Raw genomic sequence first — 72,089 nt, forward strand, 5'->3', positions numbered from 1 at the left:
GGCCCTTGTGCAGATCCAAGCATGTAGATCAAGAGCTAAAATTTATAAAAAGTGGCTATAATAGCCAATCAGAGCAATGGTTCAAGAGTTATGGTTTTTCAAAGTTGGGTTGACCAAAACGTCCAAAATAAATGTCAAAAATGTATTTGGTTGGCTTTATATGTATTGTTAGGATTTGTCAACCCTAGGTATTAAGTTTGAGTGTCTATCTAGAACCTTCCTTGGGTGGCATAAAATTGCCTATTTAAGAAATGCCAGAGGGTAAAAGCACAAACCTATGTCACCCTTTTGTAAAGGAATGATGAAGGGCCACACCACCCTACCAAATCATAACCAAGGATGCAACAATGTGGAGACAAAGAGAGACAAAATGCTTCCCAAGAAATTTTATTGTACTTGAAAATCCTTACAACATCCACAAAATGATACCATTGATATGACTTCTTCAAAAATAAGTTTACAAATTCTTCAACATAAGAGAACTCCCAAATAAGAATTTCCACAAGAAGAGTCTTCCCACCAAGAGCTTCACCAAGAAGAACTTCCCAACTAAGAGCCTTCACCTCCAAAGCTTCCACCCAAAAAATTCTACTTGAAGAGTTACACCTTAAGAGCCTTCACACCTTGAAGCTTGACCTTCCAAAGCTTGATAAGAGATGTTCATATGCCTTGCTTAAATAGGAACTTACCACCCAATGCATGATTTATCCACAACCTTCTAGAATTCCACCTACACACCTTGATGGAATCACACCCATTTTTATTTTATTTTTCTATTATGCCACCTATGCACCTCAAAAATAAAAATTCCTTTTTTTTTTCTTTTCTCCTTTTTCCCTTTTTTTTTAAAATTATTATTTTCTTTCCAATTTCTTCACTTTCTCTCCTCCACAATTCTTTTTCTAAACAAAATTTTCCTATGCAAGATGCTCCTACATTAGACTCCCCCGGTAGATAGAAAAGTGTGCCCCACACTTTGACACCAAAAAGAAAGACATATAACCATCTTCATCTTCACCAAAGGTTTCCACCTCAATGCAGACAAGAAAACCAAAATGCAATTCTTCCACATCTATATCCATATGTCAAACACCAGAATCTCAACTATCCAATTAGTATGCTCACTCTCAGGAACAAACTAAACATAATACTTCATCAACAAACCCTCATCCATATCAGCAAGTAGTGAATCCAAACCAGAAACAACAAACTCCACATCAATAGCAACAAAATCTATATCAATAACAATATGTAGATTTCCATTAACACAAGCAAAACTCCCAACACTAGAAATCTCATTGCTCACAACAAGATGCTTTACAACATACAAGCCACCACCAACAACAACTAGATCATCCATGACCAAGTGCTCCACAATCTCCATGTCAGACTCAACCAATTGATCATGAAAACCAATCTCCATCCCAACATCAACAAGGTTAGGAATATCTTTAGCAACAACCTCTAGTTGCTCTATAGGTTCTATATCAGGCTCCACAATTTGATCAACAAAACTAAATTCTTCCACCTCAACCTTACAATGCCATCTTCTCTCTCGAACAAGTCTCTTAATTGGTCAAACAACTCTATTCTAGATCAGTAGAATCTAGCTCCACAAATGTTCACGAAATTCCTTCCTTACCCCATCCCTAACTCAATTAGCCAAGCTAGCTTCAAGCTGAGCAGTCATCTTAGAAAACCTCCTATCCAGTATATCATAGAGTTTTGCAATCATCTTAGGGTCCAATCCTCTCGGAGCCATCTCCCGAGATCTTCATAAACCCTTTGCAAAAAATCCTTCCCATGCACCTTCTAACAACCTCAAATTGTTTGCAATTCAGATTGCAACCTGCCACCTTGCATGAATATTCAAGAACCACATCACAAGTCTAGGACCATGGATTTGTAATCCACAAGTTCTCTACGATCATGCCTCAACAAGATTAGTCTTCCATCTTTGCATCCATTGATCCATTTGCATGTCCTCCCAAGGTCCTGGTGCAAACTGCCTCAGCTTTGGTGATCTGTCTACATGCTCAGGAACTCCAGCTCTAATACCACTTGATGAAGGGCCACACCACCCTACCAACTCATAACCAAGAATACAAAAATATGGAGACAAAGAGAGACAAAATTCTTCCCAAAAATTTTTATTATACTTGAAAATCCTTACAACATCCACAAGATGATATCATAGATATGACTTCTTCAAAAGCAAGTTTACAAATTCTTCAACATAAGAGAACTCCCAAATAATAAATTACACAAGGAGAGTCTTCACACCAAGAGCTTCACCAAGAAGAACTTCCCAACTAAAAGCCTTCACCTCCAAAGCTTTCACCCAAGAACTTCTACTTGAAGAGCTACACCTTAAGAGCCTTCACACCTTGAAGCTTGACCTTCCAAAGCTTGATTAGAAATGCTCATATGCCTTGCTGAAATAGGCACTTACCACCCAATGCATGATTTATCCACAACCTTCTAGAATTCCACCTACAAAATACCCACAACCTTCTAAGATTCCACCTACACAATATCCACAACCTTCTAGGATTCCACCTACACAATATCCACAACCTTCTAGAATTCTACCTACACACAGACCTTGATAAATGGAATGACAACCATTTTTATTTTATTTTTCTATTATGCCACCTATGCACCTCAAGAATAGAAACTTCTTTTCTTTTTCTTTTCTCCTTTTTCCCTTATTTTATTTTTTTATTATTTTCTTTCTATTTTCATCACTTTCTCTCTCCTCCACAATTTTTTATTTTATTTTTGATAAAATTTTCCCATGCAATATGCTCCTATATCAAGGAAATGGCTAAGAAATGTATAATTGTCCACTTTCAATGATATAAAACTATTTCTACTATTTTGAATTTGAAAATGAACTAAACTAATGAATTGTGTAGAAAACGTTGAAGTTTAGGATTATAATTTTTAATAATTATTTGAAATAAGAATTGATATATTTTCCTAATTTTTATAGATAAATTTTAGCTGCTAAAAATTGTTAAAAACTAAGGGTCTAGTTCCCACCATAAAACTATATGGAAATTAACTTATCTCCTTTTGATCTCAAACTATGTTATAGATAACATATATACCTAGAACAATGGAAAACAAAAATAAGTTTTAGACCTATATTTTATCTTTTATAGTGATTCAAATTTAAACTCACTTGAAATCGATACTTTTCATCTCCCACCACATTTTTCAAAGCAAATCTATTCTAACTAGAAGAAAACTTGTAAATTCTAGAAGAGGGCTCTCTTCTCTAGAAGTGTTAGTGTAGGTTTTTATTTAGTAGTGGGTTATTTATTTTTCCATATATTGCTAGGTTTTTCCTACACTTTTAATAATCTTTCTTAGGTTAATAAAGCACGTCTTATTTAGAAAGTGGTTGTGAGGTGTCACCTTCCTACATGTGAGCATCCATTAGCTATCTTAAGAAGACACTTTGCTATCTTTAGTCTGATAGATGATTGCTCCTCATTGGTCAGTGTTGCCATCGCCTCCCTCTTCCTAGTCTATATAAGCATGCTACCTGGCTTGTATTTGTGATTGATTTCTTTTGCATTCTCTTAATGTTATTTTTTTTCTAGCATTTATATTACTCTCTTGGAGACTAACTCTATGTTGCTATTTTGATTTTGTGTCATTTACATTCATAGTTTAGATATCTATTATTTGCACTAGTTTTTTGGGTTATCAATCTTTTCAGATTCTAACATGGTATTAGAGCTTTTTATGTACAAGAGTAGATTTTATTTTTCTCATTTGAGAGATTCAGGGGGGGCTAATAAATATTATTGTAGTTTTTTGAAAAAAAAAAAAAGTATTCCCTTCTCTTGCATCTTTGGATGATCTTGAGAATGAGAAAATTTTTGACAAAAACATTTTCAATCTCTAGTGTTTCAATCTCAAATCTGACAACCAACATGCATATTTGAAATTTTCAATCAGTATTGCAGGTTCTAGCATGCCATTGATGGACTTATGAAGCTAATTCAAGATTTGCATGTCATATTTTTGTTGCTAGGGTCATTTCTTGGTTTTTGGAGCCATTTTTTATTGTTAAAGGCATTTGATTTACACTACAGCTACATCTTCTATACATCAACAAGAAAAATGCTTCCTAACTTTTATTCGCAACATTGAAATACTATTTGGGTATCTTTTAGTTTTTGCATGTAATTTATATATTTTGTAGAATTGAGCACAAAAAGCTACAGCCATACCCCTCTCCATTGGTAGTCATAGATTTGAACACAGTTTTCAAATGCCTTGTTCTTGCTCATACAGACTCTAATTTCAATGGTTGTTATTATGACCTTGGCTTTTTTTTGGTGCTCTATCCACTAGTGGAGTTGTTTTTTTATTTTCATGCATAAATTCTTCAAAAATTGTAGACTCTTGGTCATGACTGTGCATAGTTCTCATTTTGGAAACTTCAGAGGATCATAACTTTCTCATAGAACCTTGTATTGACATGATTCTTTTTTTGAATGTACAAGATTTTTTGAGTAGATCACAATAGTACTATTTTTTTCCTTGATTATTGTGCCCAAGTTTCACTTTCAACATATGCTCTTCATGAGGGTTTTGTAATGCATTGAAATGAAGGCCACTTAGTATTTCTTGCTAGTGATAGTTGTAAATGCACTAAAATAAAGTGTCAAATAATATTTCTTTGAGGGGGGTTCTTCGATTGAGTAAAAAGGAGGGGCATTTTCGTGGTTATTTTTTGGACATTTCTTCTCTAAATTTCTTCATCATGGATCAAAAAAAATGCCCATCCTAACTCCAAAAAATTACTTGGAGTAGAAATCACACATGACAATTCACTTAAGGAAAGCTATATTGAATTGGATAACTACGAGACTTGAAACTAAACTTGATAAAGATGAAGATAAGCCTAAGTGGTTTAACAAATGTGATGAGGCACATGGAACATTGTGTTTGTCTATTTCTCATGATTTTCTATTTCACATTGAATCTTTGAATACACCAAATGAAATATGGTAAAAGCTAGAAACACTATTTGGCACACAAGATTCAATGAGGGGTCATATTTTTGAAAATGAACTAATTAGTTTAAATCTAGGCAATTTCAACACAATCTAGGATTTCTTCACTAAATTGAAGTCACTAAGGTTGCAGTTAAAACAATGTGGAATTGAAAACAAAGATGAAAAATTGATTCTTAGTATTCTCTCTAAGTTGAGTTCAGAATATTCTATGTTTGTCCCTACCTTCTATGCTACTAAGGGTGCACTTGGTACTCAATTCACCATGGCATATTTAGATGATTTTTTTGTTAATCTCACTCGAGAACAAGAAAAACTAATCTAGATGGGCACTCTTAAGTCCTCTAAGTCACATGCCTTGGCTACCAACCAAAGCACAAAAGAACAAAAATAAAAAAGTAGTGTCAAAAATAGTAAGGATAAGAAACAAAATAATAGCAAGGTGAAGAAGGATCATATACCAGTTGCTTCAAAAGAAACTATTGATACACCATCTTCCAAGGGCAATAAGCCTAAGAAAGAAAAGGTCCAATGTGCCTATTGTAAAATACCTGGTCATGATGAACATAAATGTTTGAAGAAACAAATTGATTGCTCGACACACTTTCTTGAGAAGAATAATATTAGTGTTCCTGAGTCTATCAAACAAAGTTCAAATGAAGGGTCTAACAAGGCAAAAGAAAACAACAAAGGGAAACGAAAGGGCAAGGCCCTTGTTGTAGTTGCTTCCTCACCATCCACTTGGGTTCTTGAATTAAGTGCTTAGTACTACATGGCTTCATCTAAGGAAGAATTTTCATCCTTGGAGTCATGTACTATGCCTTCTATTTTGATGGGTGATGACACTCCTATTGAGGTATGTGGGAGAGGGTCTATTGATGTGGGGGATGACACATTTTATGATGTTCTTTGTGTACCCTCATTGTCAACTAATCTCTTATTGGTATACTAGATCACTCACATAGGTTTAGGCAAGCAAGTTGAGTTCACTCCTGATTTAGTGGAGATATATGAGTTGCACAATGATTCTACTATTACAGTTGGGAGAGTGAATCACCAGTCATGACTCTATCTATTTTCTCACTTTCTTCCCGGTCCTCCTTCAACTATTTTTCTCACTCATTCTAATGATGTGAGTAAATTATGGCATGAGGGATTTGGCCATCTTAACTTCCACTACTTGCATCAGCTCAACAAGAAGAGCATGGTCACAAGGTTGCCTTTAGTTCAATTCTCAGGCAATATTTTCCAAGGTTGCATTCTTGGTAAGCATCCTAAGGAGTAAGGCATGGAGAGCTTCACAGATACTAGAGTTAGCTCATACTGATTTGGCTGATCCATTTCAGCATCCTGAATTTTCTTAATATACTTTGGTGTACTTTCTCAAATAGAAATCAGAGGTATTTTATCATTTTTAGGACTTCAAAAATTTTGTAGAGAAGCAATCTAGGAAAGCCATCAAAGTTTTATGCACATAAAATGGTAGTGATTATGTCAACCATTAGTTTGAAATATTTTACACTTTAAAGGGGATTAATTTACAATGTCCAATTCCATACAATCCTCAGTAAAATGGTGTTGTAGAATGGAAGAAGAGAACCTTAAAGGAAATGACAAATTGTATGATTCATTCTAGATATCTTGCACCATAGTATTGGGTAGAGGCCATTAATTATGCTTGTTATATCCACAACTATGCTCCTCACCAAGACTTGAAGGGAGTTACTCCTTTTGAAGCTTGGAATGGTCAGAAACCATTAGTTAAGCACTTTTAGGTTTTTGGCTCTCCTACATGGGCCCACATTTCTATAGAGAAATGCAAGGCCTTGGATCCATAGAGCAAACCTTGCATATTTGTAGGTTATCTTGATGGTGTGAAGGGTTATCAGTTGCTTTACCCTAATACACATGAGTTGTTCATTGAGAGGAGTGTTCAGTTTGAGGAGGGACCTTCAAGCTTCCTTTCTATCACTTCTCCAACTCCTTCTATTTTGACATTGGAGTCACTTGGAATACATGACAGATCTTCTGATGAGTTAGATTTACTTGAGCTATCTTCTACCTCCACTTCCAATGTAGAGAATGATTCAGAGGACTCACCTCCTTCCTCTCCTAGTCATCATTCACAGGTTGATGATTCTCCTCTAGATTCTCCATCTTTCGGTCCACTTTGGGCTAGACAAACCTTGTAGTCTGTAGGTGATTGGTTTGGGGATCCATTAGACACTAGGCAGACTCGTTCAAAATTAGGATTCGCTACATGTCTTCATTGCTACTGCCTTAGATCCATAGTCCTTTGATGAGGCTTCGGGTATTCTTGAGTGGGATACAATGATGCAAGAAGAGTATAGTTCCTTGATGAGGAACCACAGTTGGGATCTTGTCCCTCTTCCTAAGGGAAGAAAACTTGTTCCATGTAAGTGGATTTATTGGAAAAATTTTGTAGTAGATGGGTCAATTGAAAAACACAAGGCTCGCTTGGTCACCAAAGGATTTTCCTAGGTTCTTGGGATTGACTACTCTGAGACTTTTGTGCCAATTGCCTAAATGAATTCCATTTGACTTGTTCTTGCCATTATTGTAGCTAATCATTGGGAAGTACATCAGATGGATGTGAAGAGTATTTTTCTTCATGGTGACCTTCATGAGGTGATCTACATAGAGCAGCCACAAGGTTTCCTTTGAGATTCTTCACTTGTGTGTCATCATCAAAAGTCTTTCGATGGCCTCAAATAGGCTCCTCGGGCCTAGTATGAAAATATTTTCTCCTTTGTTATATCAGTTGGGTTCACTTAGTTTCATTTTGATCCTAATTTCTACATTCTACAATAGGGTGATTCACTCCTATTTTTGGTTTTGTATGTTGATGACTTACTGATCATAGGAAGTTCTTCACCCACCATTAAGGCTCTCAAAGTTGCCCTTTAGGATAGTTTCTTGATGATTGACTTGGGCTTGTTGATTTACTTTCTTGAGATTGAGATCTTTTAGTCTCCTTTTGAGATCACCATCACATAGTCCAAGTATGCTATAGATTTACTCTTGAGGTTTCATATGGCTGACTATAAGCCTACTCTGACTCCCTTCCTTTCTAGAGTCAAAGTTGAGGCTCAGTGTTCTTCTCCACTTGTTGATGGCACCTTGTATCACCAACTTGTTGGGAGTCTCATTTATTTGACTCATACGAGACCTGACATCTCATATATTATAGGCATGGTCTCTTGATTCATGCAGGAGCCTCATGAGCTACACTGGAAAGTAGCTAAGTGGATTCTTCATTACATTCAGGGTTCTCACAATTAAGGGATTCACTATGCAGTAGGTATTGATCTTGATTTGGTGGTCTACCTAGATTCAAATTGGTTAGGTGATTCTTAGGATCACAAGTCTACTTCAGGTTATAGCTTCTCACTTGGTTATGGTCCTGTTTGTTGGTCGAGCAAGAAGCAGTATGCTATTACTCTATCTTCTACTGAGGCTAACTATTGGGGGGCTATGAATGCCACCAATGAGGCCATTTGGCTCCAACATCTTCTCACTAAGTTTGGTATCTAGATCAAATGGCCATCAATCATATTTTGTGACAACCAGAGTGCCACTTAGATCTCATGAAATACGGTCCATCATCAAACAAACCAAACACATTAAGATCCACATGCACTACGTTTGGGAGCTCATCCATGGTCATGTCATTGAACTTTGCTATTGTCTAAATTTTGAGCAGCTTGTTGATATCTTCACCAAACCCTTCATTGAGAGCAAGTTCATTCATTTGCGAGCTTTTATGGGGGTGTGGGATGCTTCATCTTTTGGGGGGATTCTTCCTCTCACTCAAAGTCCTGATTATTTTTGGGGGTCTCTTCTCTCTCTTTAGGGGGAATTTTATGTACATGGGTACCTCATCAGGCCTAACTTGTTAAGACCCATTTCTCCATCCACCTAAGCTTCACTTATGGGGGGTGTTAGTGTATTTTTTTATTTCCTCATGAGTTATTTATTTTTTCCTATATTGCTAGGTTTTTTCTATAGTTTTAATAATCTTTCTTAGCTTAATAAAGCATGTCTTATTTAGAAAGTGGTTGTGAGGTGTCACCTTCCCACATGTGAGTATCCATTAGCTATCTTAGGAAGATACTTTTCTATCTTTAGTCTGATAGATGATTGCTCCTCATTGGTCAGTGTTGCCATCTCCTCCCTCTTCCTAGTCTATATAAGCATGCTACCTGGCTTGTATTTGTGGTCAATTTATTTTTTATCCTCTTAATATTATTTTGCTTCTAACATTCACATTACACTCTTGGAGACTAAATCTATGTTGCTATTTTAATTTTGTATCATTTGCATTCATAGTTTAGATATCTATTCTTTGCACTAGTTTTCTGGGTTATCAATTTTTTCAGATTCTAACAAGGACATCATATAATTTTAAAAAATTTTAATAAAATTTAATATTTTTTCTTTCTCATAATCAACATCTTTTCAAGTGTTAAAATACATGAATGTAGAATTTTTTAATTACAATATATTATATCTAATGAAAACACTATAAACTCTATATAAGAATATAATTCACTTTGAGCTCTATAAAATGGTATTTATATGTTACTAAAAAAAATTCATAAAAATTAGTAAGAGTCATTGAAACACCATTTTCTGAAATAAATTTATTTCTTTAGTAATTAGATACAAACTAGTATAAAACATGCATTTAATAGACATTTCCAATTGGAAAAGTGTGAGACCACGTACAACTTAGCTAAAATTAATTTATCTAGATCATATGTTTGAAAAAAATTGATTTTTAGATAGAAATACTCAAATTTAGTCATTCTCATAAGTCAACCTAAAAGGTGATACAACTTTATACTTTTACCCTGAAACATTGTCTAGGATAGCTATCGATGATACTTTTGCAGCTTTCTCTTGTAGATTACTATAATGAATGTGCCCATGTGGGTTAGCATATTGTAATTGTGAATTCTATAATTTTACATTTGTGGCGATAATAAGAAGTCCATATTTTTTCTCTCGAAATTACTATGGTTTCTTTGTTTCTATTATGTGTTTATGGTATTAATGGGAGCACGCTTCATCAAGTGGTATCAAAGCTAGAGTTCTTGAGTTTATAGACAGATTTTCATTTGTGAGGTAGTTCACACCAAGGCCATAGTTTAGGTTTAGCATGTAGATAGATCACTGATTATGAGGTAGTTTTCACTAGGGTTTTAGTGGAAGTACAAAAATGCCTACATAAAGATACCATGGTGGAAGAGTCAAAGGTGTTACACCAGATGATTTTAAAAATCTCTACCGGCAAATGTTAAGAAATATAAAAATAGATATGCAAAGGAATGAATATTGCCATAGGAGATGATGAAAGTGAGAATGAAAGAGAAGAAGAAGGAAACATAGACCCAAACATAGTAGAGAAATTTCTTAACTTGGAGGAGTTGAAGACTTTTAAGGCCAATTGCAGTATTGGAAAAATATCAAAGTATGGTGTTCCCACATTTTTGGGAAATCTCAACCTAGAGGAATTGATGGACTAGATCAATGAACTAGAAAAGTACTTTGAATATGAAGATATTGAATTTTTGCATAAGGTCAAGTTTACAAAGGCCAAATTGAGATGTCATGGGCAGTTCTGGTGGCAGTATATCTGGTTGGATTGAAATAATATAGGAAATGATGAAATCACTAGATGGGATAGAATGGTAGCTAAAATGAAGTGACAATTCATTTCCATGGATTATGAGCTTGATTAATTTAAGAAAATGCAAGCATTGGAGCAAGTGGGAAAATATGTTCAAGAGTATACTAAAGAGTTCTACCAAGTTCTCATTAGAACTAGCCATGTAGAAGCTGATAAGCAGAAAGTGGACTATTATCTTAATGGGTTAAGGCCAAGATTTTAGGATGCACTAAGTTTGTTTCAAATGACCAGTATTGAGGAGGCATACAAGTTTTCCCTAAGAGGCAAGGAGAAACTAAGAAGAAAGTTTGATAATAAGAATAATGAAAGATGTCGAGGTGAAAGATCTAATGGATGATCTTATGGAGGCCAAAATGATGATCAAAAGAACAAGGATGAGGCTAGAAGTAGTAGTGTAAACTAGAGGGGAAATAATTCCATTCATTTCCATGATTAGAACAATAAATATCAGAGAGGAAGAGGCAAAGGAAAAAGTTTTAGAAGAGGAGGCTTCCTTCATAAATGTTTTTACTATGAAGAAGAAGGGCATGGAGCATTTCAATATTCCCAATGCCAAGGAAGGATAGATAAAAGATAACAAGGCCAAGCCAAAGTTGCACATCTTAATGAAGATGTCAAATCATCACATTTTGAAGATGCTAAAAGAGGAGAAGTCTTAGTTAACAAAAGAGTATTTCTTAGTGGTGAGAATGGACCTGATAAAAAAAGGAGCTTGTTTCACACTAGATGCAGATGTGACGATAAGTGTTGTGATGTGATCATCAATAGTGGAAGTACTGACAATCTAGTGTAAGAATTGATGGTCAAAAAGTTGAAGATAAAGAGATAGAAATGCCCACATCCATACTATATTTCTTAGGTGCAAAATGATCACAACGTCATGGTTAGTGAGCATTACTTAGTAAAGTTCAAGATTGGAAGCTACAAGGATGAGTTACTTTGTGATATCATACCTATGGACATATGTCATATATTTCTAGGTAGATTATGGTAGTTTGACAAGAATGTTGTACATTATGGGAAAGAAAATACCTACACTCTGACTAAGAATCGAGTGAAACATAAGTTGAAAGCATTGAAGGAGAAAGAAGAAAAAGGTAGGTAGTGCTGCCAAAATATGTTTTGTTGATGGAAAATAATTTTTCAAAGGTATGAAGCATGACCATATGTGTTTTTTTCTAATGCCAAAAGATGGTAAAGAAGAAGTAGAGGTGGTACTTGTAGATTTTTTGTGAGATTTTCCTAATATTGTGTTAGATAATGTACCTAATGTGATTACCTTGAATAAGGAAGAGAAGTCAGTAGATGGATTTGATTCTAGGAGCTAGTTTCGTAAATAAGGTAACACATAGAATGATACCAATAGAAAGTGAAGAGTTGAATAGACAAGTTCATGAGTTGTTTTGGAAGAGGTTGATTCAAGATAGTCTAAGTCCATGTGTTGTACTAGTAGTATTAGCACCAAAGAAGAATGGAGAATGGAAGATGTGCATAGATTCTTGTGCTATTAATAAGATCATAATAGGGTACATATTCTCATTTCCAAGAATGAATGATATTATGGACTATTTGAATGGGGCTAACTATTGCACAAAGATAGATCTGAAGAGTGGGTACCATCATATTTATATCAGAGAAAGTGATGAATGGAAGTCTTCTTTCAAGACAAAGAAAGGTCTGTATCAGTGGTTAGTCATGTCATGCCTTTTCGGCTAACCAATGCATCGAGCACTTTCATGAGGCTCATGAATGAGGTACTAAAGGAGTTTTTGGATAAGTTTTTCATTGTTTACCTAGGTGATATTTTGATCTTTAGTAAGACATTGGAGGAGAATTTCATGCATATCTAAATGGTGTTTGATAAGTTGAGGGGATAAGAGTTTCTCATAAACTTGAAGAAGTACAATTTTGTGAAGAAGGAATTTGTGTACCTAGGATTTGTAGTCTCAAAAAAAGGTCTAAAAAGGGACCCAAAGAAAGTGAATTCTATCATTAGATGGGCTACTCAAAATATTTCTATAGAGGTAAGATCCTTTCAAGGACATGCTAGTTTTTATAGAAAGTTCATAAGAGGTTCTAGTAGTCTTTATGGATGCTTGACTAGTATTTAAAATTTTATATTTGACAAAATATTATGAAGGAGGTGATGTAAATGAAATTGTAGAAGTGCAATGAAGTATTCCAACAACTAGTTTGGCTACAAAAGAGATTGAGGAGATGCTAGACAGCCGTGTTGGCAAAAGTACAAGGACACAAACTTATGAAGAATACCTAGTCAAATGGAAAGGGAGGCTAGTAGGGGATTCTTCTTGGTTTTCCTCTAAACACCTAAGACATGAAAAAGTCACTTCTCAAACTACCCTAGGTGTCTGATGCAGGAGCATCCTGGGTGTGAGGGCAATCTTGCATCACCCAATTCTTTTATGTTTACCCTTTTCTATTTTAATGAGGATTAGTAGACAAGTGGGTTACTATTTCTAGGAACTTGATATTTTTATTAAGTTTTTCATACATTCTTGAAATGGCCTAATTTTAGAGATGGATATTTATCTTGGACATATTAGCCTACTTGTTGAAGCTTAGTGCCATATCATGTGCATTCATGGATATATTGTGGATTTTTGGTTTGCAATTTTGGTATATATATTTTAGGCTCACTGTTGGAGGCCTTAAAGCACTAGGATGGGGTCCAAAAACTTGACTAATGGGTGCTTGCACAAATCTAGATATTTAGATTAGGATCTGGAGTTTCTGAAAAGTGTTTATAATAGCCAATTGGAGCAATGATTTGAGAGTTATGGTCTTCCGAAGGTGGGCTGACCAAAATGTCTAAAAATAAATATCATAAATGTATTTGACCAACTTTATATGTATTGTTAGTGTCTATGAGCCCTAGGTATTAAGTTTGAGTGTCTAGAACCTTCCCAGGCAACATAAAATTGTCAAGGAAAACTCTGGGTGATAGTTCACAACTTTGTCTTGCAAAATACTATAATGAAGGTGTGCATGTGGGTTATCATATTGTAATTGTGAATTTTGTAATTCCAAATTTGTAGCAATAATAAGAAGTCGATGTTTTGTTCTTGAAATTATTGTTTTTTCTTTGTTTCTATTATGTGTTTATAGTATTAAGGGGAGAACCTTTCATCACTTCCTATGTTGTCCCTTATATTGGAAAGCATATAAGCGATTCACTAATGATGGTGACTTCCCCTATGCATGTGGATAAAAAAAATAAGAAGGTGGTTTCTACTAACACCATGTTGTGGAAAGTACAAACTATAGAGGCTAGGAAAGGAAATTGTGCTAATTGGTAGGAGTTTTCTAGTAATGTCAAGGAAATCAGTTAGGGAATGGTGACCATCAAGGAACAATTTGAGGCTTTGGATGAGAGTTTCATGACTTTGAAAAAGTTCTCCCTTAAGGTTATTCATGTTGTTGTAGTCACACTCCAACTCTTACATCAAGAGAATGAGGAGAACAACCTTGGTGTAAAGGATTCTGCTAAGCTATATGGATTCTTAGTTAATGAATGGGCCAAAGTCTTGCTGGCCAAGAAAGGAAAATAGAAGGCCAATGTATAGCCTTGTTGCCTTTGTAGTCTTTTCTAATGAAACTCTACTATTAGTTATGATGAGCCTTTACTTTTATGATTAGCTCATTAGGCCTCACAGATTGTTTAATTTTATGGTTTCAACTATGCAGTAGATATGCTAGTAATTGCTTAGTTATCTTAGTTTTAATAGTTTTGAAAAACTTTATGTAGTTTAGTAGATACTATGTTAGTCATGTTTGGTTATACTATCCACTCATAATTTTGTGTTTATCTCTAGTGGATATGTGTATATGTATGTTTGTATTACTAGTTGGGACACTTTTTTTTGATGTTATTAGCATGGTGGAATGTTTGTAGTGTTTTAATGTTAACATGTTGTTAACGGTTTAACCATGATTATATACTAAGGGTCAGCTCCAAGTATTTTGATTCCTATTAATATCAAGAACAACTAAACAATTAAACTTACATCTATTAAAAATTACCACTAAAAATACTAAATACTAGTTTCAAATCTATCAAAAACCTTTTATTGCATATTTGACATTAGTAATACAATATATTAGCAATATGTATGCAAACTTGTCTTATTAACCAACAATATACATATATGGCTCCCACCAAAACCCTAACTACTTCCACACCACATTTAATCTAGATTCCATATTATATGCTACTTTGAAAAGGCTAAGCCACAAATCTATTTTCTCTAGTTTGTGTCATCCTAACATTATTATTATTCTTTATATTGATATGACTTTTAAGGATTGATGCCCTAAGATTTTTCAAGACCAAAAAAATCTAGAAAAAATATCTAGAAGACTACAAGTTCTTATTTTGTGCAAGACTATCTATTCTTTGAAGAGTGTTATCGATTTGTGGTGGATAAGTTTCATTTGTTATTCAAAGTAATTATAGTTCATCAATATATAAAAACTCTTATTAAGACATATAAATATTTTAAAATATAATTGTTAAACATAATTTTACCAATATTTTTTTTAAAATTATATTAATATTAATATAACGAAACAGTAATTGACATGTATTATAAAAAAATAATCGCAGTAACCATTTTATTTTGTAAAATAAACTATATAGAAGAATAGAAAAACTAATCATTATTAAAGAGTATTGTTAGCATAGTAAATGGAGAGAGTCTCCTAATCCATTGCGATAGGAATTGCTACCACAATATAAACATGAATAAAATTAGCTACATGAAACTACAGCAAACAAGAAGATATATAATAATATTGTACTCAGTTAAATAAACTTCCAGAGAAGATGCCGAAGACAACTAGCTGCATGCATTTACCATTTGAAATCTTCAATAGTAGGCCATTAAGTAGACAGGCCAATTTCATAGCCTGTGCATTAGATTGAAACACAAAATTTCTACTAATGTGCGTTATTGTCTCTAAACATAAATTTTGAAATTATGCACTGAAGAATATATAATATGTCAATTATACAGCTATGAATTGTGAGAAATATCAATTAAAATCAAACCTAAACTCACAACCCTAAACCTAAAAAATTTCTTAGCACTTAAAAACTGCTCGACACATGAAGGTGCCGAGTGCCAGTTTTACTTGGCACATGAAGGTGCTAAGTGCAAGTTATGCTCGGCACTTGCTCGACACTTATGGTGCCAAGTGATAGGCAACAGGTGCTGAGTGAGCTCGACACACAAAGAATAGGTGTCGAGTTAGCTCGGCACTCAAAGAAGACAATGGATGCCGAGTAAGGTCAGCTCCAACTAATAAGATTTATAACTTAGGAAAAATCTAACGTGAATACTTTCATGATTAAAACCAGAGAGCTGAGCTTTAACCTTTCAACCAAGTTTCTCAAATACAATGAATAGAAGAGGAAGAACAATAGATTCAAGTATGCCTACTTTCTTTTCTATTCAACTAAGATTTAAACTATTACAAAATCTAGGAGCATTCGGCTTCAACCAGAAAACCCTAAAATAACCCTAAACTAATTATGCTTCAAACTTCAATAAACTTTAAACCTACAACTCTAATGTCTACATACAAAGATGCCTGGAGGAATCACTGCCTCAATAGGATAAAAAAACAAACAACAACAAACTTATAGAATGAATAAAAGTGTCATGTGCAACTGGAGACACTGAATATACTTCCTTTTGTCTCTGCAACAAGTGGATCTATTGACCACTTTCTTCTTCTTCCTTTTTCTTTCCTTTGTTGAACTGAAACTCTGAATAATCTGACTGAATGAATGAATGAATAAACATTCCTTTTTATCACATTCTAGTTTCCCCCTCTTTTCAAAATTTGAAAACCTCACCTACCCATATTAATTTTTCTATCTATTCTTGACGTCGGGGGGGGGGCGGGGGGGGGGAGGGCGGGGGGGTGTGGTTTGTGAGTGTTTGGCTCTAGGGGAAAATGTCAACGCTGCATTAAATATTCCAACACTCCCCCTTTGTCCTGAGCCAAACAAACAAGGCTCACAGCTGATCCAAATCAACTACACCAAGACACTCTCTTAAGTGTACAAAAGATCCAATGCGTAATGGGTTTCTGAAAATGTCTGCTAGCTGCTGCTCAGACTTGCAAAAATCCATCTTGATATCCCCATTCTCCACCAACTCTCTAATGAAGTGATATCTGACCTCAATATGCTTGCTTCTACCATGGAAAACTGGATTCTTGGACAATGCAATTGATGAGATGTTGTCACAATAAATTGTGGTTCCATCCTCTTGCCTTTCATTCAAATCTCTCAAGATCCTCCTTAGCCAAATTGCTTGACATGCTACTACATTTTCCGTAATGTATTCAGCCTCTACTTTAGATTGAGCAATAATAGGTTGCTTCTTGGATGCCCATGAAATTGTACCTGATCCCATATGAAACATGTATCCAGAAGTGCTTTTCCTATCATCTAAACTTCCAGCCGAATCACTGTCAGTGTAACCAACTAACTTGAAATCATCATTTGCAGTATATAAAATCCCAAATCTCTTGGTACCTTTCACATACCTTAGGATCCTCTTTTCCACTTGCCAATGGGAATCCTTTGGTGTTTTCATAAATCTGGAAATTAGACTTACTACATGCATTAGGTCTGGCCGAGCTGCAGTCAAATACATTAAACTTCCAACCATACTCTTGTATAGTGTTGGATCCACTCTCTTGCTAGAGTCTTCCTTGCTCAACTTCATACCTATTGATGTTGGTGTGGGGGCTGCCTTACTATTCTGCATTTTAAATCTCTCCAAAATCTGCCCTACATACTTTTCTTGAGAGATGAAGATGCCATCATGCATTTATTTTACTTCTATGCCTAAAAAGTATTTCAAGAGACCTAGGTCTGTCATTTCAAATTCACTTTTCATGGCCTCTTTGAACTCACCAATTAGAGCCTTATCATTACCAGTAAAAATCAAGTCATCTACATACAAGACAACAATCAATACATTACCATCTGCTGACTTGATGTAAAGAGTGGGCTCACCATTGCTTTTTCTAAAGCCATTGCTCATCAAATATGAGTCAATCCTACTATACCATGCCCGTGGAGCTTTCTTGAGCCCATAAAGAGCTCTCTTCAATCTATATACTTTATTCTCTTCACCTGCAACTTCATAACTAGGTGACTGCTCCACATACACTTCTTCTTTCAATACACCATTTAGGAAGGCAGACTTCACATCCATTTGAAATACCTTCCACTTGTGTTGAGCTGCAATTTCTATGACAGCATACATGGTTTCCATTCTTGCAACCGGTGTATATGTCTCATCATAATCTCTTCCATACTGCTATTTGTAGCCCTTGACTACCAGCCTTGCCTTATGCCTATCAATCTTTCCTTCTGCAATGCATTTGGTTTGATAGACCCATTTCACTCCAATCAATTGCTTCTTTGGAGGCAATTCAATTAGCTCCCATGTCTCATTCCTTTCTATGGCATTTATTTCCTCATCCATGGCATTACACAATTTCTTCTCTTTAACAACTTCCTCAAAATATACTGGATCACTATGAGAAAATAATGCAAAATTAACACTCTCATCATAATCTTCATACCTTTCATCTTGGTATATCTCCCTAAGACTCTTGGTCTTTCTTGGTAATAGGGAGGAGAGTGGGGGATCAGAATCTTCATTGCTACTACTTTGTCGACCAGCTTGGTCTTCATTGTTACTCGGCACTGACACTCGGTCATGCCTAGAGGAGCTCGACAATGTATGAATCTGCTTGCCTTTTCTTCTACTTGCTCCTTCTTGTTGTTCATCAACATCTTCTTCACTCATAATTGGAACTTTACTAGAAGTGCTTGGTGACTCATTAATTGAACCATACCAAGACTGATTTTCAAGAAATTCCACATCTCTTGAAAGAGTCATTTTGTTGTTCAATGGGTCATACAATCTGTATGCCTTTGATTCTGAGTTTTACCTTGTGAAGATGCTCTTCACACCTTTGTCATCCTATTTTTGCCTTTTCTCTTTAAGCACATGTGCATATGCAACACATCCAAACACCCTTAAGTGTTCAAATGTCCATCTTCTTCATGACCATGCTTCCATTGAAATTCTATCACGGACTGCCTTTGTAGGATACCTATTAATTAGGTAAACTGTTGTTGCCACAACCTCTCTCCAAAATTTAGTTGGGAGACCTTTCTCTTTCATCGTGATCCTTTCCATTTCAACAATGGTCATATTCTTTCTTTCAACCAATCCATTCTGCTGTGGTGTATAGCTAGTTGTGAGCTCTTTCTTTATGCTGTGTTTCTTGCTAAAATTTACAAAAGAATTGGAGATATACTCCCCTCCTCTATTTGATCTAAGGACCTTAATATAGTGTCCACATTCTCTTTCAGCTTGGGCTTTAAATTCTACAAATTTATCAAATGCTTCATGTTTATTCTTTAAGAAATACACCCATGTACTACGATTGAAATCATCAATGAATGTCATAAAATAAGTACTCCCCCCAATGGAAGTAACTTGCATAAGACTGACTAGGTCAGTATGCACTAACTCTAATGGATATCTAGCCCTCCTAAAATTTCCATAATTAAAGGGAAGCCTATGTTGCTTACCCAAAATACAAGCCTCACACTTGTCACATGAATTTTTTATGTGTGGCAAACTTTCTACCATTGTTTTATTTGACAATAAGTTTAAACCTGAATAGCCTAGATGACTATACCTGAGGTGCCATAGCCGTGAGGGGTCTTCAATCACACTTCTTAGAGCTGATTGTGTGGGAGGTGCAGCACTAACTTGAGATGAGAAACATGTCTCTATTCTCAAGGGAAACATTCTATTCTTTGCCATTTGAACTACTGCAAGGAAGTTCTTGCTCCCATCTTTTTCATGGATGATACACTTGTCATTCTCCATCAGCACCTTGTATCCATTTTGAATGAGCTGACCAATGCTCATCAAATTGTGCTTCATATCAGGGGTGAAATACACATTTTGTATTTCCCTTTTCTCACCTTTCTTGGTGTGGACCATAATAGATCCTTTGTCCACAACTGGTAGGGTTCCATTGTTACCCATTTTAATTTTAGATTTGAAACTCTTGTCAATGAATGAAAACAAGGTTTCATTGCCACTCATGTGGTTGCTACATCCACTATCGAGGTACCATACCTTAGGGCTTCCTTCTTCACCAACATTACACATGATGAAGGCAGCAACATTGGGTCCACTTCCCATGTTCACATCAACCACATTTTCTTGTCCTGACTGATCATTCTGCTTCTTCCAGCATTCATTTACATAATGCTCATATTTATGAAAATAGTAGCATTCTAAATTACTCTTATTTGAGTTGTAGTTTTTCTTACCTTCTCTTGAAGTATTTTGTGAGCTACTTGCTCCATCTTCTCTTCCTGAGCTTTCTGCTACAGCATTTCTTTGTCCTCCATTTCCTTGGCCTCTACGTCTAGAGTTCTTGCCTGAGCTATTTCTTCCTCTCCCCCTTCCTCTTGGATTTGATTGAGCCTTGAAAGCTTGTTCTTTGGAAGATGAATAAGTAGATCTATTGATCCTATGCTCATGGGTTTGAAGTGTACCCATCAACTCATCCATTGTCAAAACAGTGAGGTCTTTTGCCTCTTCTATGGTCATGACCAAATTGTCATATTTATGAGGTAAACTCCTCAATATCTTCTCCACTATCCTCTGCTCTTGATAGTCTTCTCCATTTGACTTCAATTGATTAATCACATTGGAGGTCCTTAAACTAAAGTCTGCAACTAATTCATTTTCATACATCTGAAGGCTCTCAAATTCCCTCCTTATATTTTGTAGCTTTACAGTATGGACTTTATCAGTCCCCTTGAAGTTCGTCTCAAGGATATCCCATTCTTCCTTTGCATAATTTGTTGCTGCAATCTTTGAGAATACTATCTCTGTCATTGTTGCTTCAGTAAGACTTAATGCCTTTGCATCTTTCCTCTTTGAGTCTTTCAAATGAGTCTTCTGTGCATTTGTGAGGGTAGCATACTGAGTTGGGTCCGTCACATCATTGAATCCATTGACCACAAACTCCCACAAATCATTTTCAACCATAATGGTCTTCATTTTCTTTGCCCATGTATCATAATTTTGTCCATTAAAGGATGGTGGTTGCTGCCATATCTTTCTTGCATCTCCTGCCATGTCAAATATCCCAAGAAAACAAATGCCCTAACTCACTGTGGATGTGGGGCCTCAAAGCTCTGATACCAGGTGAGAAATATCAATTAAAATCAAACTTAAACTCACAACCCTAAACCTAAAAATTTGCTCAGCACTTAAAAACTTCTCGGCACATGAAAGTGTCGAGTGCTAATTTTACTCGGCACATGAAGGTGTCGAGTGCCAGTTATGCTCGGCACTTGCTCAGCACTTGATGGTGCCGAGTGATAGGCAACAGGTGTCGAGTGAGTTCGACACACAAAGGATAGGTGTTGAGTTAGCTCAACACTCAAAGAAGAAAATGGATGTCGAGTAAGGTCGACTCAAACTAATAAGATTTATAACTTAGGAAAAATCTAATGTGAATGCTTTCATGATTAAAACTAGAGAGTTGAGCTTTAACCTTTCAACCAAGTTTCTCAAATACAATGAATAGAAGAGGAAGAACAATAGATTCAAGTATGCCTACTTTCTTTTGTATTCAACTGAGATTTAAACTATTAAAAAATTTGGGAGCATTCAGCTTCAACTAGAAAACCCTAAAATAACCCTAAATTGATTATGCTTCAAACTTCAATAAAATTTAAACCTAAAACTCTAATGGTTGCATACAAAGGTTCCTAGAGCAATCACTGCTTCAACAGGACAAAAATAAAACAACAAAAAACTCACAGAATGAACAGAAGAGTCATGTGCAGCTGGAGACACTGAACATACTTCCTTCTGTCTCTGCAACAAGTGGATTTGCTGACCACTTTATTCTTCTTCCTTTTTCTCTGCTCTGCTAAACTGGAACTTTGAATAATCTGACTGAATGAATGAATGAATAAACATTCTTTTTTGTCAAATTCTAGTTTCCCCCTCTTTTCAGAATTTGAAAACCTCACCTACCCATCTTAATTTTTCTGTCTATTCTGAACATCAAGGGGGGTAGGTGAGCGTTTGGCTCTAGGGGCAAACGTAAACGTTGCATTAAATATTCCAACACTCCCCCTTTGTCTCAAGCCAAACAAACAAGGATCATAACTGATCCAAATCAACTACACCAAGACACTCTCTTAGGTGTACAAAAGATCCAATGCCTAATGGCTTTGTGAAAATGTCTACTAGCTTTTGCTCAAACTTGCAAAAATCCATCTTGATATCCCCATTCTCCACCAACTCTCTAATGAAGTGATATCTGATCTCAATATGCTTGCTTCTACCATGGAAAATTGGATTCTTGGACAATGCAATTGATGAGATGTGGTCACAATAAATTGTGGTTCCATCCTCTTGCCTTTCATTCAAATCTGTCAAGATCCTCCTTAGGAAAATTGCTTGACATGTTGCTGCATTTGCTGCAATGTATCAGCTAGAAGCCTACATCACCAACACTCCCCCTTAATCTTTACTACCATGTATGTCTATAATACCAATACTTTCTTGAAGATATTCAAAGATATTCTTTGCAAGAGGCTTTGTGAAAATGTCGGCTAGTTGTTCTTTGGACTTGCAAAACTTAAGACATATGTCACCATTGTTCACTAATTCATGAATATAATGATATCTTATACCTATATGTTTACTACGTTGATGAAAGACATGATTTTTTGATAAAGCAATTGCAAAATTATTGTCACAGTATAATCTTGTAGGTTCTTCTTGTGGATGCTTCAAATCTGAAACTACTCTTCTCATCCACATTGCTTGATAGGGCTGTTGATGTTGCTGCAACATATTCTACATTAGCTGATGATAATGTCACAATTGGTTGCTTCTTTGATGCCCAAGAAATAGCTCCTAATCCTAGGTGAAAGATATGTCCTGAAGTGCTTCTTTTATCATCAAAGCTACTTGCCCAGTCACTATCTATATAGCCAATCAATTTGTAATGATCTGAATGTGCATATAAGATCCCAAAGTTCTTTGTTCCAGCTATATACCTCAAAGTCCTCTTTCTAGCTTTCTAATGAGTTTAACTCCATGCATTATATTTGGTCTTGTTTCTCTCAAATATAAAAGGTTGCCAACTAATCTTTTGAATAAAGTTGTGTCTACATTAGGACTTTCATCATTCTTGCTAAGTTTTATACCCAATGCAACTGGTGTAGGAGCTGAATTCACATTTGTCATTTTAAATGTTTTCAACAAATCAGTAGCATACTTACTTTGACAAATGAAAATGCCTTGATCATTTTGATTTACTTGTATCCTAAAAAAATATCTCATGAGTCCCAAATCAGTCATATTAAATTCATTTTTCATGGCTACCTTGAAATTGTTAATTAACATATTACCAGTGAATATCAAATCATCTACATATAAGAAAACTATTAATATTTTTCCTTCATTGTTCACTTTGACATACAAAGTTGGTTCATAGCCACACTTACTAAAACCATCATTCACAAAATAAGAGTCTATTCTATTGTACCAAGCTCTAGGAGCTTCCTTCAAGCCATATAGTGCCTTCTTCAGCTTGTATACCTTATGTTCTTCTCCCAAAATTTCATATCTCGGTGGTTGTTTTATATACACTTCTTCTTCTAAAATGCCATTCAAGAATGTTGATTTCATGTCCATTTTATAAACATTCCAATTATTTGAGCTACAATGGATAAAATCATTCTAATAGTGTCCAATCTTGCCATAGGTGCAAATGTCTCATTGTAGTCTATACCTAGTTAGTGTGTGAAGCCTTTGGCTACTAGTCTTGCCTTGTGTTTCTCCACTTTTCCATCAGCATTATATATTTTTTTGTATACCCACTTAACTCCAATCACATCCTTGCCTTTAGGAAGATCTACTAAGTCCCAAGTATCATTCTTTTCTATTGACTAAATTTCTTCATCCATGGCTGAAATCCATTTGTCATCTTTAATAGCTTCTTCAAAATAAATTGGATTAGCATGTGCTAAGAGGGAAAAATTAATGCATAAATCATCATTATTAGCCTCTTGTAATTCATCATATATGTCTCTAAGACTTCATGTTTTCTTTGAAGTATTTATAGATCTTGATCTTAATGAAGCAAGTGTTGAATTAGATGATTCACTGCTATTAGTGCTTGTTGGAGTAGTAGTGTTTTGAGTGGTGGGTGCCCTTGTAGGTATTTTAGGAACATTTATTTGTGTTGTAGAATGCACATCTTGAGTTTCATTTTCTTCATTTTCTTGTGGAACACTAGTTGCAACTGTAGTTGACTTATCCAAGCTACCATCCCATGCTTCTTCTACAAACTCAACATCATGACTTATTATTAACTTGTGATGTGAATATCAAGATTTAACTGTGTGATTTTTGAGTCAAACTTGATGACCCATGTTTCACATCACAATTTGACTTGCTGTGGAAATTATCTCCTACTTATTATTAACTTCTTTATGATAAGATTTTATAGCCTATATGCCTTGGATTGTTCACTATATCCTACAAATATGCACTTCTCTCCTCTATTGTCTAATTTTTGTCTCACTTCTTGAGGTACCATTGAGTATGCCACACAACCAAACACTCTCAAATGTGTTATATTGTACTTCCTTCTACTCCAAGCTTCTTTAGGTGTTTTATTTATTACTACTTTTGTTGGACATCTATTTAGTATGTATGCTGAACATGCAACTACTTCAGCCCAATACTCATTTGGCAAGTGTTTTTCCTTTAACATACTCCTTGTCATCTCCATATTTGTTCTATTTTTTCTTTCTGCTACTCCATTTCATTTTGGAGTGTACCTTGCTGTAAATTGTTTCCATATGCCATTTTTTTTGCAAAAATTCAAAAAATCATTTAATATGTATTCTCCACCTTGATCGGTTCTTAATGTTTTAATAGAGTATCCACTTTCTTTCTCAACTTTTGCCTTGAATTGTTTAAAGGCAGCAAATACATCTGATTTATACTTCAAAAAATAAACCCAAACTTTTCTACTAAAATCATCAATAAATATCAAGAAATAAAGTTTTCCACTTAAGGATGGTGTTTGCATTGGTCCACAAAGATCTGAATGGACTATCTCAAGTGGATGTTTTTCTCTATAAGACTTTCCAACTAAATTTTTTTCTCTATATTGCTTTGCCAAAATACAACTCTCACATGTTGTCTTAAGTGGCTCTATTGATGGCAACCCATAGACCATTTGTTTCTTATATAAGATAACCCTTTAAAGTTTAAATGACCAAATCTTAAATGCCATTGTCAAGATTGATTTTTGCGTAAAGCTTTGAATACAGATTCAGCTACTTTTTGCAATTCATTTGGCTCTAAGAATAATTCACTTTGGATTTTAAGTGGGAACATTCTATTTTGTGTCATTTCAACTTTTGCAATTAGCCTATTGCTTGGTCTTTTATCTAGAATCACACATTCACCATTTTAAAAATGTATTCTATATCCCTTTTGTACTAGTTGTCAAATTCTTATGAGATTGTGTTGCAATCCAGGAACATAATATACATCAAAAATTTCCTTTTCTTCACCTATCTTAGTTCTTATGCTAATTGAGCCTTTTCCCATGACTAAGATTTGATGATCATTCCCCAACTTAACCTCTAATTTTACTGATTCATCTATTGTTGAGAATATCTCCTTAGACCCACTCATATGGTTACTACAACCACTATCTAAGAGCCATACTTCTTTAGAACTCTCTTGTGCAACATTGCATGTTATCAAGATGGTGTTTTGTTCACTAGTGTTGGGCTGACTTTCATTTGTAAAATGTGCCTTTTGCCTATTCATGTCATTTTTTTTTTCTACTCTCAGATGCAAAATGCCCAAATTTATTACAATAATGACATTGGATGTTAGATTTTTCATACGTTTCTCCTTGATGATGGTTGCTCCCCCTTCCTCTTGTTGATGTGAAATTGGTTTGTGAGCTTGATGCTGGCCTTCTACTCTCAAACTATTGATTTTCTCTTCCTCCTCTTGGTGTAAAATTTCCTTTGCCTCTACTATGATCTGATCTTCCTCTTGTTCTTCCAAATGCAAGTTGAGTCTTGAAAGCATTCTCTAATGATGAAGTTCTTGAATGATTCAAACTTTGTTCATGTGAAAAGAGAGAACCCATTAACTCATCTATTGATAGCAAGGAGAGATCCTTAGATTCTTTAATGGCTGCAACTCTTGAATCAAAATTATTTGGTAGACTTCTAAGTATTTTCTCTACAACTTGTTGATCCCCAAAGGTTTCTCCATACGATCTAATCTGATTTACTATCCCCATTGTTTGAGTGAAGAATGAGTCTATTGAATCTGAATCTTTCATTTGCAAATTTTCAAAATCTCTTCTAGGATTTTGTAACTTTGAAGTTTTTACCTTTCCTATGCCCTGGTATGTTGATTGCAAGTTGTCTTATGCTTTCTTTGAGCTTGCAGTAGCAACTACCTTTGGAAATATTGCTTCCTCCATTACTTACTGAATAAAGAATAGTGTCTTAGCATCCTTTTTCCTATTTTCCTTTAATAAATCTTTTTCAGCTTGTGAAAGAGCTTGATATGCCTACTAGTCTGTTGGTTCAAGAACCCACTTTCAACTAAATCCCAAACATCCTAAGAACGAAACAGTGTTTTCATTTTGATGCTCCAATAATCATATTTTTTTCCATTAAAAGTTGGAATTTGTAGTTGTGAAATACTTCCACTAGTTCCTACCATGATTTAATAGTAAAACTTTTTGACTTGTAACCACTACAAACCCTTTCTCTTCCTGGCTCACATGGCAACTATGATCTCCTCCTTAGATCTTTTTGCTCTCATTTTCCCTTCACCCACAATGACATCTACCTATAAAAATAATGCCCAAATTTTGTACGGCTCTGATACCAATCTAATGGATAGGCAGAGGACAAAAAATAAGAAAGACACATAACAATACAATGTGTTGCCGCATAATAAACTGTATTATATTTCATTCCACCATGATATCAAATGAGTAGATACTGCCTTTTATAAGAAAGCATACAATATTCTAGAGAAATCTACTATTAGCCGAGAAGACGAAACATCTACAAACTTTTGGAAAAACATTATAGCCGACTCAACCTTTGGAACAAACCCTAAACCTAAACCTAATAATCTAGAAGTATAGTTTAAAATGAGAGATCTAGAACTCTCAATGAGAAGATAGCAATAAATAATGTAGTTGGAGTAGGTAAGAGTAGGGAAGATTAAACGGACAACTGGAAGCCTACATCACCAACAACAGTCACCAGGATTGTTGCACTCAAGAACGCCAGTCTAGTAGAGTCTATGAAAATCCCCAAACTCAAAGATGATAACTTGGGCAATAATGAGCGATCTAACATGATCTTTTTTGCAAACGTTCTCAGAATAACCAGGCAATCACAATAGTGAGAGAGCCAAACATGGCAAGGCTGTCAGAGAACAAGAACGCTTGAAAATGGGTCTCCAATGCTATTTTTGCAACTCCACTTCCTTCAGTCTTATAAGAGTCACTTTTGCTATCTTTATCATCAATTCCACCTGGTACAGTAAAAATGGCTGCAAATGTGATGGTGGCAATGAGTGATGCAACCAAGGTGTCCACATCTATGATTTTCTTAGGCACATTGCTGTCTTGTTTGAAATCCACTAGATTCAATGGTTTTTCTGCAATATAACTCTTAGATGCTTTGTGTTGTTGTAGAACATCTCTCACCTTGTTTAACTTGGCTTCATTTTCAGATTTTGCAGCAGCAGCAAAAGCAATTGTTGTGGCTGCTATATCAAATGTAGTATGCCCTTCGTTATTGATGGCATCCAAATTTACAAATGATAAAAGGTATTCAACAAGCTGCAGAGTTAATAAAAGAAATATTCACCTTAATTGTTGTCAAATAGGTGATAATACATAATCATTTTTAAACAGTCACAATCGTATACATGTAATTTTAAACATGAATTGTAAACTATAATCTGATGGAAAACCACCCGATTTTGTATATTTATATTTCATGATTTGATTTCACAATAAACTAATATATAAAATAGGAAATAAATAAATTATGCCTTTTAAGCAGATAGGCTTTTTCCCTATGGGACTTTAGTCAGGAAAAAAAAAAGATGTTGCCGCAGTTTGCTTCAGCAACTGCTTCACCAGGGATGGAAATATTTTAGTTTGTTGGGCACAACATAGTTTTGTAAAGCCAGACTTCAGGTACATATATCTGACAATTCAAGGAACAGTAATGACATGCCTGCCCTCTTCCTACCAAAAATCCTGCAGATCTAGAAGCCATACTTATCCCTAGCAGAGGGGCTACCCCCCAACTTGTTGACCTTTCGCACATTAATGGAAGGGCTGAATGAAGATATCGCAGGATTGAGTTGCTGCTACAATTGATGTCACTGTTGCCATTGCAATGATCCAGTGCTACCTGAGCATTGATCCAATCCTCTAGTCATTGTCTCTTCAATTGTCTCTCTTTCATCTCCCTAGTGTTCTAACACCAAACTCAAAACCCTCCCATAATCCATTAACCCCTAAATAGCATTCAGATTTCTCACCTCTCTATACTGTTCTTCATCAATATTGGGCCGACGACCATGAATTTTAAATCTGATCCAGGTCAAGAAACCAGTAACTATGAAAAATGTATTGGAGCAAAAGAGAAATGGATATTGGAAGAAAGAAGAAGGGTACAATGACAAAAAGCAAGTAGACATTATTGAGATTCAATGCCTAATTTTAAAGATGGTGGTGATTGAGGACCCACCTGGCTATTGAAGATCCTACTGAGACAAATACCAAGCTTCCCCGTACTGTATGCCACAAATCTCCTTTGTTTGCAATGCATGTTAATATGATTTGATATTTCCCCATGCTAATGCGACAGATAAACTACGCGTTTTAACTTTTCTTACCACACTCTTTCTGGCTCATCTTCCAATTTCACTTGTCCGTTCCCTCTTGTTTCTGAGATTTCTATTCGCTTGAATTGATTTCTTTAATCACAAAACTACAGTTAATTTTGTCATAGAATGGCATTAGAGCTTCCATACAAATTTATACAGCTAATCTTGATCTAATGTACATAGTTTATGAACTATTTACAATAGTTCAATACCATCAGCCTTTTAATGCATTCTCTCGTGCATGTTGCTTTGTCCAAATGAAGAGACTCTTTTTATTTTAGAAGTTTTATCACATTGTAAATTAGTTTAAGCTATTTTATTTGTTTATTAAATCTCAAATTACCCAAGGGCCAACATTCATCAAACATAGACCATTGTGAGATTACTTTTTGCAAGCTCCACACTAATTCACACAGAATGTAATTATTATTTGTAAGTCTATAACACAGATTTTGGTTTCTTTTCTTTTCTAGGATCCAAACAAATGGATTTAACTATTTATAATTACCTGTTAAAAAAATTTCATTGAATTGTCTTATTTTTTCTAATAACTAAACTATATTAGGATTATTTAGTTATTTTAATAACATATATTCTTAAATCAAATTCAGATTTGTAAGTGTTTATTTTATTTTATTTTATAGAAGCATTATATATTGGGTGGACATGGATATATGGGAGGATAAGGGGAGAAAGGCCACAGAGAGTGAATAAGATGAATAATATAAAGAGAGATAGAGAGGTGAAAAGTTTTGCATTGATTAAAAATTAGAGAGAGAGAGAGAGAGAGAGAGAGAGAGAGAGAGAGAGAGAGAGATAAATAGAAGGGAAACACAAAGAAGTAGGAAGGAGGAGGGAGAGGTAGATGAAGAGGAGAGAGTGGGGTAGGGGGGTGAAGAGATATAATAAAGATATTTGAGGTGATATATAGTATATAGATAGTTACATATAGAATATCAAAGAGAAATTGAGCAAATAAAATATAGATAGAGTAAAAACTTAATGAAAGGGGTATGATAAAATAGAGATGGTGGTAGAGGAAAATGTGTATGTGTGTATAAAAAAGATACAAGGAAAGGATATGAAGGTAGATAGAGAGAGGGTGCAAATTAGAGAGAGATATGGATATAAAAACATAGAGATACATAAATATAGAGAAAGATGGAGATAAAATGATATAGATGATGAGATAACAATTTTAAATTGTTAATTTCAAATATCTAAGCTATCCATTTTGTATAGGAAATAATAGTTTGAGGCATAGATAGTTATAATGAAGATAAGGAATAATTAAATGCACATTAAATATTGAGTGATAGTCATACATTACCAAGTTTTCAACATAAATTGCATTCAACATAGGATTGATGTAGTGCTTGTCCTCGTTTACATTTTTTGGACATATTGTTGCTATTATTGTTGGACTATGTTAGATTAGTTTTATGTTGATGGTTAGTAGGATTTTTTTGAGACTATCAGATATTGTGCTATGGATTCAGTTGATGTATGATGAGATTACTTAGACTCTACATTTCATATATGCATGATGATCATTATATTATTTCTAGTTATTGATGATGATTAGTTAAATGGTTTATTGTCTCATGTGTTTTATTATGGATACTTACCCCATACTTGCATGTGTATGGTGTGCTTGTTTGTTCTCATGTATGGCATTTCTGATGTGGTTAAGGAAGGGAATCATAGTCACCTGTTAGTCAGGATCTACATGATGCACCACTTCCTGCCATTGCCTATTTAGCTTAGCATATATATATATATATATATATATATATATATATATATATATATATATATATATAGTATGTACATACATGGATTTTATGTAGGTTGCAGGTACCGGGTATCGACTTCCCTGAATTACCAGGATGAGCGTACCCTATCGCACTATCTCAATGGTAAGAGAGGGGAGATAAATTCTCAAGTCCAAATCTTAAACCCTTAAACCATTTGCCCTAAAAAGGTAGGACAAGTATCTGATATACTTTACCTTTCGAATGTGTCAGATGACATAATTCATGATTTTTAACCCTTTAGACTAATTTTGTATGGATTTTCCTATGATGGGTTTTCATATTTTATCTTGGATTTCTATGGTGAATTTTCTATTAATTAAGTCTTAAATTAAAAGATTTAATTAATAATTTAATTATTTTGGAAAAAAATTTAAAATAATATCATGATCTTTTGATATTTTGATTTTAATTAATTAAACGGGAATTAATTGAGAAAAAGAATTAAATAAAAGAAATTAAAATTCATAATAATAATAATTAATAATAATAAAATAATAAATAAATACTAATAATAGAAATAATAAAAGAATTAAAATAAAAGTTATAAGTCTATCTAGGACTAAACGCACCTCTTGATTGCATATATGTCAACAACACAGGAGTTAGCGCACAAATTAAGCACATGGTGTCTACAACCTTGTGACTCGTCTAGAAGGTTGGAAAAGACTCATGCTTAGTTGTCAACACCTTCTGGTTGTTTCTAGAGACATTCTAGGTGCTTCCTAAAAGTTCTTTATATTCAGGCACTCCTAGAAGCTTAGAGAGGGTGTTTGGAGGACCCAAGAACATTGGAGAAGGAAGGAGCTTGCTCTGAAGAATTTTGAGGAGAATTGATTTAGCATCAGTATCCAGGTAGACACTTGTGATTTTGGCTTATGATATTTTTCTTCTTGCACTTTCTGTCTTTTCCATGTCTTCTGAATGCTTTCTAAGGATTTTCATATCTTGGTGGTATGCATTTTGTCATGAGTAGTTAAATTCTATATAGGAAAATTTTCATATGCGTAGATCTGAGGAAACTATGAGGCTAGGGTTTTCAGATGTGTATGGACAATTCTATTTTTTAAAAAAATAATGGGTAAATTTACAGAACAATTACCTTTTAGGAGAAATTCTTAATTCATCAAAATGGAAAACCCTTCTTGTGTAAAATTAGATATATGTTCTCTTTTTATATATACATATAAAATTTGCATATATATATATATGTGTGTGTGTGTGTGTGTGTGTGTGTGTGTGTGTGTGTGTGTGTGTGTGTGTGTGTGTTTATTAAATGCAGTAATGTTTGGTAATGAACTCTGTGTGTGTGTGTGTGTATATATACACATATATTTATTTATTTATTTAAAAATACAGTGGAGAAATATATATATTTAAAAATGAATCATAGTGAATATACAATATTGAATATTGCATCAGTGGAAAACATTTTTTAAAAATGTTATAAAAGAAAATTTAAAATTTTTTAATGAGGGGCAAGATAGACCCATTCCCCACCCCTGATAGCGACATGTTGCAAGACTGCGGTATCCCAGAGTACCTACGGTCTGCAGTGTACCTACGACCCGTAGGCCGCACACACAAATGTGCCAACGATGAATATATTAGTATTGCCATCGGATTTTATGTTCCACACACTCGAAGTTAGTAATATGTACATGTTATTATATATATATATATATTATTTAAAATATTTATTAATTAATATTATTATTATTTCATATGTCGTTTAATATATAATTGTTAAATATTATATATATATTTTAATAATTAATAATTATTAGATTTATTAGGAATAAAATTTTAAGATTAGTTTTCTTCTTCAATAATTAATTGTCTTTTACATTAATAATATGAATTTAATTTAATTGTTTAGTTGAATTCAAACATGAAGGTTAGATAATAATGGAGGGGGAAATTGCAAATTACTCACGTTAGAATTTACAATGTGTCCTATTGATTCAAGATGGGGGTTAATTTCAATAACATTTATTTATACAATATATCATTAGAACAATTAGAAAATTGATTTTAAGAGTTATGGGAAATTTTTACACAAATACATGGGTTAGGTAAATGTACAAATTTCTCCACTTGATATCTAAAATTGAAAACGAAAAATGAGACCTCCACACTTTATTCAATTATGCAATTTTAAACAAACCCAAACATGTGCTTGCATTTTGTGTTTTCTCTATGCTTCTATTATGTTTTGGGTTGGCTAGTTTGTTGACTAGTTATAGGACGTCTACCAGAGGCTCGAGGGTTATGATTGTGATGTCATGATGATGTCTTTTGATCTCGATCTTTTAAACTCAACCATGGTTATGTGATGGCATATTAATTGATATTGTTTTTAGTCTTCCTTTGTAAAGCTATGATATATGTAACCTTTTTATGAGTTATCGATCAGTTGTATTGGATTATATACCAATTACTTTGATGGGATTGAATTGTTATTTTATTTTGATGATGTCATGTTTTGACTCAACTATTTTGGAGTCTTCGATCATTATTACTTTGAGATACTTTTTGGTTTCTTGTAAAGAACCAATGGTTATTGTGATTATCAGTGATACCTTCAATTGCCAATAGATAACTGTTATGGTCATGATTATCTATGGATGCTTTTCTTTTGCTCATGGAGACTTGATGCTCTTATTATGGATTATTCTTTGGTATTGTTCTAGTCGCTTGTATAGGACTGTGGTGATTTGTGATTTATGATTCCATGAGCTTAGGGTAGGTTATCTACTTGTAGTGTCAGGAAGTGGCTTGCAATGGGGGCCAAGGCCCTAAGAGGCTACTAGGGTAACTCATTGTAAGTTGTTTTAATAAGAAAAAACATTCACACCTAATATTGACTTAACAAACCTAAAAAGATAATTGTTTTGTTCTTGCCCATGCCTCAAGTGCTAGTATAGACTAGGATGGGAGTAGAGAGAACGCTTGGTTGCAACCTTGCATTTTGTAGTATGCTTCATCTGTATGAGAGGATACTAGTGGCTGCATAGGGATCACTAGGGGGTCGGGGTCTATTGGGAGACTACCAGGGTAACTCTAGTGTGATCCGTGCGATGACACTTTCCCACTTGCATAGTAAGTTTCCTACATGTCTTTGTGTGCATCTGGGATTAGATGTCAGTTTGTGATTGGAACCTTTGAGTTAGTATACTTTCAGGATTCCTGGACTTAGAGAGTTTTTGTGCTATGTTTTTTGATAACCTGTTTGAGACTTGAGATTATCTCCTCAGGGTAGTGGGAGTGGACCATTTAGGTTCCACGCGGTCGGGTGGTAGTGCTTTTTCACTCTTACCATATGAGATCCATTTGAGACACCGTGGCTGATGCATTCTTTGATTTTGATGGTGGACACGTATCCTTATATTGATGATTTGCATCTATTAGATGATGTTATCTTATGCTTTATCTTGCATGTTAGATTCCTTTCTTCATATGATGTAGTATGATTTAGGGGTGACATTCCTACTATGATAATACCAATGATCTCTTTGATGATTTGGAATGTTACGCATGGAGGGATGGCTAGGGCCCACGATGGTCTAATGATGCTATTAACGGTTGGGAGGAACTATGCACTTAGTTAATTATGTTTGTGATAAATGGTTATCTATTATGATGGATGTTTATATCTTTAATGAAGATGTATTTTATTTTCACACATGTATATTCTTTTAAGCCTTTCATACCCTATGACATGTACAATGGATGATTGAGCATTCAGAAATGTAAATTATGATCATTGGACTTTTCATTATTGTTTTATGTGGATGTAGTATTAGATGGATTCATTAATAGTTATGTTAGATGTGATTTAATGTTAAGGGATCCTTAAGAATGTAACCTATTATGTATGTATGTTTACTATCAGTTAAATGATGTTGTTGCTTTCGCTACTATGTTATGAATGGTTACTTTCATGTTTTAAGAAAAACAATGTTACCAAACTTGGTGAAACTTTAGGTTAATTCTTTGGATCCCTTGGTAGGGCATTACAATTGAGACTATAATATTAAATATATAGTTATTTGTTAATTTGATTTCTAGGTAACAGTTGTGAGTTTTTTTCTTACATGATTACATTTACCGCGAATAGATTTGAATCTAAGACCTCTTTGATAAGACACTCACAATTTACCAATGTGTTGTATTTGGTAAAGCAAATGGTCTTCAACTTTTCAATTTTCAAGAGGATCATAGTATAAGAGATGGTTGAACTACTTGCCTAATTGTATGAATGACAATTTGTTGAAGAGGAGTTTATTAATCTATGAATGAGTTGGATCTGGTAAATCAAATGGTCTTAAACTTTTCAATTTTGGGGAAGATCATAGTAGAAAATATTGTTGAACTACTTTTCTAATAGTGGGAAAGACAATTTGTATAGGTCCTCAAAATGTGTTTTTTTCCTATTGAGTTTTTGCATCTTACTCACCATTGTAACTATATGGATCATTTTGAAAAAGTAGCTAGAGATAATTTTTTCTTGGTTGACTATGTATGGCTCACCATTGTAAATATATGGGTCATGTTGGAAAAGGAGAAGCAAAGACAAATAACTATTTACAACTACTTTGTAAGGGCATTGTTTTCCACAAAATTTTATGACATACTTAATATATTGCTATAATCTAGAGGCAAGAGCATCATCAAAAGTATAAATGACTATTGGCTTAACCCTTGCACTTTCCAAATGTGCAAGCGCTATTTATACTTTCCTTTGTCTTTAATTTTAGAGTTTTGCTTATCTTGATATAACAATTTATATTTCTATATCAAATTAATTGTGTGAGAGGATTGAGTAGATGCTCCATGTTCATTATTATATTATTGATTTAATTTGTTTTAGATAAAATAATTGAGTGTAATTCATTTCACCAAATTTATCCTATAGTTAGAAAATCTTAATTGCTAGAACACTCTTTTTGAATTTTGAACTTAACTAGGAACCTATTAACTATTCGATATAAAGTCCCATAGTCACAAAATAGTTCAATTCCCCTAGTCTTGTAAACATTGTCTTCTTGTATTTTATCTTCTTCATTTATGTTTCACTTGATTTCTTTGTTCATATAACTGACAAATTTATTTATATTAATAATAATAAATTTGTTATAAGTAAATTAAATTAATTGAATGTAATAAATTTTAACAAAAATGTAGATTAAGAAAAACAATCCTATTACATAATTATTTTAAGTTTTTGCATTGGATCTTTTAATTAAAGCATGGATTTACAATAATGAACTCATGCTTATGATTGTCTCCTATTTCATATTTTAGCAGTATCTTAGGTTCCATCACTAAACCTGCTCTATTGTGCAGCTATCTTCTAGGAATTGGATCGAGTTATAGTTATAATTTATGTTTACCTGGTCTTCCTATAGAAAGGATATTGTACTTGCATAACTTTATATCCTCTTTTGAAATAAATTGAATTGAGATACTAGATAGAAGGAAGAAAAAATAGTCAAACTCATAATAGTAGAAAAGAAAACGAGAATATAATGACCAACCTCTGGATCCACTTCCTTGATGGTTGCCGAGTGAAGGAATGTGTTTTGAAACATGTGTCGGTCATAGCTCGCTATTTCTACCATTTCTTCTCTCTTGTCTTGAGGGAGTAGCTTCATCACCATATCAAATTTGTTGTGTTCTACGGCAAAGTGTAAAGTTGTTTTACTGTCTGCACTATGAATTTCAAGAAATTCTGGCATTATTGACAAGAACCTATCAATCATCTCCTGGTCTGCACTATGAATGTCAAGAAAATCCTGCCTAGTTTATCCTTCTTTCACATTAAACTCTTGACAAACCATTGCATATAAAACTTTGCATTTAATTGCTTGTTCAAAATTTCACTCACTATCTCTAGATTTCCCTTGTGAATAGCAGAATGTAATGATGTCGCACCATGGAAATCATGAATTGCAAGATATCATAGAAGCTATTCCTTCTGAGTATCAACTTCACTATCTCTGCAACATGTTTTTTAAAAATAATGTTTATTATAGTAGCTAGGCATTTAATGCATAGTCCAAAACTTTCTACTTGCTTCTTGGAGCCTCTCTCTTTGTGCAAAATGTGAATTTAAAATTATGTAGAAATCTCTAGAGTGCTTCCTTTCTTGAAGCTTCTCAAGAACCCTCTAGAAATATGTATGAGCTCTATAAATAGAGCATTCCTCTCAGCTGTAATAACATGAAGAAACTTTATAGCTCTTTGATATATTTGAGTCTTGTTTTTGCTATTCTATTTTTGAAACTCTGTTTTTATGCTCTGTTTTCAGTTCTTTGTGCTGCTGTTTTAATTCATCATTATATCAAAGCATTTTCAGTTCTTTGGACTGTGAATATATGATGCTTTTGGAATGAATATATGTGTTTTTCTTGTGTGAATCTTTACATTTGCAGGCTGTAACTAGGGAGTGAATAGCAGTTTGGTTTGGGACAAAAAAACTACATCAAAGGAAGGATATTGCAGCAAAAGAAAAGTTTTTTTTCTTCAACAAATTGGTGAGATTTTTCCAGTTTCAAGCTTGGGTGTTCAAGTTTTTAAATATCTTTCATTCTCATCCAAAAAAAAAAAAAAGGAGAGAATTTAACAATGGAATCACTTGGTGTGACTTTGCCTACAGTTAAATTAAATGGAAAAAATTATTATGATTGGGTATCTCATGTTGAAATCACTCTAACCCTTCAAAATTGTTATGATATTGTGACTGGTAGTGAACAAAGGCCTACAAATCCAAGAAATGATCAAGATAATTGGGATAAAAGGGACAAGAAGGTAGCAGCACTAATCAAGCTTACACTTTCAGAAGAAGTTTTTTTAGAAGATCGTAATGAGAGAAGTGGAGTCAAACTTTGGGAGATTTTGAAAAATTTATATCAAAATTCAGGTGATGTATGGATCTTATCTCTCACAACTGAATTATACAATTTGAAATTATCAAGCTCACAAGAGATAGTCCCACATTTAAGTAAGTTAAAGGAAAAGAAAAATGAGCTTGCTTCTCTTGGAAAAGATATAGATGATAAAGATTTTGTGCAAATTATATTACAAAGTCTTTCAGGATCTTATCAATCATTTATAAGGGGTTTAGATACTGCAGATAAATTAAAAAGTATTAAATCAGAAGAATTGTGTGCTAAGTTGGTTCAAGAAGAGAAAAGACAAGTTAAAGAAAAAGAATCATTTGATGGTGAATCTCAAGCATTTGTAATAAAAGGAAAACAATATTATAAGAAGTCACAAGAAAATGAATCTAAAGAAAGAAATTGGAAGAATGAAAATAAGAGTATTTCATATATAGATCATAATAGAAATAAATGGAAATGTCATTATTGTGGTAAAATGGGTCATAAGGCAAATGAATGTTTCAAGAAGAAAAGAGATGTAGAAAAGAAAGTAAATAATTATCCAAAATTAGGAGATTCTAAAAGAAAAGCATTTTGTGTTGCACTTAAAGAAAATAATACTTTCAAAGAAGATTGGGTTATTGATTCTGGTGCTACACAACACATGTCTCATAATGAGAATCAATTTGAATCAATAAGTGAAAATAATATAGAGAAAATATATTTGGGGGATAATAGTGCTTTAGAAGTTAAAGGGACTGGTAATGTCAAAGTTGATAATGGTTTGTTCAAAAATGTAAAATTAGTCCCTAAATTAAAAACAAATCTACTTTCAGTATCTCAAATTGCAAGTCAAGGACATAAAATAGAATTCTACAATGATAAGTGCTTAATCAAGGATGTCAATGATAATTATAGAGTCATTGCAATTGGTAAAATGGAGAATGGATTATATAAATTTCAAGAATTTACTTCTAAATGTGGAGATAAACATATGTGTGCTATTGCCCAATATGATGATATGAGCAGGTTATGGCATGAGCGTTTGGGGCACATCAATTTTCAAAGTCTCAAGCTTATGGAGAAATTACAAATGGTACATGGGCTACCAAAGATATCATTAAGCCCTAAGGTGTGTGAAGGATGTGCAATGGGAAAACAACATGTGGAAAGTTTCCCTCAAGGTAAATCATGGAGAGCAAAAACTCCTCTACATTTAGTCCATAGTGATGTAATGGGTCCTTTCAAAACATCATCAATTGGAGGATCAAGGTATGCCCTCACTTTTATAGATGAATATAGTAGAAGAATTTGGGTGTATTTTCTACAAGAGAAAGATGAAGTGTTTCAAAAGTTTAAAGAGTTTAAAGCTTTGACTGAAAAACAAAGTGGAAAGTACTTAAAGATACTAAGAACTGATAGAGGGACTGAATACATGAATAAAGCTCTTTTAGATTTTTGTAAAGAACATGGCATTAAAAAGGAATCAACTGCCTCTTATTCACCCCAACAAAATGGTGTTGCTGAAAGTAAAAATAGAACTATAATAGAAATGGCTAGGTGCATGCTTCATTCTAGAAATCTAGAAGCTAAATTTTGGGCTGAAGCAGTTCATACTGCCGTATATATCTTGAATAGAACACCTACTAAGGCAATTTTGAACATAACACCAGAAGAGGCATGGAGTGGAAGAAAGCCTACAGTATCTCATTTTAGAATTTTTGGTTGTAAAGCATATGCTCACATTCCTGATGAAAGGAGGAGCAAACTTGAAAGGAAAAGCGAGAAGTGCATAATGGTTGGATATAGTGAGGAATCGAAAGGATATAGGTTATACAATCCTAGAACTAATGAAATCTATATTAAAAGAAATGTATGGTTTGATGAAGATGTTAAGAATGATAATTCTCCAACATTATCTTTCTTTCCAATTTTGATTGATGAAGAAAATTCTGCTTCTACCAATAGCCAAAGTCAAGGTGTGCAAACCACTACATGGGATGAGACTCAAGTTGAAGAATCAAGTTGAAGAATCAAGTGAAAGTGATAATGAAAATCCAAAGAAATTTAGAAGCATCAAAGAAATTTATCAAGAAGGTCCTAGATATATATTTGCTAACTATGCTCTTATGACTAAGGTGATGCATGTTGACACTCCAAACACATATGAAGAAGCAAAAGGAAAAGAAGAATGGGAAGTAGCTATGCAAGAAGAATACAATTCTTTGATGAAGAATGGAACATGGGAACTAACAACACTTCCAAAAGGCAAAAAGGTGGTTGGTTGCAAGTGGACCTATAGAACCAAATTCACATCAGATGGAGCTATTGAAAAATACAAAGCAAGGTTAGTGGCTAAAGGTTTCTCACAAGAAGAAGGTATAGACTATACTGAAACCTTTGCTCCAGTAGCTAAGATGACTTCCATTTGTACAATAGTTGCTTTAGCTGCAAAGTTTGGATGGAAAATTTTTCAAATGGATGTAAAAAGTGCATTTTTGCATGGTGACTTAAAAGAAGAAATTTATATGCAACAACCACCAGGATTTATTAAGTATGGAGAAGAGAATTTGGTGTGTAGATTAAGAAAATCACTCTATGGTCTCAAACAAGCACCAAGGGAATGGTACTCAAAAATTAATAAGTACTTCCTAGAAGTTGGATTTAAAAGAAGTAATGCTGATCCAGATGTGTATGTAAAATATTGTGAAAATAAGGTTGTTATCATTGTATTGTATGTAGATGACTTGATTATTACAGGAGATCACACACATGATATTGAGATAACTAAAAATCAACTCAAACAAGCTTTCAAAATAACTGACTTAGGACTAATGCACTATTTTTTTGGGTATGCAAGTATGGCAAGAAGAAGGAAGAATCATGCTCTCTCAAACTAAATATACTCTTGATGTACTTAAAAAATTCAATATGAGTGATTGTAAACCATGTAATACACCATGTGAAATAGGAGTAAAGTTAGGTGCTAAGTCTACTCAAAAGAAAGTGAATGGAAAATTATATAGGCAGCTTGTTGGAAATCTTTTATATCTTACTATAACTAGACCAGATGTTGCATATGCAGTTGGTATTGTATCAAGATACATGGAAGATCCACACATCGAACATTGGAAAGTGGCTAAAAGAATATTAAGATATATTAAGGGTACTTACCAGCTTGGCATTGAATACAAATATGGAGGAGAACCTACTTTAGTTGGATATACGGATTCTGATTATGCAGGTGACATTGATGATAGAAAGTCAACTTCAGGATATATCTTCCAGCTTGGATCGGGACTGATTTCGTGGAGTAGCAAGAAGCAATCAACAGTGTCACTCTCATCTACAAAAGCTGAATATATTGGTTTATCAAAGGCATCTCAAGAAGCATTATGGCTTAGGAGGTTACTTGAAGAATTGCATCATCCACAAGACTCTCCAACAACAATATTTTGTGATAATCAAAGTACTATCAAGCTAGCAAAAAATTCGGTATATCATGCAAGGTCCAAGCATATAGAAGTGCATCATCATTTTGTTCGAGATCTAATTGAAAGACAAGAGGTGGAGCTTTAATTTTGCAGAACAGAAGATCAACTTGCTGATATATTTACAAAAGCATTTTCTATTGTAAAATTTACAAAATTTAGAGATTTATTGCAGCTCAAAGATGTTTCTACTCTCTCCAAATAAACATTATGGTGGGGTGTTAAAAATAATGTTTATTGTAGTAGCTAGGCATTTAATGCACAGTCCAGAACTTTCTACTTGCTTCTTGGAGCCTCTCTCTTTGTGCAAAATGTGAATTTAAAATTATGTAGAAATCTCTAGAGTGCTTCCTTTCTTGAAGCTTCTCAAGAACCCTCTAGAAATATGTATGAGCCTTATAAATAGAGCATTCCTCTTAGATGTAATAACATGAAGAAACTTTATAGCTCTTTGATATATTTGAGTCTTGTTTTTGCTATTCTATTTTTTAAGCTCTATTTTTATGCTCTGTTTTCAGTTCTTTGTGCTATTAACATTAAAGTGAATAGATGTAAAAATGTGAAAAGAAAATATTATTTTTGTTAATTTTAAGAAGATACATCAATTGAAGCTCCAAATGAAGAACTCTACCCATCCAGTTAGCTAATATTCTAATGTGTCTAACTCAAGATGAAATAAAAAATGATGTTGAATTTGGTATTAAGCAAGGGATGCAGAAAGTTTCTTATAGAGATGGTACCAATAGTAGTTCTTCTCAAGTTCAATTTTCATGAAACTGTAGAGCACATGCTCATCCACCTTGACCACATGCCCTTGGTATTTGCAAAAAATGAAAACATTTTGAAATATTAACTTAATATACGGAGTAGGGGCTATGCTAATATAAATATACTTTGGTGTCCTATATTGGTGTATTTTACTCTGAAGGTGCTACTGTCGACCATTGATTTCTAATATGGCTAGGATCATATGAATCTCAGTAATTTTCATCAGCTCACTACATCTTTGTTACAGTACTAATATGTTAGTGTACATTAATGAATATGGTAGACATCTTGGTTATATTATGAAAAATTAATTAATTTTTATCTTAACTAGTACTATCAGTACTTTTTGGATTATAACAAGTGTCACATAGTGTTGTCCCAATTGTTATAATTTAATTAGGTAGAATAGTACAAAATTTTATTAAAGAAAAAATATATAATAAAAATTGAATTAGTTGTAATCAAAATTTTATTAATATTTTTTAATTTTTTGTTAAATTTTGTAATTAAGAAAAAATTAAACCAAATAACTTCACTTTAAAGGAAAATTTAAAGTCTAACATTATAAACAAAAAGATGTAAATTTAGTATATCTTGATTAATTCATTCTAACCTTAGTTTTTGTTTCAATATTTTTATCTTAAAATATTGTCTACCCATGAAAATCACTGCCTATAAGACTCAAACATTTTAACTAATTAGATTGAAATTAAATAATTTTTCCAAATTTAGAAAAATAAAATGTAGAAAACACTTACATCTAATTAATTGGCATGAGTTGTGTTACTTCTGCCTCTTTTTTTGTTCTTCTTAATGGTCAACCTTCTTAGCTATTTAATGCCTCTAGAGGCCTCCACCAAGGTGACCCTCTCTCCTCATATTTATTCATCATCATGGCTAAGGGCTTAGGCAAATTCATTAAGTATTAGGTGTCCCAAAATTCTATTCAAGGGTAGTGGTGGGGTAATGGTTTACCTACTCTTTCCCACCTTCAATTTGTTGATGACTCTGCTCTTGCGGGTCTTGCTAGGATCAAGGAAGCTGAAGCCTTTCAACATTCTCTAGATATTTATATAGCAGCTTCAGGCCAAAAGGTTAATGAGCACAAATCTTCCATTTACTTTTTTAACACTCTTGATTCTATTCAGCACAGAATTGTTGATATCCTGCAGTTTCAGATTGGATCACTTCCTTTGACTTATCTTGGTATCCCTATTGCTATTTCTAGTAGCCACATCTCTTTTGGAAAAATTTTATTACAAAGCTTCAAGATAAGCTAAATCATTGGACTCATAGATGGCTTTCTATTGCTGCTCAGGTTACTCTTGTTCAATCTATTATCTAAGCAATTCCTACTTATAGAAGCATGGTTCAGGTTGCTCTTGTTTACTTTCTCAAGGATTTTGATGCTCTTTCTTAGTTATTCCTTTGGAGTGTTAATTTTTGTAGCACTAAATGGAGCTTGATTACATGGAAGACTATTTATAGGCCTAAAAAGGAGGGTGGTCTTGGTCTTCAGTTAGCTCCCTTGAGTAGTCAAGTATTGGTTGCTAAGCTTTATTGGCGATGGTGCTCTAGACAACATCAACTTTGGGCTTGTATTATCATCCATAAATATTTTGATGGTGCTAATCCTTCCTCTATTTCTACACTTCTTCTTGAAGGTCATGGCTCAATGATCTAGCATACTGTAAAGACTAGTGTTGTATTAGTCAAGAGAGGTTTGTTCTGGATATGCTAGGGAGGTTTTGAGGCTTTGTTTTGGTCTGATGCTTGGGATGGATTCCATATTATCCATGTACCCTCATCTTTTGACTCTTTGTGATTCTTTTCATGCTTGGGACCTATTATTGGTTACAGATGGAAGCACTCTTCTGATTGGCCTCTTGGAGGCATATATGTGGATCGTCAGGAGCTTTCTCAAATTCTAGCCTCAAGAGAGTGTTCCTCTATGTTAGGTCTAGATTTTTTTTGCTTGGGGAGGTACCTAGTTTGGTAAATATCATGTCTCTCCTGGGCATTAGGAGATAACTAGACAATTATTTGGGGATGCTAAGGTCCCTTGGTGGAAGCAAGTTTGGAATAAAGTTTCTTGGTCCAAGTGCAATTTTTTCATGTGACTAGTGGCTCATAGTTGTTTCCTTACGTGGGATAATCTTTGTAAACATGAATTTCAAGACCATTTTTTTTTGTTTTGTGTGGTAATGGGGAGGAGTTTTTCTCCCATATATTCTTCCATTGCTCCTTTTCTACTCAGCTATGGCACCTTTGGTGGAGTACTTGGGGTTGCTCCTGTAGGCATGCTTCCTCTTTGCCTAAGTTATAGGCTTTCTTGGGTAGTGCTCCCTCCAAATCTTCTCCTTTCCATGCTACTTGGATTATTGGCCTATCATTCATTCTCTAGAATACCTAGCTAGAGAGGAATCGTCAAATCTTCCAAGATGTTTGGCTTGGTGTTATGTATTTTTCGTGGAAGATCTCACATTCTCTTCAGTAAACTATTCAAGCAAAGTGTGCACTAGATGGGGGTATGGATCTAGTTGATCTTGCTATATACAATCACCTCAATTTTCATCTTCAGGATGGGGTTGTAGCTCAAAGGTATCCAAGAGTGACTAGGTAGCATCTGCATCATAGGAAAGGTTGGGTGAATCAGGCTGGGCATTGGACTCATCCTCCCCATGGAGTTCCAAAAATTAACACTGATGGTTCTTTTTGAGGGAATCTAGGCCCTATTGGTATTGGGGGAGTGGCTTATTGTAGTTCATGTGATGTTAAATCTTTTTTCTCAGTACATAAATGTGATTAACTAACAATCTCATGGAGGTTTAGGCTATTTTATATGTTGTAGAATAATGTTGCTTACGGGGATGGAGCAAGATTATTTGTGAGTCTAATTCCCAAGTGGTGGTGAACTTGATTTCCTTGAAGGAGCTTAAGGATGTTAGTTGGTAGCTGGCCACTATTGTTAATTAGATTATTCTCTTTTGTACCTATTTTTAGTTCATTAGGTTTACTTACATTCCTCGTGAATGGAATAGAGCTACTGATTGTCTAGCCAAATGGGCTTCTAGTCATGCTTTAGGCTGGAATATTATGGATAGGGGGTAACTTCCCTTTGAAATGGTGCAAGAATTTAATGAACTTGTTGCTCAAGATAGAGCTCCTTGTTGTATCTCTTTTTCTATTAATAAATTTTTCCCCTCTTTTTCCAAAAACAAATTAATTGGATGATATAAAGAAATTAATCACTAGTTTAGCAAGGTGATTGCAATAGTATAGCCAACCAAAAATGCAATAAGAAAAGACATAAGAGAAGAATTTATGTTTTAATTATCATTCATTACATTTCACTAATTTAAAGACCATCTACAAATAAACTAATATACTAATGGACAGTCATTTAAAAATAAGCTAATAGACTATTTTTGATGAATACTCCCTTCCTTATATTAAAATAATACAATAAAGTTACATATTCAACAAAATGGGGCCAGGAGATACAGGATCACCCAGTGAGTTCATACGACCATTGGCCAAAAATTAGCTATTCATCAAAAAATTGTAGAAAATAATAGAAAACAAAGAAATCCTCAAGCTACCTATGGAGCACTAGCCAAGGAAGGAGGATCCTTATCATTAGAGCCCCACCCAAAAATGGGGAGAGGAGATGGCTTAGGGGGAGCCCAACCATCATCCACAATGGCAGCATTATCTTCTTCTTTCTCTCCCTCGGGCCTAGGAGGAGAAATGGCTAAATCTAGCCAGGGAAATACCCACTTGTGGTCTGGGTGAGTAGAAGGCCAACCAGTAGTAATAGTAGTAAGAGGAGCCATTGGGGACTACCCTGAACTAGGCCTTTGAGAAGGCAAGGCTGAGTGGTGCCGATCACCAAAACCTCTAGAAATGTGGTGCCGACCAAAAGCACCACCACTGAGAGAGTGATTTTGTTGAGAGCAAGGCATGCAAGATTAGTGAGTGGAACTACTACATCCTCGATGATGACTGCAAGGAGGGGTACAGTCACCGAAGGCCAAATCTGATGGAACATGAGCAACCATATAGGGGGCATTTCCCTAATGAGCCAAAAGCTCCTATAAGTGTGCCACATCCAAAGCCACTTTATCTATCTATATTTTATTCTGCAACATGAAATTGTTATAAATATATGCTTTAGAGTACCTAGCCACATTAATGCCAAGTGTTTTGTGAGCATAAATGACTGCATTACAATCTTTCAAAATGGTAAATAAGATCTCCAATCTAAAAGAATGTCATATCTAGGCATATTTAAAGGGAATCAAGGTATTATCACCTGGATCATGGATTCATCGCCAATAATATTGAGCTCATCTATAGAACCAAAAAATGTGTAAAAAGGACTCTGGTTGACCACAAAAAGGGTAACAGGGGTTAGGAACACCCAGATGCTCCAGTCGAGAGCCCAAAGGCAAGCCTCTAAAAAGAATACACTAGGTGAAGTGCATAATTTTGGGTTTAGTAATGGTGTGCCACGCAGTGGAAAACCTATGACTCCAAGTGTTATGCAAAGATTGCAAATGCCAACATTGGTTGAGAACATCAACCATTGACAAGTGAGGAACCAGCCATCGGTAACCTAGCCTAGGTTTATAGAAATTTACTGGAGTGTCTGGATACCACGTCCAATCTTTTCACCAAGGGCGAGAAGACTAAATGCCCACTTTGTGTAACAAATATGAAGGCACTGAAGAAACTAGAAGATCAAAAGTTTGTCAATGTAGACAAGTGAGCCAGAATTGCACTCACATGTCTTCCCATGATTGCAAGCTCATAGTAATTTTAGAGAAAAGATCTTTATCAATCCTTATGCTATGTTTAAAAAAATGCATAGCACTAGCCCCATGTACCTTAGCTAGGGGAACACCTTGTATAGAAAATAAATATACCCACTAGAGATTATCCTGGTTCAAGGAAAGCCCATCTTTGAATCCATTGCCAACCTAGCAAAGCCAAGGCTTAACTACTTCCTAGGCTTTCCAAATACTCTTGGCAACAAAAGTACCCTGAATTTGAATACGTTTAGGGGTAATCAGAAGGGTTTGAAACCCAATCCCCTTCTAGGTTGGCCACTAAATTAGAAAGCTTGAAGAGATACAATGCCTTAACAAAATGTTCCAGGCTTCATTGCAAGAAAGAGCTTGAATCACCCATTTGGCACATAAGGAAAAACCTTGCTTCTAGGTGTATAGCAAGCTAAGGCCACTAGACTCCTTGTGAAGATAGTAGAAATCCCAAGCAACTCTATGAAAGCCCTAGTGAGAAACATCTAATACCCAAAGGAAATCACATAAAAGGTATTCAAGTTTTAGGTATGAGGCCTTTGACAGAGCCCAACAAAAAGAATAATAAATATGGGTGGCGACTAGCACTTTGGAAAAAATTTGGAATTTTCCTACAAGTGAGAGAGGTTTGGTGATCCAATACTCTATCTTCTTCTCTATTCTGGCAAGAACCACATTCTAGAGCTCAATAGCTAAGGCTTGAAATGTGAAGGGGATACCCAAAAAATAAAAAACTTCCCCATGTTGAACTCATTTCCATTGGTATTGCTCAAGCCAAGCAAGACAAGGATGCATTGTGTCACTGAATGGTAGACCCTAAAGCAAGACAAAATGTGTCAGGACATTGCAAAGCAAAGACAACATTCTCTTCATCCTCAATGAGAGTGAGGAAAGAGTCATCTACAAAATAACCATTCACAAGTTGGTTAGAGGAATCCAAAAGGGAAATCCCTTAGACCCCTCTTTGGGAAATGGCTTTAGCGAGAAAATATCCAAAACCTTTTGTTGCCAAGACATATAATGAGGGTTCTAGCAGGTAGCCTTGGCAAATTTGATGATAAAGCCCAAATGTTTGAGACTAACAACCATTAATAGAGATGCAAGAAAAGGCATCTCCAAAGACAATTTGAACTAACTATAGAAAGGTAGGGCCAAACCCAAGAGCCTGAAGCATGGCCAAAATGAAAGGCCACTCAATCTTGTCATAAGCTTTAGCAAAATCAATTTTGAGAAAGATGGCCTATTGCTTGGAATGATGAGCCCATTCCATCCCTTCCCACGCATCAACTATATTATCCAAGGTATAATGAGACTTGATAAAACTTGTTTATTTAGGGTGAATGATCTAAGGAAGAAGATGATAGATTTTGAGCAAGAGAACCTTGTCAATGACCTTATAGGAAACATTCAACAATGTGATGGTTCTCTAATTGTAGGTGTCTTTAGGGTTTCCCGCCTTAGGTATGGGCTTAATATTTCCTTTGTTAATAAGATTATCTAGAGAATAGGAATTGTATGCCTTGACGTAAACCTTATGCAGGTCTAGACCAATCTCATCCCAAAATGCTTTGTAAAATTCACAAGGGAAGCCATCACAACCAGGGGCCTTATCATCTTCCATGGAGGAGATAGTTTCCTTGAGGTCCTCCAAAGTGAGCTTCTACACATAGAACACATATTGTTCTAGAGTGAGTTTTTTAGGTGTGACAGCCAAACAAGCCTGCAAGGCTTCATCCTTGGCTGATAAGCGAGTTTAAGCTATGATATTTTTTTCATAGTGGTGAACGAAGGCTTGAATAATATTAGGAAGCTCGTAGAGGGTATGCTAACCCTCTCGGATGCACTTGATCCCCACAATAGAGTGGCATGCCATCAATACATTAAAAATTTCCTTGGAATCTTGATCACCAACCTCCAATCAGTGAAGGCGAGCTTTGAGTTGAGTTCCCCAGGTAGCATAATTGTTTGTAACTTGTTTTTGATGGTAGAGGTTGGCAAGCCGAACTTGGAGATCCATATCAAACATATTCATGGTAAGAGCTTCTATGGACAAACAAAGATCTTTGATAGTGGCCTCATAGGATCTCTTGTGGTATGTAGCCAGTTGCCTCCCATAAATGAAAAGAAACCTTGCAACATAGGTGATGGAATCATTCCACTAGTAGATCCACCCAAAGGATGAGTGGGGCCTAGGTTGAAGGTTCCAAGTTTTTAAAATATGGGTGGCAGTGGGCAGATGGGACAACATAGAAGTATCAAGGTAAACTAAACTTTTCAATTATGAGGAAGGACAAAATTCAAGGTAATGGAGAAGTGGATGGGAAATTAGTCCAAAAGAGTCACGCCAAGAAGTGGAGTGATAGGTAGCAAACTTGTGTGAGAAAAAGGAAGAAAGGACTTAGTAGAAATCATAGCATGGTTCAACCTTTTAATGACCCTATTAGCTCCCTCTCAAAAGTTGGACCATGTGTACCAAATGCCATCAGTCTGGTGGTGATGAGCATTGGGATCAAAAAGACCCAACTTGTTCCACATGTAGAACTAGGCTTCTCACTCACTAGCTAACCATCGAAAAGATAGAAGGCCCATTTTATAAACATCTAGCTCAACCATATTAAAGTCCCCATAGAATAACTAGGTGGTAGGTGGCAAAGAATCAGCTAGCCACCTCCACAAGTGTGAGCACTCAATCACATCATTAGAAGCATAGATATTGAAAATGCCAAAAGAATGATTTTGAAAAGACGAAAAAGTCCAAACTAATCTCTACATGCGGTTAGAACCATGAAAAATACCAAAAGGAGAAAGCCAAGGAGAGAAGAGAGTAACTACACCACCTCAACCAACTTCATGCTGGGAAACAAAACTAACACCATCCAGCCATATCACATGGCGAGATGAGTTGAGAAGGAACCTAGAGACTTTAACTTCTTTCAAACATAGAACATCAATATTTCCAAGCCTACACTTGGTATCACAAACTGAATACTTCCTAGGGAGGTGTATTAGCCCTCGCACATTCCATGAGAGAAAATTCATCATAAACCAGCTTGCATATTCTCCTCATCCTCAAGTGAGGAAAAACTATTATGCAAGAATGTGGAGGTTTCAAATGAAGAGTGACCCAAAGTGATGGCTCTTTTCTTATTGCCTTCAGGGTTGCACTTAAACCCAAGCAACTCATGCTTTTGACTTAGCTATCCCCTACAAAGTAGGGTTTTAAATGAGTGGCAGTGGCACACCCAGAGGAGCCTTTGGTGTCAAAGGCACAAGAGGAGATGTACTAGAACTAGGTCATCTAGTTTCATGAGAAATAGGGTTTGGTTTAATAGAGCCCTTGCCTTTCTTGACAATCATTGTCCACTCATAATTTTTAATAGCCAGAGTTGCTTGGGTTCCTGAACTAGAGAGTGATTGTGCTCAAGAAGAGGACAATCCTTGATCTTGTAACTCACTAATTGATAATGAAAACAAGTATTTGGGAGATTCAAGTAAAGAACCTTTTGAGAAAAGGTGGTACCACCAATCTAAATCTCCATAGACTCCTTAAGGTCCCTAGAAAGGTTGACCTCAACACAGACCCTCTGTTGAGGATGAGCATTAAAAATTTGTCCAGTTCCACACAAATGACTTTGCCCATAGTTTGGGAAATTTCAGTGAGAAATAACTAGCAAGGGATGGGTAACCCAGGGAACTCTAGACAAACTAGAACCCTAAGTTTGTGGTCATCCAAGGCATAGAAGTCTCGAGACCATCTCTGGAAAATGAGAAAAGTTGAGTGAACTATCCACAACCCATGGCTGAAAATACTCTCAGGCTAGGAGGGTTTACCAAAATGAAACAAGAGGAAAACCTTGGTGAGGTTTTGAATCCCTTCAAGACAAATCCCCTAGGGAGACCAGGCTTTGGATACCTATTCATGTAGTGTTCTTTTAGATGGAGTATGACCCACAAAATACCTAATAAGGGTTTGGGTTTCTAGCCATTGGCAAGCATATTCAAAAGCATAAATATTCAGAACCTAGTCAGGAGAGAAATTACCTTACAAAATACCATCAGCACTAATTTGCGCAGGGGTTTTCTTAGTGGGGCCATTATCGCATGTAGTAGCAACTCCAACACAAGTAGTAACTACTGGGCTAGAGAGGGGCAAGGCCATTATAAGCTAAAATAAAACCCTGCACTAAATGCAGAATAATAGGCAGTAATGCAGAAAGGGCTCAGACACAGATCGTACAAACCCCAGCAGAGCTCAGCTAATAGACTATTGACCATTCATCCATTTTTTGAAAAATAAAGTTAATAAATAGATCAAATGTAAAAAAATTTTTTATACTAATAACATAGAATAAATATAAAATATATTGTAATTAAAAACTTAAAAAATCTTATTAAGCAGATATTAGCAATAACCACCACATATGATCTTCCATAGTGTTATCAAATGTAAGTTGGGGGCAACCTAAATGCCATTGGGGGCTATGTCAGTATATATTTAAGAAAAATAAATGAATTTGGGGGCTGCCTAAATGCCCTCCATAAGTAGCCATGTGAAGGCAATTTTGGCGATCACTCCTTGGCCAAAAGATTTTATATAGCATTGTATATTCCAACAAACCCTAACTGCTTCAATGTCACCATGCTCTGAAGCTATAATCAAAGTTGACTCTCCAAATTGATTTTTCTTAGGGGCTAAGTAGCTATTGTAGTGGAGAAGAGTTCTAATTATCATTGCATTCCCCTACTTTGTATCTTCGTGCAGTGGTGTATTAAAATCAACATTGCGAGCAACATGCATACAACATCATTTCACATTATCTAGAATCCACTAAACCACCTCCAAGTGGTCTTCCCTCATAGTGATATGAAGGATAGTATTTCCTTCAAAAGTAGCCTCTCGAAGAAGGAACCTATGTGTTGGAAAAATTCCACTATTTTATGAGTAATTATTGTTTTTTGTTACAACTACATAGAAAGTTGTTATTGACATCTTCCAATTAATTAATTGGTGACTAAGTAAACATGTAGTTCTGTCATCTTCACCTTCTCCACACATGAAACAAGTTGAGATTTTCTTGGTTCTAGAAAATGTAAAAGTCTCTACATCTTGATAAGTAATTGTAGTGCAAAAATAAATCAATAAACAATATCTTTCTCCTTGAATATGTTCTATGTTGTTATTCTTTTCTTTTAATTTTATTAGTGTTTTCATCATGGTATCAGAGCAGATCTGATTTCTAGGTAGTGACTTTTTTTTGAGCAAATCTCTAATCTTCTTTGTTGTAGGCTGAAAATTGGTTGAACAACACTAAGTCTATTCGCTACACAAGTTTGGTGAGAAAATAATTTTTTCATGTTCTTGTTAACTTTGAGGTGCTGAAAGTTCTATTTTTTTTTTTCAAAGAGAAGAGAATTTGATTAATGGATTCTCTTGGTACTCCTCTACCCTCAATTATATTAAATGGAAAGAATTACTATGATTGAGTTTCACAAATTGAAATGTTTCTAACTCTACAAAACTATTATGATATTGCTAATGGTAGTGAGCAAAGACTAGCAGGTTCTGGAAAAGAATGTGATGATTGGGATATGAGAGACAATAAGGTAGTAACTTTGATAAAGTTAACACTTTCAAAAGAATTTTTGCCAGACATTCAAAATGAAAGAAGTGGATTGCAAGTATTGAAGATTGTAAATAGTTTGTATCAAAATTCAGGTGATGTGTAGATTGTATCTCTCACCACAAAGTTGTATAATCTGAAATTAAAAGGCTCACAAAAAGTAGTGACTCATTTAAGTAAATTAAAAGGAAAAGAAAAATGAATTGGTTTCTCTTGGAAAGAGCATAGATGATAAGGATTTTGTGCAAATAATTTTACAAAGTCTTTCAGGCTCTTATCAATCTTTTATAAGGGGACTTGATACTTTTGATAAATTAAAAGACATTAAATTTGATGAGTTGTGTGCTAAGTTAATTCAAGAACAAAAATGTCAAATAAAAGAAAGAGAATCCTCTATTTTTGATTGTGAATCTCAAGCATTTGTAATGGAAGGAAAACAATATCATCAAAGGACACAAGATAATATATCTAATGGAAAGAATTAGAAGTATGGAGATAATAATAATTCATATAGAAATCCAAATAGAAGTAAGGGGAAATGTCATTATTGGGGTAAGCAAGGACACAAAGCTAATGAATGTTACAAAAGGATTAATGATTGAGAAAAGAATAAGTCTAAAAATTCATTTGGTTCTCAGACGAATGCCTTCTATGTAGCACTTAAAGAAAATAGTTCTTTTCAGGATGAATAGATAATTGATTCTAGTTGCACACAACATATGTCACATAATAAGGACCAATTTGAGTTAATACATGAAAGCAATGGTGAAAATATATATCTAGGAGATAATAGTCATCTAGAAGTTCAAGAAAGTGGAAATGTTCAAGTAAATAATGGAATGTTTAAAAATGTGAAGCTTGTCCCTCAACTATCAACAAATCTTCTCTCTATCTTTCAAATTGCAAATCAAGGATACAAAGTAGAATTTTACAATGATAAATGCTTAGTCAAGGATGTGAATAAAAATTATGAAGTGACTGCAATTGGTAGAGTGGAAAATGGGCTTTATAAATTTCAAAAATTTATTGGGAATAAAGATATATGTGCTATTGAAAAGTATGATGACGTGAGCAGGTTGTGGCATGAGTGTATATGACATGTAAACTATCAAAGTCAAACTTATGGAGAAGTTGAAGATGGTGCATGGCCTACCAAGAATCTCTCCAACAAAAGTAGTATGTGAAGGATCTGCAATAGGCAAATAACATGTAGAATGTTTCCCACAAGGAAAATCATGGAGGGCCAAAATGCCTTTACACGTAGTCCACAGTGATGTGATGGGTCCTTTCAAAACACCCTCACTTGGAGGTACAAGGTATATTCTCACATTCATAGATGACTATTCAAGAAGAATTTGGGTATATTTTCTATAAAAGGAGGAAGTGTTTCATAAATTTAAGGAGTTTAAGCTTCTGATTGAAAAGCAAAGTGGGAAATTTTGAAGAATTATAAAAACAAATTGAGGTTCTGAATACATGAATAAAGAATTTTTGGGATTTTGTAAACAAAGTGGCATAAAAAAAGAATCCAATATTTCCTACTAACCACAAAAAAATGGGGTAGCAGAACGGAAAAATAGGACTATAATGGAAATGATTAGGTGTATGCTCCATTCTAGAAAAATAGAGGTACATCTTTGGGCTGAAGCAATTCATACAATAGTCTATATTCTAAATAGAACTCCTACAAAGGTTATCATGAACATAACCCCTGAAGAGGCTTGGATTGGAAGAAAGCCTACTATGTCTCATTTTCATATTTTTGGTTGCATTTCTTATGCTAGAAGTAAATTAGAAAGGAAAAGTGAGGAGTACATAATGGTGAGATATAGTGAAGAATCAAAAGGATATAGGCTATATAATCCTAATACAAAGGAAATTCAAATCAAAAGAAATGTTTGGTTTCATGAAGGCTTTGAGAATACTAATTCCTCTACATTTTCTTAGTTTCCTTTCTTGCTTGAAAAAGATGAGCATATTGATACAAATTTTATAGAGAAAAATATGAAGATTCAGGCAATAGTGATGATGAAGACACAAGGAATAAAAGAAAAACTTGAAGAATTTAAGAGATAGATATTAAGAAGGCCCCAAGATTGTTGCTAATTATGCTCTTATTGCTAAGGTGATACAGGTTGAAACTCCAACCACATTTGAGGAAGCAAAAGAAAAATATGAATGGGAGGAGGCTATGCAAGAGGAGTACAACTCCTTGATGAGGAATGGAACTTGGGAATTAGCAACACTTCTACAAGGAAAGGATGTGGTCAGTTGCAAATGGACCTACAAAACAAAGTTCACATCAGATGGAGAATTTGAAAGATACAAGGCAAGGTTAGTAGCCCATGGCTTCTCACAAGAAGAAGGTATTGACTATATTGAGACATTTTCCCATGTTGCTAAAATGACTTCCATTTGAACTATTATAGCTTTAGCTACAAAGTGTGGATGGAAAATGTTTCAAATGGATGTAAAAAGTGTTTTTTTGTATGGTGACTTAGAAGAAGAAATTTATATGCAACAACCACCAGGATTTGCTAAAGATGGTGAAGAACATCTAGTATGTAGATTGAGGAAATCTCTATATGGCCTTAAACAAGCTCCAACAGCATGTTACTCCAAAATAAATGAATTCTTTGTAACAAAAGGATTTAAAAAGAGAAAAGTTGACCCAGATGTATATGTTAACCATATTGAAGATGAAATTGTTATCATTTTTTTATATATGGATGATATAATCATTATAGGGGATTCCAAACAATGTATTGAACACACCAAGACATAGCTTAAGAAATTCTTTGAGATAAGTGATCTTGGATTGATGCACTATTTCTTGGGCATGCAAGTTTGGCAAGAAGATAGTAGAAACTTGCTCTACCAAACCAAATATGCTATTGATGTATTGAAAATTTTTAATATGAGTGATTGTAAGCCATCTAATACACCATGTGATGTAGGTTTAAAACGAAGTTCTCATTCAGATCAAAATAAAGTGGATGAAAAACTATATAGACAACTAGTTGGTAGTCTTTTGTATCACACAATAACTAGACTAGACATTGCATATGCAGTTGGTGTTGTATCCAGGTACATGGAAAACCCACACTTTGAAATTTGGAAGGCTACTAAGAGGATCTTGAAGTAAATCAAAGGCATTTACAAGCTTGGCATTGAGTACCAACATGGAGGAGACCCTACTTTAGTAGGCTATACAGATTCTGATTATGCAAGTGATATTGATGATAGGAAATTAACTTCAGGATATATCTTCCACCTTGGATCTAGACCAATCTCTTGGAGTAGCAAGAAGCAATCAATAGTGACAACCAAAGCACTATCAAGCTTGCAAAGAATCTTGTCTACCATGAGAGATCCAAACATATTGAAGTTCACCACCACTTTGTTTGAGATCTCATGGAGAGTGAAGTAATCAAGCCACACTTCTATGGCATTGAAGATCAAGTTGTAGATAGCTTTACCAAAGCATTATCTACTGTCAAATTTTTGAAGTTTAGAACCTTGCTATACCACAAAGAGGTTGATGTTTGAATTCATTCTTATAATAATTTCTCCCACTTAAAGATGCATTAGTGGTAGAAATTAAGGTTGGGTGTTGAAAAAATTCCACCATTGAATTAGTAAGTGTCATTGTTTCTTAGAACTACACAACAAGTTGTTATTGACATCTTCCAGTCCATTAATTGGTGACTAAGTAAACATGTAGTTTTTTCATCTTCACCTTCTCCACACATGAAATTAGTTGAGATTTTCTTGGTTCTATAAAATGTAAAAGTCTCTATATATAGATAGGTAATTGTAGTGCAAAAATCAATCATTAAACAATATCTTTCTCCTTGAATATGTTCTGTGTTGTTGTTCTTTTCTTTTAATTTTATTAGTGTTTTCTTCAAGGTGAAGGGTATACAAGCTTTTATCACCATTTTTCATAGCAAGGAATGTTGTAGGATTCATCATGCTCTAGCATGATCTTTTATGCCTTCGCTATCTTTGCAATGTATAAAGATGATTGTACAATTGAGGATTATTTCCTAGTTTGGTCTTAAAGTTGAAGACATTTTATAGAATCTGTAACTAAAAGTTAGGGTAGATGTTGGAAACGTATATCCTTTGATTTGGAATAGGAATAGCTATTCCAAATACTTATTCTGGATTAGAAAATGCAGGTATGTGTTCCTATTCTCTATTTGGTTTAGCCAGAATTTGATGGGGAATTCATGGAACCAAAGATTTATGTTTTTAAAAATAAATAAAACTATAATATGAATACATATTCCAATTCGACCTATTTGGGTGGAATTGAAAAACCTCATTTTTGGGCCAAAATTGGAATACGTATTCCTATTTTATTTTGTATTCCAATTCCAATTTGGTGCATCCAAATGAACAATTCAAAATTTTAATAACTTACATATGCCTATTGTGCTTGTATTCTTGTTGCCAAATGGGCCCTAAATTATTGTAAAGTTTAGTGGGACAGATGTTTGAGTTTACACCCCACATATGGAGTCAATGAAAAGGGATTACACACTTCAATGGAAATGTCTAAATTGGAAACTAGAAAGCCTATTATATCTAGGAAATTTTGTTCTTTTTTTATTCCTTTTTAGTGATAAATTATTTAGTGTGTTTCTAAAAGTTGATATTAGAAACTTGGTAGACAATTCAATTCTAAGTGAAAGAAAGTACATTCATATGGTTTGTGGAAATTTAATAGCATTGATTCTTCTTATAATATGTAATGAGGTTTAATTTGTTTTATAATCACAAGTTATTCTAATAGTCTTTAAGTCTTAATATTAAAAATCATTTTTTAAGGGAATTAATATATTTCATCATTGGTAGCTTTTGATAGAGGGGGCTTAGAAATAAACATTGAATTTTGTACAATTGTTCACCTCTCAAGTCCTCCACTTGGAAAAATTCATTTCAAGTCTATATATTCAAAGATGTCACATCACATATTTTTAAGTCAAAATGATCCTAAAGATTAAGACCTATTGTGGTACACTAAGTCATGTTCATTAGTGTATTCATGTAACATAAATTGGTAGTCTTTCAATTTTAGAGAATTTTTTTTTTTGAAAGATAAATATTGACATATCACTTTTTCTAATCTAGTATTGAACAAAATACGCCCAACCAATATCTCCACTATTAAACCCCACTCTACTATTAAACTAACTCTCCTAATTTAGATGGAATGATTGGAAACTTTTACCATATTTTTATGATTATGATTTATTATTGTTATCACAATTAGAATTTGTACATAACATTACTTATTTGGTATACTCCATGATAATAGCCAATCTTTCATATAAAATTTAATGTTATTAAATATAATGTCGTAGTAGAGGATGGCCCATCCAACATATGAAAGCATTATAGTAGCTCATGTTTTTTCTCTGGCCTAAAAGTTGGTTTTTTTCCTAAACAATTGATGTTTAAACATACAACTACATGTTATAGTGATTTTTTTCATTTTTGAGGCTTGACTTAATTAAGAACATTCTAGCATCAGGTCTAGCAAATCCACATGGAACATGACACAATTACAAGCTAGATATAAAGAAATATAATTAACAACAATTGGAATCTTGTTGATATGTGTTTTATGACTCACCAAATAGTATAACAAAAAACTAAAATGTCTTATCCTCTCTTGAATAATGTCTTATGTATGCTATGATTTCTAGAAGATCATACGATCACTTCAAGGTTTCTTTAATTTTAGGTCTTGACTTTGGATATGATCAATGGTTTATGTGATTTTCTAATGATCACAAGGGGCCTTACGTGGTTATTCATATTCATTTCAAGCCATACTAGATGTGGGAGCTATCTTAAAGTTTTGCAATGAAGTATTTTTTTGGAGTTTTCACAAAATATGTAGAAATTAAATAGGATAGGGTTTAGGAATTCTATTCTAATCCTAAGGGAAGCGATGATAATAAACAGTACTCTGGTGGAAAAATTCTTCAATTTTCTAAGCTCTGCTTCACCATGTTATACTACAACTATGCATGAACTAGTGTAATCTTCAAGGGTTATGCCAAAGATTTTCATACAACCACATACATCATCATAAAGAACAATGTATATGAATGATAGAAGTTAAACATATGCATGAAAAGGGTTTAATATAACTTTGCACAATGAGTTAGAATCACTAAAATATCACAAATATGAACCAAAGGAATTCATCAGTACACCATCATATTCTTCATTGTAATCACCACACATTAACTAGGTTAAACTTAATCTAATTGAGGGAATTTAAGAGAACAAACAAGTACTAAGACACATCAAGTATTCACCAAGCTTCAATTTGAAAACGTTATTATCTTAGTAGCTCATAGAAATAGTCTCATAAAAATCACCCCTTACAAATGAGAAATGAGGCATTTATATAGGTCCTCGATTACAATAGATGGCCCAGATGATTACAATAATTGATGGCCAAGATCATACCACATCAGCTCTAATTAGGGTTAAGGAAAAGAAAAGAAATCTACATTAATGCAAAGGAATCCATTACCAAAGTGGGTAATAAATTTCTAGTATGCATGCTAATTAGGTGCAATAAATGACCACTTAGAACACCCACTATGTATTAAATGCATCTATCCTTGATTCCCCCACTCGAAGGCACAAAATTGATCCAACACTATTTCTAACTCCTTTGCACTGATGCTTGGTGCAAGTTCTTGCTTTAATTATAGAACTCCTTGATTGCTCTTTCTACTTTTTTCAAGCTTTCCTCCCAATCTAGTAGCAAGTCCTGAGAAGTGTGCATTGTATTTGAGAAGATGGAGAAGTTCTCAAAATCATCTCTTTCATAGACATTTAGTCAAAATAATTCCTCTAACTTGACTTTTAGATTATTAGTTGTCATTTCTTCTTTCACCAATCTCTATGATAAAAGGGATGCAACTAAATTGGATATCCCCTGCTTGATGTTGTCAACAATCTTCTTCCATTGAGTGGATTCCTTGGTGAAGCTATCAAATATTTCTTTAGCTATGATCACTCCATGATACCATCAAAGAAAATCATAGTCATCCCTCTTGATGATAACTTGACCATTGATCAATTCCTACTTTGGAGTCTCCATTAGATTATGAATGTTGGCAATCACCTCATCTTGGTAAATATGTTCATCCACCCATGATTCCTCCATACACTGGATCTTGGAGAGTGCAACTATTATTGTACTATTCACTTGCACTAATTATTTTGCATGTTTGAAGGTTTCCTCTCAAATTCCTTTGACCCAAGCCTTTACACCTTGACCAATCCACTTGATCCTATGAATGTCACCAACCACTTTAGTGGAAGCACTTGTTGGATAGACAAATGATGGACCTTCTTCTCTTAATTGATGAGGGAAGTCATTGATGTACTGACACAAGGCACTAATTTCTTTTTTATTTATTTCTCTTACCCTTCTTCCACCTTCTTTAACCTATCTTGCAAAGCCTGTGTAGAGTCATCAAATTATTCTAATATTTTCTCTTGAGAGGCCTGACCAAGATTTATTTTTGTAACATGGTATTCATCTAGAGCAATCTAATTTTTTCTCTTGTTGATGATGAGAGTCATAATTTGCAAGATTCTAGACTTTGATTCTTCTCTAATGAATTTAGTATATCTTCTTTCTCTCCCTTGCTCTTCCAATCGGTTTGCATAGTCCAAAATTCCCTGTAATTCAATTGTTGGATCAACCTCCTTTTGTTGACTCAATTGAATTCGTTGCCTCAACCATTTTGGAATGGGTATAATTTGGTCCCCTAGAATCACCAATTGCTCTATCCTTTGGACTGCTTGGATTTCGATCTCCTCTCCACTCCTTGGACTATCCACCATTACTTCAGGCACTATGGTTTCAAAATTTGGAAGATGTATTTCTACTGCAGGAGCCTCTTCCTCTAGTGGACCATCTCCAACATTCATTTCTTTCTCTAATATTGTAGTGAGACTTTCCTATGTAGTGATATCTTGATCTCTCCCTCTTTCTTGCAAGAATTTTTCATAGGCATTTATACTTAGTCTATCATGTACTAGCCTATCCAAATTTTCTTCCCACTCAAATCTCCTTGTTTTTTTTCCTCTACCTCCTACCTTCCAAATGTTTCTATCTCTTGAACACTTGCAGTGCAACTTAGAGAAGAGGGAGCATTTCCATGTTTCTACTTCTCATTTTGAGTCTCTTGAATAACTTCGTAAATTCTAGGATACTTCTCTTGAGATATCTCTTTCCCTTTCTTGGTTCCTACATCCTCCAATGGAGTTCCTCTTTCTTCAACAATCCCTTCAGATATTTGTTCTGATCTTTCATCCCTAAATGGTTAGTGACCAAGCAACCTATATGTGATTCTATTAGCTGGTACAACAAATTTTTCAAGATTACACTCAATTCACCACTTTGAAAAATCTAGACTAGCTTTGAAAGGGCTTCTAAATCTGCAACCTCTTTTCTTTTCCAATCATTAGGTTGAGCTATCATTTTTGGATTGGATCCTTTTTGTATCATATTTGGATCCTCCTCCATTTGATCAGGGACCTTGAATATGTTGCATGTTCTCATAATTTTCAACGATATTCTTGAATGTGTCTTCTTTCTAATCTGATTCTCATCTATAGCATTTTCCCAAAAGTCATCAAGGTGAACTTTGTGTTGGTACTTTGATCCTGCCATGATGTGATCTTGCTATAGGGATCAAATTCATTTCCTTTTGGATAAAGTGGAAGATGGAAGAAGTGGAGCTCATCTAATAATCTTTCTACAACCTTTAGGCATGGGCATACCTCAGTTTTTCCTTCTCCTATGGAAATTGAGAACTTTAATCCCAACTTGTTCTTTCCTTTCTAAATCTTATCATTGGTTTTAAGTTGTTGAGTAAGCTCTAACAAGATCATCTTATCCATTGGGTACTTGGGAAGTTTGTATGGCTCCATGCAAATCATTGAACTCAGATGTATGAAAAGGTGGGAAACTAAATGAATTAGGTGTCGTAATCTTTGACCAACTTTATCGTGTCAACTAACAATCTCATATATAGCTTCTTTCTTAGTGTTCTCACTATGTGCATGACAAATGTATCATTAACCCTCATGTAATCATACTTTGAATATAAATGCAACTGTAGGTAGCATTCATGAACTTTGAGGTGTTGCATTTTGCTTCCAATCAATCCTTTGCATCCTATTCCATCATAATTCATTCTTCATGCTAGCATGTAGATGACATAAGAGCTCATTTAAAATTTCGTTATATGCTCTAGATTGATCAACTGTTCATTTAGATTGTCACTTATAAGCCCAATCCAATTGATTTTTTCACCTTCCTCCATTACCTACCTAACAAAATACCACATCCAAAATTCAAATTTATAAGAATGAGGTATGTCATGTATGCAACTCAGCATCATGAACATGTCACTATACTCACTCTACAAGTTGAGCCATACTATTTCCTTAAGAATCTTGGAATGATTTGATCTATTCTTTTTCAACCATCTTTTGTTGATTACTTCTTCACAGAAATGGACTCTAGAAATGTAGATTCTAAGTTCTATCTCTTGTGTTTTTGTGACCATCCTTAGGTCAGAACAAATCCCAAAATTTTCAAAAATAGACGCTGAAGAAAAATTTGCAAGAATATTTGTTTAGAATCCATGATGGTTTTATCAGGCTAGGATTGTATTGTTTGGTACATTCCACAATTAACTATGGATGCTTAAAAGCAGTAGGGAAACCGACCACAACAACAATTCCACTTCTCACAATTCTTGTGGCTAGGTTTGTTGGATGATGATCATTGCATCCAAGCATATTTTGATAAAAAATCTTTCAAATCAAGGCTAATGAAGCTTGTATCTCCAATTTCTACACACTTTGACATAAATTTGGATTTGGGATAGAATCCTCTCCTTTCATTCTTTATCAATTGTCCTTGCTTTTCTCCTATTCCCTTGGTTCTTCCATTCTTCTTTCTTGCAAAATAAAAAATGTCCACATGTAAGAATATGCAAAGAAAGCATAGAAAGAAGATACAATTTGTCCAAAAGACAAAATTTTTGTATTTTTAACAAAATATCCATATTCCTCTCTAGATTCACTTTTCAATATTTCCACAAGAAACATGCAATTTTCCACAATTCACTAAAAAGTTTCCTTTCTAATAAAATTCAAAATCCTCCATTGCAAATTCCTAGAAAACTCCTCAACAATTTCATAAATTTCCCCAAAAATCTTCTTTCCAATCTCTTTGAACTTCACTGCTATTTTTAATTTTCTCTCCAAATTTCTATGTGAGAAGGAATGAATGAAAGGTTTTCTTATATAAATCATCCATCCAAAAAGCTACCTTTAAAGTTGTAGGCTAAAATTAGGTAGTTGCTTTACTTAGCCACTAAGGTTTCCATCTTTTTGTGCCACTTGTCACTTTTCTTGTTTGTTTAAAAAAGTTGTTATTATTGATGCCTTTAGCTTCAGGATGAAGCTATGCCTTCATTTATCCCATTTTTATTTTAAATTTTTTTTATTAATTAAATATTAATCAAAATCAATATTTAATCAATTTCCATGTTTTAATGAAAAAATCAAATTTCTTTCCAACTTTTCTCCAACATTTATTTTTTGGATTATTCTTTAAAACAACCAAATTAAATATCAATAAAATTACTATTTAATTTCCCATGTAAATCCAAATTCGTTGAAAGAAAATAGGATTTTTTTAATCCAACTTTTCCATTTATGAAGAATTTTTAACTCTTTTGTTTTTTTTATCTCAATTGATTTTCTTTCTAATTTTTCAAATTTGTGATTTTTCTCAAATTTTCCAAATATTTAAACTTTTCATGATTTTTCACAGTATTGAAATTTTTCGTATGACTTTGGATTTTCATCCACGAGAATTTTTTATTTTCCCAAATTTTGAATTTTAAAACTTTTCTCAAACTTTAATCATTTTGATTCCAAATTTCTTTCCATTTGGAATGTTTAGGACGTCTTGGATTTTCACATTTTCCAAATTTTCATGATTTTTGACACATTTCAATTTTTTCAACTTTTTAGAAACATAGGTGATTTTTTGGATTTTTTTCATTGTCACCCAACAAGTTAGAAACAATTAGATATTTCACAACAATGATTTTATTATCATTAAAAATCCATAAAGTGCATTGGTATGCAAGCAACAAAGGAATAGGGTGTCTTGGAAAGAGTGTCCTAGATTCGTTTGATTCAGACGAAATCCCTCGTAATAGGAAAAATGCTCTCGAGAAAAATGTAGAGAGGGCAAGTTGAAGTGTGTCGAGGATTTTATCCACAAGTAAATTCCTCCACTACTCCAAAATTGTGCTTCGAGAACTTGGGAGAGCAAGCTTTCAAGTTCTGCAAAGAACATGTTTGACCATCTAGGCCATGCATTGAATTGCACACTAGACAATGAGTACACTTCACACCTTCCATAAATAAAATGAAGAAACACCAATTTACAATAGATTCATCATTGAGATTTGCCTCAGTTGTGAATAGGAGTCACATACATGGGCAGTGGGTGACATTTAGTCACAACATCTGGCGACTCCACTAGTGAAATGTTACATACATTTGAAGGATAAAACTTAATTCAAACTCAAAATCTCTAGTTACTCAATCTTATGTCACCAATAAGAGAGAAAAAAGCTCAAAAGGGGAGAATAATCATATATTGGATCAAAACACATTTACTCTATGACATTGTTTCCTCTTGACTTCAAAAGCATCTTGGACATTGCTCTACTACAAGCCAGGCATCCATAGCCTCAATGGAGTTGTCATTGTAAAATCACTAGAGATTGTTCCACTTTTGGTGAATTATTGTTTTGAAAACCTATGGAGGTTTCTACATATCCCCAAAACCAATCTTATCATTTCATCTTTCATTTTCCCTTTATATTCCTTCTGAATTGGTATTCCATTTCTTAATATGGGTTTACTAGTTACAGTAGCACTAAAGCAAGGTTTTAAAAATTTCTGAGGTAGATCATCATACAAATCAACCAATTAATGGGATACATGCTAATCCCTTCAAAATCCATGAAATATATTTCATTCTTAGACATCTCATGAGGCAAAAAAAAAAACTCTTTCCAACGGTAGTTTGCAATACTTCACCATTCACACGGTCTGATTTCTATAGCCGAGTAAACTACTCATAATTTTCAATACTAACCGTTTCTTGCCAAAAACATATCCAAAGTTGAGACAAAAATAATAAATCCATTACAATTTATAGGCTTTGCATGTAGACTCATTTTCTCTTTCATAAATCAAAAGTAAAACCAATAACCCTCCCTAGGGAATCCAATAACTTCCTCAAAATGACTCCAAATGAAACAAAAATAAAATTTGCTCAACCTTATATGTCTCTACTTTCTAAATCTATAACCCATTAATTATTTAAATGCATAAAATTTTCTACAAGCACAAACCATTATTTACAACTTCAATAGAGATCCTTAAAACCAGTCTTTACTCAATTACACATAACTTACACAAATCCTAAGGAAAATGACTCAAAAAAGTTGAAAATAAAATCTAGTTCATATATCTTTTCAATAAATATAAATAGAGTTTTGGTTTCATCCAAATGTGTTTGTACCAAACATTGCAATCTGACTATAGTTGGACATCCTCAAATGTACAACTAACCACTTTTACCAAAACTAGCATAAGTTTTTTAAAACTTAACAAAATTGCTCCAAACTAAAATGAGAAATAATATTATTCATCCTAATATTTAAACATATAGAATATACATGGGTTCTAGATAGTAAATGGTCATACAAGACCTGGAACCAACAGAAAAATAGTTAACACCAATCAAAATGACAAGTTCTTAAGAAACCAATTGATTCAAAATAATCTCTTTTTGTTCATATTCATTATTTATATTTGGAATGACCAATCCAATGCTTTTATAGTGTTTATGGTGGTTTACAACTTCCCAACCACCGTGTAAACCAACCCATTACATTCTTTTAACTCTTTTGCATTTTTGATAATATTTTATGAACTTTATCCACTTTTGCATTACAACTTTCATATAAACCCAACCTAGACCAAAATTATGACTCAAATGACTTTGGATGAATACCAATAGATCCATTCACTTATTAAATAAATATTTTGACATTATTGATCATATTAAGAGCTCCTTTTACAATTTCGACCACTTGTTACAAATGACTTCTCTAGCCTTTACATCTTGACTTAATAGACTGAAATACATTATAAATGGCTCAAATGAATTTAAATATATCACACAAGATATATTATCCTCTTTGTGTTCTTGTTTCTTAGGTGCTCTTGCACCAATTTCACAAGTCGTGACTTTTCCCAAAGAAACAGAAATGGACTTAGAGCAATAGTTAAGAGTGTGAAATATATGGCAACCTCAGAGTTCAAGTGTCAAGAAAAAATGTATGATTAACCTTCCAAGTCAAGTATGTTTTCTAATGCAATGAAAAATTATGAGGGATGACCAAGATTCTAATGATCTTCATATCAGTTATCCAACAAATGAGATAAACAAAACTTAGTGAAATCTTTAGATGAAGTGATGCAATCAGAAGGTCCCTCCATTTGCAAAAAGAGACTCTCACAGCTACGAGCTATGTAACAAAAGCCAAAATTGAACCCAAAACAAAACCACTTAAGGAAGATAGCTTGGGAAAAACCAAAACCCAAAAAAAAAGGGAAAGAATCCTAAATTACGCAAAGCCAAAAATCCCACTAGGAGAGGGGAGAAAAACCAAAAATCCCCACCTAACCAGAAGGAAACAAAGACACCACAAAGAAAAACCACAACCAGAGCAAGAACAGAAGGGAAAACCTAAACTAACTATGCACAAGTTAAGCTTCAAAAAGAAATATTGAATTTCTTCATGGGAAAGGGTATTGACAAATAAATTAAGACTATGAAAGAACATAATTGGATGCTCTCATCTTGATTTCTTAATTGATTTCTCTTTTATAATGCAACAATCACTCAAGATTTTCGGTGGTCAACTACCAAATAAATGTTAAGAGTCACATTTTTATGCAAATTGTTTCTTTACTTTGAAGTGTCCATTATCGAACCCCGTACATAAAATCACCTCTTTTATATTAAATGCAGGGTATAATTCATGGAAGGTAGCTCATGTTTTTTCTCTGGCCTAAAAGTTGGTCGTTTTCCTGAACAATTGATGTTTATACATACAACTACATGTTATAGTGATTGTTTTCATTTTTGTAGCTTGGCTTAATTAAGAACATTCTAGCAACAGGTCTAGCAGATCCTTATGAAACATGGCACAATTACAAGCTATAAAGAAATGCAATTCACAACAATTGAAAAGTATTCAAGGTATGTCAATTGACATATGTTAAAATAGATTCTGTAATAATCAACAGTTTTTTTAAGACATATCAATATCTTTAATACAAACTACACCATTAGCCTTCAAGTGGAATTGCTTTACATTCAAATTATATGAATAAAATTTGCAAAACCATTATATATTATGACGGATTTCTCAACTCATTTCACAGTTGTCCGATTGTGACGGGTGCTTTTATTAGAGCTGAAAAATCTGCTGAAAAGTTAGACACAGAGGAAACCAGAATATCATCTACTACTCTCAAATCATGAACAATAACTTCCGAATATTTTAATGGATCGATAGCATTAGTTATGTTATTTATGAAATTCTATTTAACCGAAATGTAGAAGACAGAGAAACACAATGTTTCCTCTGTTCACATTGAATTGCTCTAGGGGAAGCGGCAGTGGGGGCCCAAAATTAGTGTAAAAGTGAGCAGCTACAATTGTGACTACGGAAAAATGCATTCAAAACCTCAAAATTGATAAGCCGAATCAAAGATTTCTGAAAGAGAACCGTCTCGACGCGCTTGGATGAGCTCATGCTGATGGGCTTCACAGACAAGGTACATAGGCAAATGTAAATAGTAGGGTTACAAGCATGTAAAATCCAAAAACATTTGTTTTTTATGAAATCAAAAAAGCAACGCCTATTCTGGTATTAAGAAAATCGTAGATTATCCACCACAATAAGTATAAAAAATTGTCTACCACCCTTAAATTGTATCTTATGACCAAATAAAAAAGTGGTAACAAAGAAAAACTACCAAGTAAATTTTTCAATTTCAGTCCAAAAAGTTTTCAGCCGAACAATCTAAGTTCTAACGCCATTGCAACTTTGAAGACTCCAACAATGTACATCATTTCTTCTATTGGCTCTGCTCCCTATGGAAAATAATTTGAGGATTATGGGTAAGCAATAGAAATGTCATATAATAGGATAAAAATGCAATACGAACAGTGTATCTTTAAACAATTATAAAACTGATTGAATTAATTAGCTTAATTCATATAGGGAATGATAATATTCTATTTCAATGAATTTTTAAAATTATTTTGATCTTAATCTTAACTGTTTAAAAAGTTTTGTTGGCCTTCTCTCATCATCTTAAAGCAGTGAAGCTTTCGTTGGAAGCGACTCCATGCTTTTGGATATTATGGCCCAGGAATGACTACTAAAAATAATAAATTTATTATTTATTCCTTCTGTTTGAAATAATTTTGCTGGCAACTTTAGTCCTTAATTAAATTATAAATGGGCATTCACTAAGCTACTCCATGCTTTTTGATATTATGGTCCAGGAATGACTACTATAAATAATAATTTTATTATTTACTCCTTCTCTTTGAATTAATTTTGCTGGCAACTTTATTCCTCAATTAAATTTGAAATGGGCAATCGCTAAGCACTTCCTTCAAATTCTAGGGCATTTCACGATTAAAGAAAGTTCCATTAAAAGTTATTTAATATAATACTTTTGTAGAATTTCTCCCTGCTCTTAAATTCCCCGAAAGTATAATCTTTCAGAGTTTCCTCTGCTCTGAAATTCCCCTTAACTATCATAGAAGACTTCAAAAGTGTACTACTGTATAAGAATTTTTACTGCTCACAGTCTTTGTCAGATATTTTGATTTATTTTAAAATTAGTATAGGAAAGAAAATTCATTATTTATACGAAAAAGAAGTTTTATAGCCACACTAATCGAGCTCTTGATGTTAATCTCGAAAAAGGCACACACAAGTCTTACATATCGAGAGCACCGGAGCAAAGCATTTTTTGTTTTGTAATTGCAAAGTTCTTCGTTGGGGGATACTCATTACACATAGTATTGAGTCGATATAACAAAACCCTGTATTCATGTTTGAAGAAGAACACGTCTATTACAAAGAAGCAGAAAATAAAGTCAATAAATCATCATCGTGAAAGGATAACATGAACCACTAGCTTCACCTCAACAGCAGATACATAATCAACCCAACAAGATAAATAGAAGCAAGAGACCGTACATAGAAGCTGGTGTGGTGCTGAAATGGGTCTTCCATGCATCTTATAGAAGATATATATGAAGGAGGAGATCTATGATTTATCTGCTGAAGACTTTTGTAATTGGTTGTAACCATATGTTAAAACTACTACGAATATGAGGAGACAAGGGGGGACTATGTAGATTATGACCTGTTGAAATTGTGTTTCAAGCTTTTGTCGGGAGTCATTTGTGGCCCTAAAATAATATTCGAAAGTCCAGACAAGGGCTAGAAAGAGAGTAGCAATTGTGGGTACAAGAGATGCTGTCAAGATCTCACCTCCAAAGATCAACTGATATTCCTTGAAATGCTCGTTATGCTTATCAAGATTGCGGGGTATTGTGACCAGAATAACTGCACTGACAAATGCAAGAGCTGCTGACATAACTGAGAGTTCTAAACATAGCAGGGATAGTTTGGCCAATGGAGAGCGATCTGTGGTAAGCTTTTCCTGCAATCGTTCCCTGAATATCCATGCCATCACCACTGTGATAGAGGCAAAGAAGGCCAGACAATCAGAAAATAAAAACACCTGAAAAAGGTTACTTAATGCCATGTTGGCAGCAAATGTATTTTTATCAGTTCCTCCTGGAACTTGAAACACAGCGGCAAATGTGACTGTTGCAACTAAAGACGCCACCAGAGTGTCCACTGCCATTACTTTATCATCACTGCAATGGTTCTGCTGTTTACTCTGTTCTGGTTGCTTCGAACCTTTTGAATGTAGTACGAAATTATGAGTTGCACCCTCATCTTGAAGAATCGTTGCAATTCTTCTAAAGTTGCAATTGTTTTCAGTTTCAACACCAGCTGCTATGTCAAGTGCACTCTGCCCTTTACTGTTTAGAGCATTCACTTTTATACCAGAGAGTGACAGCAAATATTCTACAAGCTGCATCATTAACAACATAAAATTAATGTGTAAGAAAAGAAAATCCAAGTTATTAAACTTTGGACAACTATATATCTAATAGCTGAATGGATCACAATACCCAACTTGTCATTACTCAATACCACAACACCTAAAGGCGTATGATCAACATCCCCTCCTTATATGAAGACTGATATCCAATAAAAGATAAAATGATGACAATCAGCTGCCCAAATCTTAATAACTTCTCACTACGAAGTACAACAATTGGGACTATATATGATCAACCACACCTACTTGTACACAGACACGATCTCCCATATAAACAGATGGTATTAATTAACCAAATACGTTTTCTGTTTTTGTGGTTTCCTAAAATATTTGGAAGAAAAATATAACTATAATTAAATCCACTCGTTTAAATTGGTATTAATCAAATTGTAGCAAATTCAATTTAGTTATATAATAAAAAATGAAAGAAATAACAGAAAATTACGTACATAAAATAACTAGAAATTGACAAAAACATTTGATAGAAGAGAAAAGAAGCTGACCTGAGGGTCTACTCCATTTTTAGCAGCCAAATGTAATGTGGTATTCCCAGAAATGTCACGGTCACAGCTCACTACTTTTGCAATTTTTGCTGGTTTGAGGGGAGACAACAGCTTCTGTACAACATCAAATCGATTATACTCCACAGCAAAATGTAGCGGAGTTTTGAGATCACTACTACGAATTTCTAAACAATCTGGTATTACAAACATAATTCGTTCTACAATCTCCAATGAACCATTCAGTACTGCCACATGAATTGGACATCTTCCAAGTTCATCCTTCATTGTCATTAAACTCTTGTCAAACCAATGCCTACAACACCATGAGTCCAATTTTGTTTTCATTATCTCATTTACAATGTCAATCTGTCTCCCATGAATTGCAGTATGCAAGGGAGTGGCGCCATGAACATCAGGAATAAGAGATATGAGATGTAGTATATCCCAAAAACTCGATTTGCCTAATATCAACTTCACAACATCTGCATCATATCATAAGCAATCACATTTTATCTTATCAAATTGTTCAATCGTAACTTTAAAGAAACATTGTGCATCCAAGTGTTTAACATAGTCTCTACTACTTTTGTTGCTTGCTTAGTTTTTAAACTAAAAGAATTGAAATTAAAAAGCATGGGAGAGATAAATATGATAGATTATGTTCTAACGTAGAGATGGTACACAACCTAAGCCATAGAAGATATTGAAATCAATAAAGTAATGGTTATAGTGTTACCTAGGTGGCCTTCATAAGCTGCAAGGTGAAGGCATGTTTGGTGGTCATTCCTTGGCCACAAAATCATATACCAAGGAGTGGCTTCTAACAAAAGCTTCACTGCTTCGGCATGACCATGCTCAGACGCTATAGCCAGAGCTGTCTCTCCAAACTGATTACGTTTAGAGGCAGCACACTTGTTGTAGGCAAGTAGAGTGCTTATCACTTGTCCATTCCCACCTTTAGCACCCTCATGCAATGCCATATTTTTATCAGCATTGCTAATTTTGGCCATACAACGGTAACCCCTAAGGTGGGTAAGAACCCATGAAACAATTTCGCTGTGCCCTTCCCTTGCAGCGATGTGAAGAAGACTGTTGTCTTCAAATGAAATCTCCCGCAGAAGGTGAGGGTTCTGCCCATGTAATTTCTGAATAGTGCTTAGATCGCCATCTCTGCAAGCAACGAATACATCACCTCTCATTCTTCCTTTCTTCTTCTTACAAAATTTCCCAAACGCTGACTGTTTTCTATGCATTATATCTTATTAGACTGCCGCTCCCCTTTATACTAAATAAATAGCATCTTGACAGTGTTTTAAGAGAATATATTTCCTTTCAAGTGCAATAGATAGGACTTATAATTTAATTCATTGAACACTATAATTATGCTAAACTATTAGCAAATTAGTGAGTTATCAGTTGTTTATATGAGAGTTTTATTCCAGTTTACTAAAAAATAGAGATTGCTAGTTCTTAGTGCACGTCACGAAAGCATCAACATGATGAGGGAAGAAGCTTAAATAAAAAGATTTAAATATCTTCAATCTATAGAAAGTACAAAATGCTTATCCTCCAAATCGAAAGTAAATCTAAGAGCTTGCTGCATAATCAAGTGATGTTTTTTTAAGGATAAAGAGCAATGACGAATTTATATTCCTTAAGTGGTCCAAAAGAGTGTAAGCATCGTTCAGTTTTCTTCGATATGCGTTGGAGAAGATGCTTTGTTTGGAATTCGGCTTGCTGCTTTTGTCTCTGAAAGCAACTCGTTCTTGCTTTCCTTAGCTATTCCCAACTATGTCCTCAAACAAAAAAGCTGGAGGGATATAGATTGAACGCAAATGGCATAAAACATTTTTCTCTTTTCGAAAACATTCATTCGAGTTCTACCATCTCTTTATTCTACCTGCTCTTTCCACTAGAAGTGATGTGGAAATGTGCCGTCAATTTCATGGCTTTGCTTTCAATTCATCATATTCGCTT

At 34.3% G+C, this 72,089-nt stretch overlaps 1 protein-coding gene and 1 pseudogene across 1 annotated transcript; both read right to left on the reverse strand.

The window, feature by feature from the left end:
- Nucleotides 1-27,139: 27,139 nt before the first annotated feature.
- LOC149558393 (uncharacterized) lies at nt 27,140-60,201 on the reverse strand (annotated as a pseudogene).
- Nucleotides 60,202-68,491: 8,290 nt separating this feature from the next.
- On the reverse strand, nt 68,492-71,491 carry LOC149558394 (protein ACCELERATED CELL DEATH 6-like). Its single transcript, XM_089832642.1, has 3 exons — nt 70,849-71,491; nt 70,113-70,594; nt 68,492-69,579 (listed from the first exon to the last, which is right to left on the reverse strand). Exons 1-3 carry the CDS (start codon nt 71,363-71,365, stop codon nt 68,740-68,742), a joined length of 1,839 nt encoding a protein of 612 aa, XP_089688768.1. The 5' UTR covers nt 71,366-71,491; the 3' UTR covers nt 68,492-68,739.
- Nucleotides 71,492-72,089: the final 598 nt, after the last annotated feature.

The sequence above is a fragment of the Cupressus sempervirens genome, chromosome 5 (assembly GCF_028749045.1).
Source record: "Cupressus sempervirens isolate cs-2001-9-10 chromosome 5, ASM2874904v1, whole genome shotgun sequence".
Taxonomy (NCBI): Eukaryota; Viridiplantae; Streptophyta; class Pinopsida; order Cupressales; family Cupressaceae; genus Cupressus; species Cupressus sempervirens.

What these genes read in the sequence shown, in the direction of transcription:
- LOC149558394 (XM_089832642.1), bottom strand. Translation starts at nt 71,365, where the DNA reads ATGCATAGAAAACAGTCAGCGTTTGGGAAATTTTGTAAGAAGAAGAAA. An exon ending in AGCTTATGAAGGCCACCTAG is followed by an intron (nt 70,595 to 70,848) that starts GTAACACTATAA and finishes GATATGATGCAG; the next exon opens with ATGTTGTGAAGTTGATATTA. An exon ending in AAAATGGAGTAGACCCTCAG is followed by an intron (nt 69,580 to 70,112) that starts GTCAGCTTCTTT and finishes TTAATGATGCAG; the next exon opens with CTTGTAGAATATTTGCTGTC.